Source organism: Amphiprion ocellaris, chromosome 2, assembly GCF_022539595.1.
Source record: "Amphiprion ocellaris isolate individual 3 ecotype Okinawa chromosome 2, ASM2253959v1, whole genome shotgun sequence".
Taxonomy (NCBI): Eukaryota; Metazoa; Chordata; class Actinopteri; family Pomacentridae; genus Amphiprion; species Amphiprion ocellaris.
In genome coordinates this window covers 11934857-12005644 of record NC_072767.1, presented here as the reverse complement: position 1 = coordinate 12005644, position 70788 = coordinate 11934857, and the positions used below count along the sequence as shown (strand labels likewise).

The 70788-nt window shown below is 40.1% G+C and overlaps 4 protein-coding genes across 11 annotated transcripts in view; 1 reads left to right on the top strand and 3 right to left on the bottom strand.

Annotated features, from left to right (window-relative positions):
- LOC111581053 (proproteinase E-like) overlaps positions 1–10818 on the bottom strand; it is an 11532-nt gene extending 714 nt beyond the window's left edge. Inside the window, exons 1-7 of the mRNA XM_023289046.3 lie at positions 10569–10818; positions 5789–5877; positions 3533–3630; positions 3330–3455; positions 2948–3084; positions 1306–1448; positions 363–515 (exon numbers count right to left, since the gene is read on the bottom strand). Of these exons, the coding sequence (XP_023144814.1) occupies positions 363–515; positions 1306–1448; positions 2948–3084; positions 3330–3455; positions 3533–3630; positions 5789–5877; positions 10569–10608 (786 nt within the window). The 5' untranslated portion in view covers positions 10609–10818. The remainder of the gene's footprint in view (positions 1–362; positions 516–1305; positions 1449–2947; positions 3085–3329; positions 3456–3532; positions 3631–5788; positions 5878–10568) is intronic.
- Positions 10819–10955: 137 nt separating this feature from the next.
- LOC111581054 (alanine aminotransferase 2-like) lies at positions 10956–24518 on the bottom strand. 6 transcript variants are annotated; one of them, XM_035956699.2, is made up of 13 exons: positions 23883–24130; positions 23316–23461; positions 20595–20758; positions 19289–19378; positions 19050–19158; positions 18807–18943; positions 16338–16581; positions 15639–15718; positions 15404–15540; positions 14388–14559; positions 12412–12567; positions 11973–12085; positions 10956–11693 (listed from the first exon to the last, which is right to left on the bottom strand). In XM_035956699.2, exons 2-13 carry the CDS (start codon positions 23353–23355, stop codon positions 11600–11602), a joined length of 1536 nt encoding a protein of 511 aa, XP_035812592.2. In that variant the 5' UTR covers positions 23356–23461; positions 23883–24130; the 3' UTR covers positions 10956–11599. The 6 variants fall into 6 exon arrangements, with proteins under 6 accessions (XP_035812592.2, XP_054860511.1, XP_054860515.1 ...); XM_055004536.1 differs by lacking the exons at positions 23316–23461; positions 23883–24130 and adding an exon at positions 24437–24518; XM_055004540.1 differs by lacking the exons at positions 23316–23461; positions 23883–24130 and adding an exon at positions 24437–24454 and having other exon boundaries at positions 20595–20746.
- Positions 24519–40369: 15851 nt separating this feature from the next.
- zbtb37 (zinc finger and BTB domain containing 37) lies at positions 40370–50994 on the top strand. 3 transcript variants are annotated; one of them, XM_055014280.1, is made up of 5 exons: positions 40370–40780; positions 40864–40974; positions 46527–47471; positions 47555–47654; positions 48710–50994. In XM_055014280.1, exons 3-5 carry the CDS (start codon positions 46546–46548, stop codon positions 49241–49243), a joined length of 1560 nt encoding a protein of 519 aa, XP_054870255.1. In that variant the 5' UTR covers positions 40370–40780; positions 40864–40974; positions 46527–46545; the 3' UTR covers positions 49244–50994. The 3 variants fall into 3 exon arrangements, with proteins under 3 accessions (XP_054870255.1, XP_035802592.1, XP_023122958.1); XM_035946699.2 differs by having other exon boundaries at positions 40864–40984; XM_023267190.3 differs by lacking the exon at positions 40864–40974 and having other exon boundaries at positions 40371–40780.
- A 6214-nt stretch (positions 50995–57208) lies between these two features.
- serpinc1 (serpin peptidase inhibitor, clade C (antithrombin), member 1) lies at positions 57209–68933 on the bottom strand. Its single transcript, XM_023267137.3, has 8 exons — positions 68778–68933; positions 66974–67340; positions 66057–66272; positions 64318–64455; positions 62314–62532; positions 61968–62142; positions 61065–61129; positions 57209–59718 (listed from the first exon to the last, which is right to left on the bottom strand). The coding sequence occupies exons 2-8, from the start codon at positions 67337–67339 to the stop codon at positions 59542–59544; spliced, it is 1356 nt and encodes a 451-aa protein (XP_023122905.2). The 5' UTR covers position 67340; positions 68778–68933; the 3' UTR covers positions 57209–59541.
- Between the last annotated feature and the right edge of the window lie 1855 nt (positions 68934–70788).

Here is a 70788-nt window from a genome sequence, read left to right as displayed (position 1 = left end):
TGGATGTTTTGAGCTGTCTTGCTCTTCACTAACTTGAGTCATGTCTGGAGGACTTCTGAAAACATTTTGACACATGACAAATTGCTTTAATTTTGAAGTTTGTAACAAGAAGTAAAAATGAAGGTTTCTTTAGTTTAATCTCCCTTCAGTGGCACTCCACAGAGCTCACCGCCACGATCAGCAAAATCCCATATGAGAGATTATGTTTCTGAACAATGGTGATCATCCCTTTAGAGAGAGATGTGAGGAATCTCTCACAGTCTGTTTCAGTCTAAACACCTTAAGATACTTTTCTTTACAGAAAACAGTCACCCATCTGCGGTTCATGTGTAGCTGTGACTTTTCTCTGAGTGGAAACTCACATCACTGATCCACTGGGTGAAGGAAGCCGTGCGCGTGAACACGGTGGGCTTCATGAGAGTGTTACATCCTGCGGACGACACGAAGCTGGTCACCCCATGATTGTACCATATGCCATCCGCACCCCTGCAGTTCAGAGGTCCACCTGAATCACCCTGAAGAGACAAAGGGGCAGAGGGCAAGTGAAGGCAACACACTGTAGATGTTACTGTCTGTGGTGGAGGAGTTATTGAGGTCAGGATATCGAATGCAGAACTCTGATGTGTTGAAAGTTCTGTCAATTCTATATAAGTTACTTTTATTTAAAGTTAGTGTTGCAGAGATTTAGTAAGACTTGACAGGAAACTTTTACAATGATTTTAAAAACATTTTTCTCTGATACATGCTGTCTTTTGTTTCCCCAAATCTCTACAACGGAGGTGACGAGTATAAAGTTAGCATGACCCATTGAAACACAACACATTAAGGGGATATATGCTTGGCTGACAAAAACTGGAATTCATCTTTAAATGAAAAGAACAAATATAAAGATTTTTTTTATCTACATAAAATATCAAAAGTAAAATGGCTTTTGTGACTGAGAAATGTAGTTTTCTTACTTTATTAATTCTAATGCATCGATATGAAAATGACATTTCATTGCAGTATCTGCTCAATGTGGAAATAGTTTGACTACTTTATATGAAGTTTACTGATTTAGTTCAGCGGTTGAGATGATTAATAGAAGAGGGAAAAAGAGAAAAGGTTCAGATTCACAAATGTGTCCTCAGTTTTCACACTATTTTCTGTTATCTTTTTGGCCTTCTCTGTCATGTGGAGAATAAAAGTATTAAGTAGCAGAAGAGTGCATCAAAACTGCACTTCAGTACTGTACCGGAGTAAATGTGAGTGCTGTTGCTTTTCTTCATGGATTATGATTACTGTTAATAAAGGAATGAGGCGTACATTACAGCCAGAGCGGATGTCACCACCAGCACAGATCATAGTGGTCCTCACGTAGCCGCCCCACCAGTCACTGGTGCTGCAGACACTGTGGGCGACCACAGGGAGCAGAGCCTGCTGGAGCTTAGAGGCGATGGGGCCTCCAGCTGCACAGGAACATGGAGGTCAAAGAGGGATATCAGAAGAATGCAATGAACTGTTCTTCTCTATTAATATTAGGACACTTTTTGATTATTTAAATGTACACTACCGTTCAAAAGTTTGGGGTCACTGAGAAATGTCCTTATATTTCAAAGAAAAGCTTTTTATTTCAATGAAGACAACATTAAATGAACCAGAAATACAGTCTAGACATTGTTAATGTGGTAAATGACTATTTTAGCAGGAAACAGCTGGTTTCTAATGGAATATCTACATTGGGGTACAGAGGAACATTTCCAGCAACCATCACTCCTGTGTTCTAATGCTACATTGTGTTAGCTAATGGTGTTGAAAGGCTAATTGATGATTAGAAAACTCTTGTGCGCCCCAAATTTTTGAGCGGTAGTGTAACTATATTACATACATTTTTAAAGTTAGATTGCTCTATTTAAATAATTATGTTTGTGTTTTAATTGCTATTTTTTTTATAATATAATATTAAGACCTTTGGTTAGAAGGTTGGATGTGGGCAAACGTTGGCTGCAGATCTTATCTGTGTGGTATTTTCTTTACAAATACCGAAGGTTTATACTGGTTATATCTCACTCTGTTCTGACAGTGAGTGGTTAGCTCCTTTGCTGTAGTGTAACAATCTCTCATCTTTTTGAGTTTTATATATTTGAGCAATAAGTTGGCAATTATGGCAGCTTTTAGTTTTTTTTTTTTTATATAATTCAATTAATTATGCAAGCCCTCGCAGTTAATCCCACACATTTCACAATCCTTTGGATGTATATTTAGAGGTGTGGGTGGAATATATTTACATTTGGACAGAAAACTGTTTACATGCTATTAGGCTGTCTTATGCTAAGCTATAGGCTAACCAACTGCTATTTGCTGCATGTTTACCTTGCAAACATGACATTCCAATCCACTCTCAACCCCAAAAAGAATAATTCACAAAATGCATACTACGCCTTAAACGTTTCACAGTGCATTATGATTAGTGACTTAATATTCAACACAAGATCTAAGAACTTAGAAAACATGCACTACTGTCCAAAAGTTTGGGGTCACCCAGGCAATTTCATGTTTTCCATGAAAACTCACACTTATATTCATGTGCTATCACAATTGCACAAGGGTTTTCTAATCACCAATTAGTGTAGATATGCCATTAAAAATCATCAGTTTCCAGCTAGAATAGTCATTTACCACATTAACAATGTCTAGACTGGATTTCTGATTCATTTAATGTTAACTTCACGGGAAAAAAATGCTTTTCTTTCAAAAATATGAACATTTCTAAGTGAGCCCAAACTTTTGAACGGTAGTGTATACAGTCTTGCACATCCAGCTATTTTACCATTATAGCATATGTTGAGGCTCATTCCTGCTGGGCTCCATTGTTTTAATCGTTCGTTGTACTTCAGTTCAGTTTTGATCAAAGTTATCATGTAGCTGATATTAAATCAGAGTCAGTGCGCTGTTACGTTGCACTTACTATAGAGTCTTCCCCAGCCAGTAACGTAGCAGGGGTAATTGTGAGAAAGGGTCTCCTCGCTTCGAGGCGTACAAGCGGGCTGCACTTTGTCATTCAGCGTGGCAGGTACGGTCAGTTTGAGCAAGGCGAGGTCATTACTGAGATTGGAGACAATCATTAGATACAAGACAGGGAAAGACTGCATGAAAACTTTTCCCAAAACACACAAATTATGTCTCAGAGAGAAAGGCAAACTAAAGTAACCTCAAAAAATTTAAAGAATGCATTTTAAGTTTGTTTGTTGCACATTGTGTCTACTTTTTGCTCTTTTGTAATGTACACATTTAAAAACAAGCTCCAAAAGTTTGTTTTAACGACTTATCATTCAAATTTTCAATCTTACCCACAAGACAAGCAGCTAGCATCCCAGCCAGGGTGAACAATGATCTTCTCCACAGCTCTGTACTGCTCATAGTTCTCTGCCACAGTAAGGTCATACTCTCCTAGCACCACACGGTAGGTACGAGATCTGACGCAGAAATACACTTCAGTTTACAAAGTCATTGTGCACAATGCCATCACACAAACAAGGAGACGGTGAGTCACCCAATGCAGTGTCCAGCAGTCAGGACCCAGTCAGGAGCGAGCAGAGTACCTCCACAAGTGTGTCGATATGTGGAACCACTGAGATACTGCAGCGAAATCTGTAAGAACACAGAATCGTATATCACATACTGTCGACAACTGCAACAACAACTGCTGATACCCAGAGTGCATGACAGTTCCTCCAGCTAGTACACAGTGATCTGACAATTAATCACATCTAGATACGTTTGAAAAAAAATGAGTGTTTTAAATTGAATTTTATTTACCAGCTTCTCAGATTTAAATAGTTGTTCATTTTACAGATTTATGTGATGGTAAACTTTCCATAGCAGTTCCTCAAACAAAACAAGACATTTTTTATGTGAACTTGGGTTGAAAATAATAATCTTGAAAAAAAAAAAATACAATTTTATGATAAATGAGCTTAATATAAACTACAAGGTTGGTTATGATGGTTTGCATATAAGGCAAGGCAAGTTTATTTGTATATAGCTCAGTCCATACACAAGGTAATTCGATCTGTTTTATAATGGCAAAGAAATACATTCCACACAACTTTACAATGAATTATAAAGATGATTTAAAGTTAGACATTAAAATCATAAATTAAAATCATAGAAATAAAACATACTTAAGCAATAAAAGTGCATTAAGAGTCACGAAAACAGACTGAGCATCTAAGAAAAAGCTGCAGTAAACAATAAGGCTTTCAGGCCTGATTTTAAATAGCCAACAGTTTGAGCAGACCTCAGGTGTTCAGGAAGTTTGTTCCACAGGTGAGGAGCATCATAGCTGAATGCTGCATCACTGGTTTTGGTTCTGGTTCTGGGAACACACAGTAAACCTGTCCTTGATGACCTGAGGGCTCTGGATGCTTCATATGGGGATAATAAGTCGAGGATGTATTTTGATCCAAGATCATTCAGTGCTTTGTAGACCAGGATTCAGATTTTAACTCTATCATTTGACTAACAGGAAGTCAGTGTAGGATTTGAGGACCGGTGTAATATGGTTAGGACTCTGGCAGTAGCGTTCTGGATCAGGTACAGCTGTTTGATAGATGTCTTGACCTATAAAGACGCCATTACAATAATCTAACCTACTGAAAATAAACGCGTGAACAAGTTTCTGTGTCTTCTCTAGACAGGAAAGCCTTGATTCTAGCAATGTTTTTCAGCAGTAATAGGCAGATTTAGTAACAGCTTTCAAGTGGTTGTTAAAATTCAGGTCTGAGTCAATAATGGCACCGAGGTTTCTGGCTTGATTTGTAACTGTTAGTGACATGGGGTCAAAGCACTGCTAGATGACCTTTTTTTTTTTTTTTTTTTTTTTTTAAAGTTATTTTTTTGGGCTTTTTGTCAGCTTTTTTTATTAGATAGGCGCAGTGAGAGAGAGACAGGAAACAGGGAAGAAGAGTCGGGGGAAGACATGCAGCAAAGGGCCGCGAGCGGGAAACGAACCCGGGCCAGCTGCACCGGGGACCAGCCCCTGCACATGGGCCGCCCGCCCAACCCGTTGAGCTATATGGGCGCCCTTGACCTTTCATTTTTGGGGCCAAATACAATCATGTCAATTTTGTCTGCATTGAGCTGGAGAAAACTTTGACACATCCGCTCATTGATTTGATGGATACACTTACTGAGAGCAAGCAAAGGACTGAAGTCATGTGATGACACTGAAATATAAAGTTGTCTGTCATCCGCATAAGTGTGGTAAGAGATGTTGTGATATTCTATTGTCTGAGCAAGGGGCAACATGTAGATTTTGAATAGAAGAGGCCCAAGAATGGACTCCTAAGGAACCCTGCATGTGATCTTTGTTTGCTCTGACTTACAAATACCGAGACAAAGTCGTCCCTATCTTGTAAGTAAGACCTGAACCAATTGAGTATAGTGCCAGTAAGTCCCACACACTTTTCCAGTCTGTCGAGCAGTATGATGTGATCAACTGTGTCAAATGCAGCACTGAGGTCCAACAATACCAGAATGGTGGTTTTAAGTGCATCAGGTAGTCATATATAAAGCTATAAAGGTTTCTGGAAATTTAGGTGAGAAAATGTTACAAAGATATGTTGTTTAATGTCAGACTCTTGCACTGACTGTCCCCTTTGTGATGTTATTTTATTGCACCTGTTAAGTGAGCAAAATGAAAAACAATATGTATATGATCTTATTTTACAGGTAATAAAGACATAAGATACATCATTACATGCAGCAGTTGGTAAATCCTTATGATGGTGTTGTATTGTCGTCTCACCTGCCAGGGCCAGCTGTAAGGTCGGGCATCTTCCCCGTTCACCACACGGCTCACCGAGGGTGCGTAGGTAGGTGTTCCACACCCATAAGCTGGAACACACAGAGAATTATAAAGGCTGGTACAGCTCCGTACAGGGTACAGTCTTACTCTTAACACTGGAGACATATCAATGAGGTAAACATGATCTCCAGTGTTGAGCTAAGCCCAGCAGTGGCACAGACACATTGTTTACAGTGGTGACCGTCATGAGACCATTTCTCACACTGGGGTGTCATATCTCTAAGGCCAAATAATATGTTTTTAGTCACTCACTCTTATTATTTGCTTATGCGGGCAACGCTGCTATGTAAAAAGTAGGAGAATTCATAAACAGTAAAATTAGCTTTTTTATGTGACACCAGTTGAGACATCACACTGTGTACATTGAGTCTTTAGACTTTCGTCCCTACAGTCTTAAAGAGTCAAACATATATACTTTCATTACTGTTGGTATATTTTTAGAGTGTGTGGGTGTGCATGTGTGTGTGTAAAATATATATATATATATATATATATATATATATATATATATATATATATATATATATATATATATATATATATATATATATATATATATATATATATATATATATATATATATATATATATATATATATATATGGGTCATTCTGGAGAGGGTTCCTCTGTTATGGAAGACTTCCTGCCTGGTTCCTGTCTCTAAGACCAGGAACCCCAGGGAGCCTAACCACTTCAGACCTGTGGCCCTCACTTCTCACCTGATGAAGACCATGGAGAGGATCGTCCTCAAGAACCTCCGTCCCCAGGTGAGCCAGTATCTGGATCCACTGCAGTTCGCCTATCAACCAAACATTGGAGTGGATGATGCAGTGGTCTACCTGCTGCACAGATCACTGACTCATCTGGAGAACCCCAGCAGCACTGTGAGGGTCATGTTCTTTGACTTCTCCAGTGCTTTCAACACCATCCAGCCTTCTCTGCTTAGGGTGAAGCTTGAAGGAGCGGGAGTAGACTGTCACCTGGCTGCTTGGACCATCGACTACCTCACCAACAGACCACAGTACGTGAGGCTTCAGGACTGTGTGTCTGATGTGGTAGTCAGCAGCATGGGGGCCCCACAGGGGACAGTGCTCTCCCCCTTTCTCTTCACCCTGTACACATCGGACTTCCACTACAACTCTGGGAGCTGTCACCTCCAGAAGTTCTCCGATGATACAGCCATTGTCGGGTGTGTATCTGAAGGGGACGAGCGGGAGTACAGGACGGTCATCTCTGACTTTGTGGACTGGTGTGAGCGAAACCATCTGCAGCTCAACGCCAGTAAGACGAAGGAGATGATCGTGGACTTCAGCAGGAGGAGGACACCCCAGACTGCACCGGTGAACATCCAGGGTTTGGACATTGACATGGTGGACACATACAAATACCTGGGTGTTCACCTCAACAATAAACTGGACTGGTCACACAATACAGAGGTTCTGTACAAGAAGGGCCAAAGTCGTCTCCACCTGCTGAGGAGACTGAGGTCCATTGGAGTGTGCAGGACTCTGCTTAGGACATTCTACGACTCTGTGGTAGCGTCTGCTATTTTCTATGCAGTGGTCTGCTGGGGAGCAGGGAGCACTGAAAGGGACAGAAAGAGACTAAACAGACTGGTCAGGAGGAGGTTCTGTCCTGGACTGTTCCCTGGACTCCATAGAGGAGGTGGGTGAGAGGAGGATGTTGGCAAAGCTCACATCCATCATGGACAATCCCTCTCACCCACTGCATGACACTGTGGGGTCTTTAAGCAGCTCCTTCAGCAGCAGACTGAGACATCCACCCTGCAAGAAAGAGCGCTATCGCAGGTCCTTCATCCCATCTGCTATAAGACTTTAAAACATCAGCATCACTGGCTGATGTTAACATAAACTGGACTATATCATTACCACCCCAAACCATAAAATTTGCACAGACATTCTTGCACTGCACATCTTTGCACTTTTAAACTTTATTTTTATTTTTATTTTTTCTGTTAAGCCACTTTATCCTCATCTCTCACCCTTGTATATATTGTAAATATTATTACTATTGTTCTATTATTATTTTATTCTTATCACTACGTCTACTGTTACATAAGCTGCCGTAACAATGTAAATTTCCCCTGGCGTGGGGAGAAATAAAGAACTTTATCTTATCTTATCTTATTCCAGAACTGGAGGACATTTGGGCTTCAACATCCTTGAAAAATAAACTTTCTGTTTTACAGTTTTCTGCTCCATATTGATCAATAATAGGTAATAAACTATCAAAGGCTTGAGTGACTCAGCTTACACATCAAAGGTAAGATTTTTATGACATGTTTTATTACCGGTAGTTGTTTGCTAACCCTACTTTAATCACAGTAACAGGGTTGCTCATCCATGCTAAAGCTTTTTATCTGGAGTAGAAGCTCGATATTTAGCTAGCTGTTACTGCTGACCAAGAGGATAAAGGTACTGATGGAAAATACTCAAAAGAATTTGTCTTATCTTGATAATATGAGGTGGAGTGAGACATTCAATCAAGGCTGACAATGTTATGAAAATTTGAAAAATAGAAGAGAGGACATAGCTTTGCTCTGCCCATTCTTTTGGAACAGTTTGATAATGTTAATTCCAGTGTTTCATGTGATTCACTGTTTTCTTCTTCTTCTACCAGCTAAAAAGTTTATGCTAACAGGGCTGTTGTGGGACACACGCTCCATGTATAATAATTATTATTTAAAATATTATGTTGATTAAAATTGTTTTCCCACAATTATAAGAGACATCAATGAAAAAAAAAATACCAAAAAAGGAGATTTAATTTTATTTCTACAGTTTTATTTGAGATTCAACTTGGTATTCAGTGGGGTGGCACAAGAGAATAATGGCATTTTAGGGGGAACTACAGACTTATTTGGTATTTTAAAAATATTTTCAAACATTCTTTTCTCCTAGTTTTTTTTTAGATTTGGTCTCAGAACAAGTACATTTACACAACTGCATGTTTTAGTATTTTGTACATGGATTATTTGATGGGTGGGACATAAAATATCCCCCAATTCAGGAATGACCCTTATATAATGAAAGACACACTCATAAAGGTGTTGCGAATATGACCAGGGAGAAAACAGTTCAGCTGATTCCTAATGCCATCCAGGTCCACACAGCTACAGAGAAGTTCTTCTGCACGTCCTTCTCAGCAAGGGTGAAAAGCTACGAAGGTGTTTTCTGAATGTCACAAAACACACTGATGGACAAGCCTCTGACCTGCCTCAAGGTGTGGCACCTGGTTAAACAACATGATGGATCTGATTTGGGTCTGAGCCATGAAGAGGTGGAGAAACTTTTTTACCCTACCTAGTTAATTGGTGGGACATTCATATATTTAGAGATAGATAGATAGATAGATAGATAGATAGATAGATAGATAGATAGATAGATAGATAGATAGATAGATAGATAGATAGATAGATAGATAGATAGATAGATAGATAGATAGATAGATAGATAGATAGATAGATAATGTGAAATCTTTAAATTGCTACAAAATCAGCGTAAGTCTGAACTACTTGGTTGCATGTGGTTAAATGGAAGGCGGCTGTGCAGTTTGAATGCGTTTGTTTGGGAACAACAGCCATAGAGGAATGTTTCTGTAAAAATCTTTTCCCCACCTCTTGTCTCTGTTCCTAGTGCCATTATACTGCTTACACATTATCCATTTAACATTCAGTACACAGAGTACCTTGGTGCCATTTTAAGTCTTTATTTTAGTGCACTATACTGTAGCATGTGCATAATTTAAAAAATAAAATGCTATTTGACTTCAGCACTGCCAGCGTTGGTATCAGATTTCTTTGGCAAGGACAAAATAATGCTCAGAAAAATGCTACCGAAGGGCTTTAATCTGCTATAACAGTACACTTGCAAGCATAATTTTCCTTGAACAGTCCAAACTAAGTGTCCCTAAGGAGAGCTGCTCTGACTGTGATGTTGAGGTGACTTTAGAGCAAAAGATTAGTCTAATTTCCTATGAGTTCCATGAAGTATCACAGTTGGTGATACTGATCATGTCTGCATCCCCTCCTGCTCTCCTCACGTGACCCGAAGCAAAAGTGAACTTCGTTATCTTTAAAACAAGTCTTGTGTGTATGAAAAGCTTGATACACATTTTGTGTTTTAAATTTAATTTTAAATAAAAATAATATTTGTCCCAATTAAACCATAATTACTTTTATTCTAGTAAATAACTAATTTCAGTTTTTGATTTTTAATAAATTGGTAAATATTTCTAATAATATAATACATATTGTTCCCACTTCTGTGAAACTGCGCTCCATTGCGATCCAAAAACTATGAACATGTTTGTGAGCTTCACTTTATTATCATGAAGAACCACACTGTAGGTTATTTTATATCCCCATACACCATCTGACTGCCACAAATTCACAAAACAGCTCTGAATGTAGAATAATCCAACACAACAAAACAGTTCCCAGAAGCTACTGTTACTGTTTTTCAGAAAACAATTTAGCTAACTACTTGTTTTTGAGCTACTTTTAAAGATAAAAGTTTTCAGCAGGAACCAGTGAGTGTCAGGTGAGGAGCCACAGAGAGAGAAGTCTGGAGGTACTGAGAGACTAACACATTGTCTGGTTTGGTATTTTCATTTAATTTGCTGACAATTTGAAAAATATAATGTAACTCAAATCCTGCTGTAGGCAAACATGGCTTTTCAAGTCGTGTGTATTACTCACCGTGAGCTGCAAACAGCAGGACCAGGGCCACTTTCATCATGATTTCCTCAGAATGGACTTTCTGAGTGAACTATCAGCCTTTTATACCCACAAACATACTCTCAATGATCAAGCGCATAAACACAGTCCAATCTGTGACCTGGGAATCTCTGTTCCTTGCTCCACCTGCTCCACCTGTCCTCACATAACCTTTCCAGAACCTGCACATAACCAGCACATTTGTCTAGACTAAGTATTAAATACTGTATTGCAGAAAATTTAGGGGGAATTTTTATATTATCACAAGCTACACATAGATAGGGCATGTAAAATAAGTATCCTGATCCACATCGCTATAATCAAAGGGCGTGTCTGGTACTAAACCTGAAGAACAGACAGAAAAAAAGATTACAAGTGAAGTGTATTTTTATTTATTCCTGTTTGTGATGTTTTCATGATGCAGTCCATCTTTTAAGTTCTTAAAATAATGTGATGCAATGTATCACATTTAAAAATCTGAATGAAGATTACAGTGAAATAGTTCCCAAAAATACAAAAAAGTCATTAAACACTCAAACCAACAAAAGATTAAATAAATGATTATTTCAAATATAGGAAACTTGAAAGATGTTAGTAAAAAGAAAAAAGAAAAAGTTGTGCCTTAATTCTCAGGAGTTGCACTCAAATCTATTTGAAACCTTTTCCACTGCATAATGTTGTCCTGGGTCTTCATTTTAACAGTCTGCTACACAACTTTTACTATAGCTTAAATAGATCAACCATAATCAAAATGCTGTTCCTGGGAATGAGTGCAAAATATAGTCAATATAGGAGAGTAAGAAATTAGAGCACCTACACTAAACTTTTGTTTTTTTAAAAGAGAAAGTGAGAAGTGTTTGTGATGTTCACAAGTTTTTATACAGGACTACAATTAGGTTTGTGTGACTACATTATGCTGTCAAAGGTTTAATAATGATAATTTCAAAGGACCAAGGTAAAGAGCAATGTTACTGACAGAGGAGACATTTTCCCCTAACTGTGTGTCCTTGATTCTACAAGGGAAATGTGTCCAGCAGGCGCAGGTGGAAAGAACGAAGGCGAGCCAAGACCTCCTCCAGAGTGACAGGAGCAGCCAAAACACACAACCTGAGAGGAAGAACAAACATACAAAATACAGTCTTAACAAACATGAAAACAATTAGTCCATCATATATGGAGATCAAAGAATGTCTGTTTTGTTGTGACTGTACAGCAGCAACCATACTGAGCATTTAGGTTTGTAGCATATTTGAAAAAAAATTCCATAAAACTTTCCTTTCCAAAAAAAACAGCCTTTTCTCTGAGTGTCTAAAACTCAAGAAGGTCTTTATAAAGATTAGACGGCACAAACACGCACAGTATAATCTAAAAGTGGCTTTTTCTTACCTGATGTGAAAGTTTGTACCTTCTTGTCCGTTCTCACAGCCCGCTCCCAAACAAACACCTTCCTCTTCCAGTAACTTCTGGCAGTAAAGCACATCTGCCTCCACTCCTAGCATCTGAATTCAGAATGACTTTTAAATAAAGCTATTCTAAAAAAAAAGAGGGAAAAGATCTCCTACTGGTGCAACTGACATTTGAAAAATAAATGCATTTATTTTGTCTGACTATTACCAAAGATGTAGAAATTTTAAACATTTAATCTTTGACAATGTGTTATTTTTTTACTCATATTTTCTGTTGTGAAACTTTAATCCTTAAAAGTATTGAAATCTGCCAAATAAGTGCACTAACGAGGAGGTACAAGCTCCCCAAAACTGTTTGAAAATCAGTCACAAAATCAAAACACACGTAATGTTTATTATATATTTGAATATATTCTGACCTTGGCTTCTTTGATGACTGGAGGAGGTAAATGCAGACGGGGGTAAAGGAAGACTCCTCCCATGGCTGGCTGGCAGCTCATCCCTGGTAAGCCATTCAGGAACTCACATGCCTGCTGAGCATTCTGGGAAAGTGTGTCCTTAATGTGAAGAATCTCCTTTAACAATAAAAGACGGATGCTAATAAATGCATGTGAGCTGAAGACTCTTAAAATTCCCTGACAGCAACTTAAAGCATTATTCTAGTTTAACCCCTTGATGCCTGAATTTATCCATCCATCCATTATCTATACACCGCTTAATCCTCACTAGGGTCGCGGGGGGGCTGGAGCCTATCCCAGCTGACTTGGGGCGAAGGCAGGGGACACCCTAGACAGGTCGCCAGTCTGTCGCAGGGCCACATACAGAGACAAACAATCACTCACACATTCACACCTACGGGCAATTTAGAATAATCAATTAACCTCAGCATATTTTTGGACTGTGGGAGGAAGCCGGAGTACCCGGAGAGAACCCACGCATGCACAGGGAGAACATGCAAACTCCATGCAGAAAGATCCCGGGGAAAGCCGGGACGCGAACCAGGGATCTTCTCGCTGCAAGGCGAAAGTGCTAACCACTACACCACTGTGCAGCCCCTGCCTGAATTTATTCACAATTAAATAAAAAACATTTTTTTGTGTGTTTTTGCTTTCCAAATAAGTGGAGATTGTTAATTTATCTATTACACATAGAACAGATACATAATAATAACAGATATATAATAATTAGGTCCTACTTCAACCGGTCCTACGAGAAACCAGCACTTGCAAAAGGTTCTGAGGCACGTATTGAATATGCACAAACTGGCATTGGTGGAATGGAAACGCCATCTCGGCTGCAGTCTGAATGAAAGTGGTGTGATGCGAATTTGCGACAGTAGGCGTCAAGGAGTTGATTAAAGTTTTTAACTCTCCATTAATGTGGCTGCTGTTGCTTTAGTGGTCATGCTGACTCCACCACTGCTGTAGATACTCAGGGAAACAGGAAGTCACACAACTCAAATACATCATGGCTCACTGCAGCTTTCAAAATAACCTCCTTTTTAGATGATTCGTTCTAAGCATTTTTATTTTCATATAATGTGAGCTGCATTTACAATCTGTTGCCCCAAATTAGCACAAAATGTATTTTGCAGCTACAATGCTTGACAGTTTTAATATATAGTTTGTCACACAAACTGTTCAGAGGATGAGTGAATATGTTAATATAGCTATGAAAGAATTAAAAACATTCTAATGGTTTTTGATCATATATCTACTCTGACTATGCTACTGTCTGAAATGATGAAATAATTAAATTAGAAATGTTCACTCAGTTTCTCATCTGTACTCAAGTCAAGTTTTACTTCACAGAAGTATTAACTGAAAGAAGCATCACGTTTGACCCACTAGAAGTGTGAGGCATTGGATTTATCTGCAAACATCCTGTCCTCTGACTGTACTGTCACTTTATTTTCCTGTGTTTCAGATGTTTCTGGGATGCAACCTTCAGGCAGTCAGCATAACTGTTAGTTACAGTGCAAAAACTGTAAAGCTGGGATTTTACAAAAAGTGAGCAACTTGGTGCAAAAATAGTGAGGTGGAACACCAAGCAGACAAAGCTTGTTCCGAAGTACTACAAAACAATTAAGAATATTTTTCAACTTATTTTTCAAAGGTGCCATAAAGTGTTAATTTTGTGAAAAAATGCAAATAAACAAAAGATTTTAAAAGTTCCAACATTCCTGAACTGAAAATGCAGTTAAGTTCAAATAATGTGAAATAAATCATTTCTATAATGAATGATCTTATTAACAGCAACAGAAAGACAGGATTAAGAACTTAATAATTACCTATAAATGTGATGATGTTTGCTTTTTAGGTCGTTGCGCTTTAGAGCAAAATCCATTTTCTGGGAATCGTTTTGATGAAGTGTTGCCATTGTCCTGCTGGCTTACCTCCATGTATGTGTTATAGGAAGAATCTCCAGAGGTGGGTGGATTGACCATGAGCTCCAGGGCCAGCTGTGGTAAAACAGGTGGGCTGGAAGAGCCTTGCATGTTACTTAAGTACTTCTTCACTGCTGGGTCCATGTTAACGACCTCCATGTATCCTCCTCTCAGACCACACCTAAACACAACATCAACACAGATTCATTTAATCACAGTTAATGAATCTTTACTAGAAGCAGTGACCATTAGAAAATCCAATTCAGACTTAAAACTGTTCTAAAATAGCACTTTCATTCAGCAAAGTAGTTTTCTTTTCAGTTTCTTTTGTAAATTATGCCTCCCAACATCTACCTATTTTTTATTACATTAATTTATATATTTATATTTATATTTATGTATATTTTCTCCCACCTGGGCCTCTGCACTTCCTATAACACAAAATGCATGATGTTTGGAAGCTTATTTTGTTGTCACAGATTTGTAGCATGTGAATATAATTTTAAGACCACATTTCTCTGTTCACATCCACTGCCCTTCTATCTTTTACTCATATATCTGCTGGACAAAAAGTTTCCTGAGGAGGCTTTTCAGTCCAGTTTTTCCACAGAATGTGTTGAATTTGACATTAACATAACGACAAGGCTGCAGGGTGCTGTAGTGGACGTACATACAGCATAAGTAGAAAACTGAAAGGAAGGATTGGATGGAAAGTTTTTATTCTTAGAAAATACTTTTTTATTTTGAAGAGTTTGAAGATGCAACTTGCATTTGATTTCTTGAGACTGCATTTGCCACATTCACAAGACGAGTCCCTCTTATTTTTCTTAATAATATTTTTTGCTATGTGGGTTTGTAGGCTCAGTACTGTCGAGTTTACAGTCAAGCGTATTATGTATTCAGCTTCATTAAAAACTGAATATGGGACTATGCAAGCTCCAGCTGAAGTCAGTTTTGTGGTCTATTTAGGTCATGCATTGGTCCAAGCAGAGGTCTGGTCTTAAAGGAACATCAGTGATACTCACTCTCCCAGGCAGGCTGTCGATATGGAGTGGAAGGAGACCAACTCCACTGTCTCTGAGTATGTTTTACCCATTTCAAACAGGACCTTCTTATAGGACATGAACTCTTTGTCCTGTCCATAAACGCTGTCCTGGTACACCTAGGGGATGCAAGAAGACATGCATATAAATGTGAGCTTGTTTGAAATTAAAAATTAAACTATGAGAACAAAAGTTACATTATGTCACATATAGTCACCTCTTCAACCAACAAGATGAGGTGCTCAGTGGCAGCAAATCGAATCACTTTCTCTATAGTCTCCCTGTCCTGCACATGACCTGAGAGGAGAAATGATACAATCAGCATCAAGGGATCACTGTACAGGCCTACTCAATGTCTGGGTCAAAGTGATTCTTAACATACTTGTTGTCAAGCACCCAATGACAAAGAAATACAGAATGACACAAAATGGTTGCAAAGGGACACAAAATGACTAATAGATGCAAATAAAAACACAAAGAGATGCAAAAGGACATCAAATAAACACAAAAGGACCACAGACATACATAAAATGAATAGAAAGAGATGCAGAAATGAAACAGAACTGACAAACAAAATATACAACAGGATGCAAAATAATAACAAAGAGGCATGAAGGGCTATTGCAAGATGTGACATGACCACAAGAGAGGGAAGAATCCCTCTAAAACAAGAACATGAAAACTAACAAATGAAAAATAACTACAAAGAGATTGAAAATGATCACAATAAGCAGATCACAAAGAGACCAGTGTGACTAAAAGAATGATAACAAATAGATGCAAAATGACTTGTGTATCATTCCGTCTTAATTTTGTCTGCTTTATTCTTTGGGTCTTGTTTCTATGGGGTGGGTGAGGCACTGTTTAATGTGTGCACAGGGGCCCACTGTCCTTAAAGTTACTTGATGTTGTTTACCTGTTGGGTTTCCTGGGTTGCTGATGTAAATTGCTCTGGGCTGGCAGCGCCCCCTAGCAGTAGTCACAGCTCGGTGCAGCTCGTCCAGGTCTACAGCCCAACCTCGCTCCTCCACCAGCCGGTAGGGCACCAGAGCTATCCCGGTCACATCCAGCAGAATGGGCAGTGTGTGTGGGCAGGGCATGGGGGTCAACACCCCTGTCTGAGCCTCCCCCTCCCCACTGGCCAGCAGGTGGAAAAAAAGCTAACATAATAAAGGACAACACAATTAACAACATGCAAAAACATGCTTTTTTTTCCACATTTGAAATATTTTTTGCATCATGGACAATAATGCTGAATGGCCCTTCTGTATTAATACTGCTTTCTGTTTTAAAATGACTTTTTATTGACAACCAGATGTCAGCCCACAGATTGTAGATGCAGCTCAAAAAACATAAACATTGTAAAAAAAAAAAAAAAAAAATTGAAAAAAAATTTTCCCTAAAATACTTTAAAAAGGAAAATTTTCTAATACTCTATCTTTATGTCACATGAATATGAATATCTTTAGGCTTTTTTTGTTTTAGTTCAGTATCCTGCATCTCAAAAGATTAGAATATTTCATTGCAAGTTTAGGTAATTTACTATTCAAACAGTACAAATAACATGTATCTCTCAGACTAGTATAACATACGCTACCTCAAACATGAGGACGAGTGCTGACGTAAATGTTGTATATTTGACTGGAGAGCAAAGCGAACTTGAGGGAGCTTCACAGGGACTGAGGACGGTGACAGTGCATCAAGGGCCATCAAGCACAGATGTCTTCAGGAATAGAACTACAACTTTCACGTCTCTAATATGAAGCCACTCTTGAACCAGAGACAATGTCAGAAGCATCGTACTTGAGCTAAGAAGAAAAAGAACTGGACTGCTGTTCAGTGGACTAAAGACCTCCTTATTAATGTTCTGGAGTCTGCTGAAAGAGTGAAGAGGTTCAGAGTCCAAGAAGTCCAAGGAGTTTAAAGCCCAGTAAAGTCCAGTGTGAAATTTCAGCAGTCTGTGATTATTTGGGAGGTCATGTCCTGCTGGAGCTGGTGCTTTGTCACCACAGTGTTTTATCAAGTCCAGATTCAATGTACTATCCACCAGGAGATTTTAGGGCACTTCACACTTCCATCTGCTAACAAATTTTATGAAGACAGCAGTTTCCTTTTCCAGCAGGACTTACTACCTGCCCACAGACCCAAAACTGCTACCAAATGGTTTGCTGACCATAATATCACTGTTACTGGCCAGCCGACTCACCGAGCCAAACCCAACAGAACCCTATACTGGATATTATCAGGAGGAAGATGAAAAACACCCGACCCCTGTATATATTGTAAATATTATTACTACTGTTCTATTATTATTCTATTCCTATTACTATGTCTATTGCTACATAAGCTGCTGTAACAATGTAAATTTCCCCTGGCGTGGGGAGAAATAAAGGACTTATCTATCTTATCTATCTATCTAAAAATACAGACCAGCTGAAAGCCACTATCAAAGCAAAGCTTCAAGAACACCTCAGCAGTGCCACAGAATGATCGGCTCCATGTTACACCACATTGATGCAGTGATTTGTGGTAAAGGAGCCCCAACCAAGTACTGAATGTATAAACATACTTTTCAGAAGTTGGACATTTCCATATTGTAAAGCACTGACAGTTGTATCACTGTTCATCATTTTCTTAGGTTCTCAAGTCAGAATCACCTGTTGCTCAAAACCAAGATGAGGAAAGCTAAACTCCAAAGTCATGGTTTCATAACATTAGTTCTCAAACCAATGGGTGATGTCATTGTGGCTGGGTCCATCTATTAAACACAACCTATGTGTCAGCCACTGTAACAACTTTACAGGCTCAACTTCAAACAAACAAAAGTTGATTCACTGAACAGCTTTGCACTTGACAGACTGCAAAAAAATAACAAAATAATTTTTAAAAATGTCCTATTATGTCTGCACTGTAGACACCACGGTCCTATTATCACATTTGAACTTGTTTTATGACACTTATCCAGGCTGTTGTCTCCTGACTAGATCCTTGCTTGTGTTGCATCTATCCTAAGATGCACATCACTTTGGATAAAAGCATCTGCTAAATGAAATTGTTGAAGTGTAAATAATAAGTTGTGTAAAGTGAAAATGACAAAGGTTCATATTGCAAATCATCTGATAATAAATACTTCAGAGATAAAAAGAAAATACTTGTGTTTATCATTCTAACTTCCTCTGAATGGCAGTGTTTAACATGCTGAGGGAATAGTTATCATGTTCACAATCTTAGCTTAACATGTACTTTACATGAGATTCATTAGGGAAGAATGTTGTCAGCATATAAATAACACTGAAATGCTGATGACAGATAAAAAGGGAGAGGATGAATACATGTTATTACAAGTGATCAGAAAATTTGGGTGCAAAAGAAACTATTATCATACCGTCAAAGTCATCTGTGAGCCACTGGAGAAGATGATGTCTTCAGAACGTGAACACACACCACCATCTCTCCTCGTGATAAACTCAGCAACGGCTTTCAGGACTTGTGGTATGCCACAGGCAGCTACAGAGTATGAGCCTGTCATTGATAAAATAGATGATCCATTACAGCAGACAAGTCCACATAAATATTCCAGCCTAAGTGCTCCCATATCTGCACATATGAAATAATATTATTTCCTCACCCACGCTTCCTCCATTACAGGTATCCAGAAGCCTCTGCGCTCTCTGCCTGACATCTAGATGAAGGCTTTCTTCTTTGAGGAGCTCAGGGTATAAGCACACTGCCAAGACCTGAAAAAGCAAATAGGAAACGACTGACAGAGACAGTCTCAGTTTGTAGCTGTCAGACTGATAACAGTGATGTAGACATGCAGGTTCATGAGGCAGACAAACAAACACAGATAAAATGTAAAACACCAACCTGGCGAACAAATGAGATGGGTCTCATCCCTGCTCTGTGAGGATCACCTGAGCTGACATCGATCACCCTCTTGAAAGGTTTATTTACACCCTGAAAAGAAAACTGTCAAAATTTGGTACTTTTCTACAAACAGTCTAAGTTTATCTTTTCTATTAATCTCTTTATTTCTTTAAATTCCAATTTCTGTTAAATTAAATTGAAAATGTTTAGAGGTAGAGCATGAATTCATCCCAAACTTTGCAACCATGATTTATATTTAAAGACATACAGCAACCAGGGGTTGGAGGGTTTCTGGTTTGGGAAACTCAGAGTCAGATCTCTGTTTTTTGAAGGTCATGTGGTTCTGTTGCCTTCATCAGACTTTGACACTCAGCACACACTGGAGTGGTCTGCAGCCGAGTGTGATGACTCACACTCTACACTATGAGACTCAACTCTACTAAGTGTGAGGACATGGGTCTCTGCCGGAAACTGGATTGCTCCCACTGGGTCAGGGGGAGGTATTCTAGCAAGAGAAGGAACTTTTCTTGGGGTCCTGTTCACGAGTGACATAACAATGGAGCGTCAGACAGACAGACGGGTTGGTGCAGCATGAACAGTAACCTGAAGGCTGTACGGGACCGTTGTGGAGAAGAGGGAACTGAGCCACAGGGAGTAGGATAGACCTGCGTAGATCTATAGATGTGTATTTTGTGGCATAAGTCTGATGCACCAGTATGACAGACAGCACTGTACAGGTGCTTCAACAGCTGCTTGAAGACAAATAGCTACAGTTCTGGTGTATCACTGTTTGCTGCTAATGCACAGCCTCCCAGGGCACTGGGATAGATACAACAAAAAGACAAACACTGCCAAACACAATCTAAAATGTAAAATTAAATTAAATTAAATTAAATTTTAAAAAGATAGTCACAGAGGCAATCATTGGTGCTCTGACGACAAAGAAAAACTCTCTTTTAACAGGAAGTAGCCTCCAGCAGAACCAGACCCAGGCGATGGTGACCATCTGCCTTAAGAAGTTGGGGTAAGAGTCAAGGGGAGAGAGAAGAAACAGCAGAGAGAAACAGTAAAACAAACAAGAGATCAATAAATTCTGAGGAGGATGGTGAGGCCAGTAAAAAGTAATGACTCCTCAGACAGTTGAGAGAACCTTTGACCTCCAAGATCACTGATCCAAATCAAATCTGTTGTCATCTCACTCCTTCTCACAGCAGTATAAGAACAGTATTAGTAGTATTTAGTACAGTCCTGATCTACAGTGGTCCATGTTGCTCAGAAAGCTTTAGGTGTTCCAGCCGTGACTCACCTGCGAGATCTGCTCTGTGATGAGTGCAGCCAGACTCTGCAGACTCGTTGGGGTTCTGATCCCGAGCACCACGGGGTTCACCTCCTGCAGGGAGCTCATCTTTGTCTGCTCCAACCAACTGATGAGGGTTCGCTGAGACACTTGGAAATATACTGAAGAGGCAGCTGTTAATCAAATAATCATAGCAATAAGAAATACAAACTATTTTAAAAGGTACTGTTGGGATGCTATAATAGTCATAGTCTTTAAATAGTCATCTGCAGCACCTAATAACAAATGCTCAGCTTTCAAATCCATTTCACCAGTCTATATTAGTATTTACAGTATTGATGTTTTTGGAATCTGTTTGTTTTCCCCTATTAAAAATGACAAGTGCTTCAACAAGTGGCCACATGGGAAAACCAAAATATGGCCTCAGGGTTGGACCATTAAAATTAAGGTGGGAAAAATCCTGAGCTGTAGGAAAGCAGTCTTTCATGTTTTAGTTTTTGCTGCGTAGAGTCGGGGTCTCAGGAGCTTTTTGAAGCCAGCCCCTGTCAGACATAGTGGTACTGCAAGTTTCTGACATTTCTGGGTAGGCTTCATAATTGAGGCTACCAACACACCTCCCCTCCCCGACAGGGCCCCACACTCACAACCAGCACATGCACCCCTGCCCCAACCTGTCCCTATCAACATGCCAGGTGAAGAAGGAAATGAGCAGGCTGAAGATTAGGAACGCCATAGGTCCAGATGGCATTAGCTCCAGGCTCCTCAAATCCTGCACTGATCAGCTGAGCAGGCTTGTGGAGCATATCTTAAACATGAGCCTGAAGCTGGTGACCACAGCTGTAGAAGACGTCCTGCGTGGTACCGGTGCCAAAGATCTCGCACCTGAAGGACTTCAACCACTACAGGCAAGTGGTACTGATGAAGAACCTGGAGAGGCTGGTCTTTGATCATCTGCAACCCCTGATGAGCTCATCAATGGACCTGCTGCAGTTTTCCTATCAGCCTGGTATCAGGATCGATGTTGCAGTGATCTAAATCCTGCACAGATGCCTCTCTCACCTGGAGAAGACCAAGAACACCGTGAGAATCATGTTTTATGATTTCTCCAGTGCTTTCAACACCATCAAGCCCGTGCTTCTGAGGGACAAGCTGGAGCAGACAGGAGTGGACTCCCACCTCACAATGTGGCCGCTGGATTGCCTCACCAACCAGTCATTGTGGTCCCCACATGGTGACTGTCCTTGCCCCCTTTCTTTTCACCCTCTACACTGCAGACTTCTCCCATCACACCACAAACTGCCATCTTCAGAAGTTCTTTGACGACTCCGCCATCGTCGGCCTCATCACTGATGGAGATGAGGAGGAGTACAGAGAACTTAACCAGGACTTTGTGGACTGGTGCCTGCTGAACTGCCTCCAGATCAATGCGGTGAAAACCAAGGAACTGGTGGTGGACTTTAGCAGAAACAGACACACTTCTCCTTCACCAGTGAACACCCAGGGAACGGACATTGAGATTGTGGACTCTTACAGGTACCTGGGTGTTCACTGAAACAATAAACTGGACTGGACTACTAACACCAACACACTCTAAAAGAAAGGTCAGAACAGACTCCACCTGTTCAGAAAACTGAGGTCCTTCGGGGTGCAGGGAGGACTTCTGAGGACCGTCTATGATTCTGTGGTAGCATCAGCCATCCTGTATGGAGTGGTCTGCTAGAGCTGCATCATGGATGCAGACAGGAAGAGACTAAACAAACTGGTTGAGAAAGCCTGTTCTGTCCTGGGCTGCTGCCTTGACCCTGTGGAGGTGGTGGGAGATAGGAGGATGATGGCAAAGCTTTTGTCTGTCATGGAGGACACCTCCCAGCTGCTGCAGGAAACAGTAACATCACTGGGCAGCTCCTTCAGTGACAGCCTGCTCTACCTGCGGTGTCTAAAGGAGAGACATCACAGGTCCTTCCTTCCTGCTGTAGTTAGGCTGTTCAATCAAGCCTCCTCTCAGTAGTTCAGTTCAACCACGAACTTTACAATAATAATGACAAACACTATGTGCGATATCACAGACAATACCTCCATAGAGTGCAACAACCTGAAATGTGCAATAACATGATCAGATTCTTATTTTTCTATACTTAATACTGTAAATGTTTATATTTCTTCTCTTGAAGGAGAAAGCATCTGTTTATATCTGTGCACTGTGTGAATTGTGTGCCGCGCTTTTTTGCAGTTTTTTTCAGTCTCTGCTGCTGTAACACAAATTTCCCCGCTGCAGGAACAATAAAGGTTTCATCCATCTATCTATCTATCTATCTATCTATCTATCTATCTATCTATCTATCTATCTATCTATCTATCTATCTATCTATCTATCTATCTATCTATCTATCTATCTGTCAGGCTGGCAGCTGCCAGATCTAGATAGTGCTCTCTCTCCCTCTCTCCTCCTCTTTTTCCTTTTTAGGTGTTCCTGGGAGTAATTGCTGCACCAGGTGTTCCACATCACCCTCTTCAGCCGGTTCAGGAGCAGGTGGAAACGCTGCCAATCAGACCTCACTCTCTCAGCATTTAAGCAGACGCTACTCACCTCTCAGTGCCGGATCGCGATACAGCCTGTACTGGTTTATTCGCACTCAAGAGTTTCAAGTTCTCTATTTCACGTACCTGTAGTGACATTGTTTGTCTTCCTTCGTCATAGTTTTGGATCTACCTGCTCCTGCCTGGTCTCACCTGGATTCTTCGCCGTCTTCCTCACTCGGGGTTGATTCATCACAGCCGTTCCGTGGCGTCCACTTCATACGTACCTGCCGTCTCAAGTTCTCCGTGGCTTCGGTTCACCTGAGGTCCTCCAGCGTGAGCCCGGTCCGAGCATCTACCTAGTTTCAGTCTGTGATAAGTTTATCGAACTTATTCTGAGTGGCATTTTTGTGCCTTTTGTTACTATTAGTTCGAGTCTCTAGACGAGTGCATTCGAGCCTATTGTTATGTTAGGATTTCGAGCTTTGTAGTTTTAGTGAAGTTTCATGAAAACCTTTCTTGCCTGGGTATTACCCACAGTGAGTTAGCGTCTTGAGTTTTTTGGTCCGCCTCACCACTAGTATTGCTAGAGTGCTCATCTCGAGTATAGTGTAGAGCAGTTTTGATTCTTGTTTTGGCTTGTAGTAAAATCCGTTTGTGAATAAACTCTGTTAAATCGCTTCAGCGTGTCTCCCTGTTTCCTGTGGCTGAACTCCTACTGAACCGTAACACTATCTATACTGAAAGGTGGAAATATTATTATTTAAATGGAGTACTTACTTTGTAGCAGTGCTTCTGCTATCTGAATTTTTCCAGACCTCTCCTAGACGGATAGAAAATTCAAGGAGATAAGAGCAGCTAGGTATCAGATTCTTCCTGATATATCCCTCTAACTGGTTAATGTTTCACCAGCCTGAACCTAAAGAACCCTCCACCTCCCACACGTCAAGAGACGGCATTATGAAGTCCCTGAGATTAGCAGCTGAAGTGGAACTGGATTCAGCCTGAAAACCCTGGAGGTGTCATAATTACTATCTCACGATACCCATGCTGACAGTTATTGTCGCCCCCCAGGTAATCTGAACATGTGGCTAATAGATTAGCGAATAACGTCCTACAGTTTCAGTCTCACATACCTTATCGTCCTCTCCAGATACTGCAGCTTTATAGACTGGTTAATGATTTTGAGCGAGATATCTTCTTTTAGAACCTTTGCACCTGGTACAGTTTTTCTCAGTCGCTTTGGTACGTTTCTCAAATCATCCTTGACATTTGCAAAACAGTAAGCGCATTTCTCAAAACAATTCGTACAAATAGAAAACACCATGGATTACCTGCAAAAGCCAGTCTCTTGTTCAAAATCCTTACTTCATCTCTCAAAAGTAAATATCTGTGTCAATGAACATGTCAGTGGCATCAGAATGACAAGTCTTTGTGTCATTGTGTGGATAAGACGGTCAAATTGCTGAGTCATGTTGTCATTATAACAGTGTACTCTGGAGGGATGTTCTGATGTAAACTATGGCTAAAGTTTTGATGACAGCTATTGTAAATGGTAAGTTACACCTTAGTGTATGTGGGAGATTGATTGCAAGATTCACATTTACGCTTTTACTGTTTGTACTGTAATTTGTTGACAGACCACGTCATTACAATACAGAAAGGACAAACAGCGCTGCATAGCACAAAGAAAAAAACTAAAATAGAAATGTGAACATAGGATAATCGTCTCAGGGAAAACTGTACATGCAGTGCTGTAGAAATTACAGTACAGTCTTCCTACACCTCCTGACGTTCCTGTCTGTTGGTCCACAAATTCTCATGAATATCTTCTCCTGCGTCTTTGAGCGATTTCAGAAAACCCAAATCCTTCACACATTTACCTTCGTTAGAGAAAATCAAGATTCACCTGGGAGAAATTTACCAATTCAGGACAGTTTTCAAAGAAAAAGTGTCATGGAAATGTATAGAAACATCTTTGACATATTATGACAACTTGTTCACCCATTTTCCATGTAAAGACTTATGCGATGAACTAATGTCTAAATGTTGTGGAGGGTGAGACTATTCAACAGAGACCCATTATAATACATTTTGATCAACATGACATAAGCAATTTATAATGTAGGAAACAGCAGAGAATTGTACATAATCATTTGCATGGATGCACCAAAGCATTTGCAACTTGTTCAAAGGAATGAGAAACTGCTTTTTTGATGTGCAAAAGTGACACAATGATTTGAAGATTGAACAAGTAGTTTTGAGAATTTCAATTCTGATCTGAGAAATGTACCAAAGCTACTGAGAAAAACTGTAATCTTTTCTGTGGAAATACAATATTGAATACAGAAAAGAGAGGTCATACATATAAATTTCCCACCCCAGCCCCCACCCAACTTACAGAACAACACCAGACCCTCATAAAGGGGGTCAATGGCATGAACAGTCTCTGTATCAGTTAAATAAAATTAATTAAACTCAAAGTGTAGCAACTACGCAATGTGCAATGTGATGGCAGATAAATAATGTGAAACATGTAACATAAATAAATAAAATGGAAGAAAAAGAAAAAATGAATGAATAAATTAATTAAGTCGTTAGCATTTCTAACAACATTAGCTGTCATACTGACGTTTAAAATGCTTGATTAGAGAAAATAGCTCATATGGACAAAATCGCCTGGTGGAGCCTAGAAGCTTCTCTGTGCACAGTTAACTTTTAATGTCTCCTGTAGTCTTCTGTAGTCTAATTCCATTCAAAGGAAAGAAAACAATTTTAGACAGCTTTGCTACAGTTGCAGGATATGAGAAAAGTTTCAAAATTCCCCCCAAAATCTTCACAAATCCCTGTTTCCAAGCAGTCATTCAAGCCATCTGGTGAAAACGCCTGTATTTTTTTCATACATACATATATATATATATATATATATATATATATATATATATATATATATATATATATATATATATATATATATATATATATATTAGTGGTGGGACACGATTAAAAAATTTAATCTAATTAATTACAGGCTTTGTAATTAATTAATCGCAATAATTGCACTTTTGTCAAATAGCAATATTTGACACAATAAGTGAAGTTTTTCAATTCAAATAAAATTGTGGTTGACAGTTGAATCAATGAATAGACATATACATGTTAATAATTTAAAATTTATTTTAAAAAAAGGAAAATGGAACATATAGAAAAAGTGATTTTGATTACTTAAAGCCTGAATTTAGTTGTTTTTTCCACTGTATGGCACATAAAATCAGCATAAGTAGTTCAAGGAGCTTCAGAAAGTTGAAAATCCAGAGATTCATTCTGTTTTCATCTTTTCTGGGTCTCATAAATGGTGTAATTTTGATGGTTCTTTTTTATAGGAATATCAATTTTTATTTATGTAATTTTCTTATAACAAAAATGTTATAATTATTAAAAGAGATATTTTTGTTGTTTAGGTTATTCCTCCTCCAAGGAGGCCAAGGAGGACACACACACACACACACACACACACACACACACACACACACACACTATTTTGCCAAAAGTATTCGCTCACCTGCCTTGACTCACATATGAACATAAGTGACATCCCATTCCTAATCCATAGGGTTCAATATGAAGTCGGTCCACCCTTTGCAGCTATAACAGCTTCAACTCTTCTGGGAAGGCTGTCCACAAGGTTTAGGAGTGTGTTTATGGGAATTTCTGACCATTCTTCCAGAAGCGCATTTGTGAGGTCACACACTGATGTTGGACCAGAAGGCCTGGCTCTCAGTCTCTGCTCTAATTCATCCCAAAGGTGTTCTATCAGGTTGAGGTCAGGACTCTGTGCAGGCCAGTCAAGTTCATCCACACCAGACTCTGTCATCCATGTCTTTATGGACCTTGCTTTGTGCACTGGTGCACAGTCATGTTGGAAGAGGAAGGGGCCAGCTCCAAACTGTTCCCACAAAGTTGGGAGCATGGAATTGTCCAAAATGTCTTGGTATGCTGAAGCATTCAGAGTTCCTTTCACTGGAACTAAGGGGCCAAGCCCAGCTCCTGAAAAACAACCCCACACCATAATCCCCCCTCCACCAAACTTTACACTTGGCACAATGCAGTCTGACAAGTATGGTTCTCCTGGCAACCGCCAAACCCAGACTCGTCCATCAGATTACCAGATGGAGAAGCGTAATTCGTCACTCCAGAGAAGGCGTCTCCACTGTTCTAGAGTCCAGTGGCAGCGTGCTTTACACCACTGCATCTGACGCTTTGCATTGCACTTGGTGATGTATGGCTTGGATGCAGCTGCTCTGCCATGGAAACCCATTCCATCAAGCTCTCTGCTGAAGCACTGTTCTTGAGCTAATCTGAAGGCCACATGATGTTTGAAGGTCTGTAGCGATTGACTCTGCAGAAAGTTGGCGACCTCTTTGCACTATGTGCCTCAGCATCTGCTGACCCCACTCCGTCAGTTTACGTGGCCTACCACTTTGTGGCTGAGTTGCTGTCTTTCCCACACACTTCCACTTTCTTATAATACAGCTGACAGTTGACTGTGGAATATTTAGGAGCGAGGAAATGTCATGACTGGATTTGTTGCACAGGTGGCATCCTATCACAGTTCCACGCTGGAATTCACTGAGCTCCTGAGAGCGACCCATTCTTTCACAAATGTTTGTAAAAGCAGTCTGCATGCCTAGGTGCTTGATTTTACACACCTGTGGCCATGGAAGTGATTGGAACACCTGATTCTGATTATTTGGATGGGTGAGCGAATACTTTTGATAGATAGATAGATAGACAGACAGACAGACAGACAGACAGACAGACAGACAGACAGATAGATAGATAGATAGAAAGAAAGACCTGCTGCTCTTTCGTCATTCTGCACTTGGATTTGGAGCTGAGCTGTTAGAGAAACTGGGAGCTGGAAAGCTGAACTGTGGATATTTGAAACGCTGGAAAGCATCTGAAGAATGGACCTTGTTGAAGAACAAACTCAGTGGATTACTGACAGAAGAAGAAGAAAACCGACCCGCTGGACAAACGGATCAGACAGAAGAGCAGCTGCTGTTTGGAGGCCTGACAGACCTGGAGAGTCAGTACACAGGTAAGAAAATAAAACTGGTGTTTCTGCTGAGCATGACTCCTAAACTGACCTTCAGAAACACTTTGGACGCGATTTCAGGAGAAAATTTAGAATAAATTGTTGAATTTAAAGTTTGTTAAGTAACAGAATGTTTGAGGACCTGTTTGAAAAACAGTTTTGGTGATACAGACGCTTTCTTGGTGTAAATTCCGTGTTTATGAATTTATTTTATATGAAAAGTTGAGGGAAATGTATGGAATGTGCTTTTAATGCTGTAGTCATTTGGGAAAACTGATATTTTGGTTTGAGGACATGGATTTTTCTAGAATTTGGTGTTGAAACTTTTGGAAACAAAATGGCGTCGAGGCCATTTTTCAAAAAATGCTCCAAGTGTTTATTTGTGGAATCCATGGAAGGTCAGCAGAAGTGTTCGGAGAGGCTTTACGACATCACGACGTCCAGGCTCAGAGATCGTAGCTGAGTTTAGCTGCTTGTTGAAAATGTTGTTGGACATCAGGTCTTTTTCAGTTCAGTGCTGATCCTGTCTGTGAACAGATGTTAAGATGTTGTTTAAAACACACAGTCAGGTTTGTGTTGTTCTGAACTCAGAGCTGAACTTAACCAGTGTCGGTCTGATGCTCCACCTGTTAATTCATCTCTCCGAGTCAAACCGAGCTGTTCTGCTGTTTTCTTCCATAACCGTGTGAGTAACTGCGTGTTTCCTGCCTCCTGTCCGATGTTTGATTTCCAGTTTCTAAGCTGGAGAATAAGAGACTGTCACAGTAGCTCACACTTTTGTGTGCTTATTTCGGATGAGGCCTGTTGCTGACTGCTCATAATGTCAACAAGGTTCAACGTTATTCTGAGTGGTTTTGTTCACTGCAGCTGATTGACTGTATCAGTGTTTCATAGCTGATGGCGAATGTGGCCTCATAAGCTGACCCTCTCTTCAAACTCTTGGATTCCAAGTTAATTTGTAAAACAATAATGTTCAGATTTCTTAGAATTTAATTGTGGATTTTTCAGAAACATCATTATATCTACAGATAACCTATTTACTGCCTAAAGCTGACTGTGGATGACATTCTTTCTTTTGACTATTAAATACCTGCAGCTTTATTCAGCATCAGAAACTGTAAGTGCTTCTTCAAACTGATCCAAAGTTGTTTAAATCAATCCAACTGGACTTTAAGAGTCCAGTTGGATTGATTTAAACAACTTTGGATAACCATGACCTGGATGAATGAGAAACTACACAGACATCTTCAAACTGATAGTGATGATTGTATTTACAACCTGATGGTAAATAATGTTCTTGTTCTGGATGAATCCTGAACTCCATCAGAGATCCCAGGACAGTTTTTATTCAGATAAACATCATTACACTCTAAACGACTTTTCAGTGTTTTAAATATCTGACTGCAGCTTTGCTCAGCGTCAGAAACGATAAGTGCTTCTTCAAACTGAAAATGCTTGCATTGAATGGTCTGAAAACCCATGTTTTTCCTGAGACCTTTTCTGGTGGGTTCTTTATTTAACTTTCTGTCCCTGTAGCTGCTCACAGCCATCCAGACTGAAGAATGTTGACAAAATACAAATATGAAATCACATGGCATCATTTTGGTGAATCAAAACACAGACCTTAAATTCATCAGCTTTGGCTTTGAGTCCTCCAAGCTGCTGAAGCAGAGCTATCATGTAAATATTAGATAAGGGTGGGTTTGAAACATTATGTTGGAACTTGATTTATGTTTTGGTGATCTTTTACTATTTAATGCTATGCAACCAACAATTATTAAAATGTGAAACTGTCCAGGAAGTTATTGTGTTTGACTTTTGTTTTCCACCCTCAGGTCTCCTGATGTGATTGTGGACCTTCCCACCTCTGAGACGACAGATAGGTGGCCTTTGAATGCTGTTCTGTACACGTTTTATAAAATGCACTACTTTTTCTCCTTACTCTTTGCCTGCTCTTCTCTTTCATTGTCCTTTTTTCATCATGTTCTCCTTCTACCTCTCCTACTACTCTTCTTCTTCTCTGTCTTCTAATCCTTCTCTTCCTTCTCCCTCTCCTCCTTTATCTGCTTCTTCTCTTCCTCTTACATCTCTTCCCTTTCCTTCCATTTATTTTGTCCTCCTTCCTCCCCTTCTACTTCTACTGCCTCCAATTTTTTCTCAATTTTTTGCCTTTCTACTTTTTTCTTGATGTTCTCTTCCTTTCTTTCTTCTACTTTTCTTCTTCACCTTCTCTCCCTCATTCCACTCCTTGTTCTTCTTTCAACTCCTTCTTTATCTCCATCTTCTTTTCTTCCTCCTTCTTCTCCTCTGTCATCTTCTTCATCATCTCTTCATCCCTGTACTCCTTGTTTTTCTTTCTTTCTCCCCTTTTCCACCTCCTTCACTTCTTTTTTCTTTCCTCTTCTGTCTTCTTGTCCTTCTTTCTCCTCATTCTGTCATTTTCCTCTTCTTTTTTCATCTCCTCTTCCCTCCACTCTTTGTCTACTTTGTCTACTTCTTGTTTCTTCCACATTCTTTTCTTCTTCTGCTACTCCTCTGTTCTTTTATTGCCCTTCTGTCTACTCCTCCACTTTTCTTCTTCTTCTCTGTTCTCCTTTTGTCTCCTCCCTCTCCTTTTTCTTCTACTCATTTTTTCTTATCTTTCCTCTCCTTCTCATTTTCTTCATCTGTTCCTCCCTTTACTCTTTGTTCCTCTTCCTCCTTCTCCTCTCCTCATTCTAGTTTTTTGTCTTCTTCTACTCATTCTTTTCTTCTTCTGTCTTCTTGTCATTCTTATCCCATCCTCCCATTATATTCTCCATCCTCCTTTTCTTCTCCTTTTCCCATTTTTTTCTTCATCCTCTCCTCCTCTTTCTGCTAGTTTTTGAATTCTTCCTCCCTTTACTCCTTGTTCTTCCTCCTTCTCCTTCACTTTCTGTCCTCTCCGTTCTTCTGCTCCTCCTTCTCTGACTTCTACTTCTTTCTACTTCTGTCTTCTTCTCCTTTGTCTGCCTTCTTCAACTAATTTTCCTGTCTCTGCTCCTTGTTCTTCTTTCTCCCTCTTTCTTTTCTTCTTCTCCTTCTCCTTCTTCTACTTTTCATTTTTTCTAATAGTTCTCCTCTCTTCTACTACTTTTTTCTCCTTCCCCCTCTCTGTTCGCTTTTCTTCTCCTCCCCCTTTATGTTCTCCTCCTTCTTCCTCTCCTACTACATTTCCATCTCTTCACCCTCTACTCCTGGTATTTCTTCCTCTTTCTCATTCTTTTAACCTCCTTCTTTTCCTTGTTTTTTGCCTCCTCCTCTTCCCTCCATCTTCCTCTTCTACTCCATCTCCTAATTTTTCTTTCCTGCTTCTGTCTTCTCCTACTTTCTCCTCCTCTTTTGTATTTATCTTCTTTGTCCTCCTCTTTCTGTCACCTTTTCCTCTTGTTTTTCATCTCTTGCTTCTCTTCCTCTTCCTTCTCTGTTCCTTTTGTCTTTTCCTCCTTCCTTCTTTTGTCTTTGGGTCCATCTCTTCTTCTTCCTTCTACTCATCCTTCTTCCTCTTCCTTTTCTATTACTATTCCTTCTGGCTTTATGTTTTCCCTCTTTTTCTCTTTCTTCTTCTATCTTTATTGTCTCCTTATGCTACACCCTCTTATCGCTTCCTCCCTTTTCTCCCATCTTCTTTTTGTCCTTTTTCATTCTTCCTTCTTGTCAGCCTTGTCTTCTCTTCCTCCATTTTCTCCCATTTTTTTCTTCATTTTTGTTCTCCTCCTTCCTCTTCTACAACTCATTTTTCTTCATCTGTTCCGTCCTTTACTCTTTGCTCCTCTTCTTCTGCTACTCTCCCTCATTCTCTTCTCATTCTTTTCACACTCTCTTTCTCTTCCCTTCCTCCCTTTAGTCCTTGTTCTTCTATATTCTTTTTTCATTATTTTCTTCTCCTCCTACTTCTTGTCATTCTTGTCTTCTCCTCTTGCTTAATGCTTTTCTTCTCTTCCTCCTTTTTCTTCTACTACTCAATTCTTCATGCTCTCCTCCCTCTTCCTCTACTACTACTAATTCTCCTCCATATCTTACTCCTTTTACTGTCCATTCCTGTTCTTTTCTCTTTTTCTACTCTTCCTCATTGTTTTCTTCTCCTTCTTTCTCCTCCTCCCTTTTTGTCTACTTCTTTCTCTTTCTTTGTCTTGTCCTTTCTCCATATTCTTCCTTCTACCCTTTCTGTCTTCTCCTTTCTCCTCCTCTTTCTCCGTTGTCTTCTACTTTCTCCACCTCCTTCTTCTCCTTCTTTCTCATCCTCCTTCTGTCTCTGACTCCTACTTTTCCTCCACCTTCTTTGTCTTCCTCTCCTTCTGTCTTCCTCCTCTTCTTCTCATTCTTCTTCATCTCCTCCTCCCTTTACTCCTTGTTCCTTTCCCTCCTCCTCTTTCTCTTCCTCATTCTTTTCTTCTACTTCTTTCTCCTTCTGTCTTCTATTCATTTTTCCTGATTCTTGTCCGTCTTTCTCACTTATTCTTTTCTTCTGTCTTCTTCCTTTTCCACTTCCCTCTTTCTCCTCCTTTTCTGTATTCTTCTTCTTCTGCTTCTACATCTTCTACATCTTCTTCTATCTCATTCTCTATCTTCTATTCTTTCATCTCATTCTTTTAACTCTTCAGTCTTCTGCTTGTTTCTCCTTCTGTCGCCCCCCTTTTTCATCCCTTTCTTCCTCTACTCCTTGTTTTTCTTCCTCCTTCTGTCTTCCTTTTCTACTCCTTTTCCTTCTTTTTTCTTGCTCTATCGTTCTTCTCCTTCTGTCTTCACCTACTCTGTGTCCTTTCTCCTCCTCCTTCTCTGTTGTCTTCTTCCTCTTCTTTTCATCCCTTCCTCTCCTTGTTTCTCTTTCTGCTCTTCCTCATCCTCCTCTTCTCCTTCTGTCTTGCCATTCTTCTCTCATCCCCATCTTCTTTTTCTTCTCCTCCCCTCCTATTTTCCTCTTTCCTCTCCTCTTTGTTCTTTTTTATCCTCTGCGCCTTGTTTCTTTTTTCTCTTCCTCTCCTACTATTTCTACTACTGTTCCATCTCTTCCTCCTTCACTCCATGTTCTTCTTCTTACTGTCTCCTCCTTCTCTTCCTCATTCTGTCCTTCTCCTCCACTTCTCCTTTTTTCTCTTCCTCATTCTTTCTTGTCCTTTTCTACCTCATTCTTTTCTCCTCCTTTTTATCTCCTCCTACTTTGTCCTCCTCTTTTTGTTGTCTCCTTCTCTTCCTCTTGTTTTTGTCTCCTCCTTCTGTTGTCTTCTTCATCTCTGCCTATCTCTGATCCTTGCTCTTCTTCCTCCTTTTTCTAATTCTCTTCCTTGTAAGGAAAAGAAAAGTTTCTTCAGTCTTCTCCTTCATTCCCCTTTGCCATTTTCGTCCTCTTTCTTCCTCTTCCTCCTGGTTGCTTCTCCTTTATTGTCCTTTTGTCTTTTCTTCCTTCTGTCTCCTCATTTGTTTTTCCTTCTCCTGCATCGTTTCCTTCTTTCTCTATCTCCAACTCCTTGTTTTTCCTCCTTCTACTCTGTCTCCTTTCTCCTCATCCTCCTATCTTCTCCTCCCTCCTCTTCACTTTTCAGCTGTTACTTAATCTGCTCCTTGTTCTTTTCCCTTCTTCTTCTCTCCATCATTCTTTTCTACTCCATCTCTGTCTTTGTATCATTTATCTTCTTTCCATCTTCTTTCTCCTCCTCCTTCTGTTCTCCTTACTCCTCCTATCTTCATTTCATTCTTTATCTCTTCCTTCTGTATTTGTCTCCACCTTTATTGTCGTTGACTCCTCTTTGCCATTCTTCTCTTCCTTTACTGCTCCCTTTTCTCATCTCTTCCTCCTTTACTCTTTATTCATCTGACGCTATCTTCTTCTTCTTTTTCTTAGTCTTTCTCCTTTTACTCTTCCTCCTCCTGTCTTATCTTTCTGCTTTCTTGTCCTCCTTTCTCTTGCTACTACTACTTTTGTCCTCATTCTCCTCCTTTCTCTTTTACAACTCATTCTTCTCCATCTCGTCTTCCCTCTACTCCTTGTTCCTCTTCCTCCTTTTTTCTCCTTCTACTCTTCCTCATTCTGTCTCTCATTCATTTCATCTCTTCCCCCTTCTTCCCGTTCTTATTTTCTCCTCCTGTTCCCTCTCTGTCTTCTTTCTTTCTCCTCTTCCTTCTTTCTTCTCTTCTTCATTCTCCTCCTGTCTCCTTCTTCTACTCCATTTTTTCTCATCCCTCTTCTCTCCTCATTGTTCCTCTTTCTTCTACTTCTGCTACTTTTCCTCCCTTTACTCTTTGTTTTTCTTCCTTCTTCTCTTCCTCCTTTCCTTCTTCTCCTCTTCTTTATTCTTCAGCCATTGTGTTATTATTTTCCCTCCTTATTCTTCTCTTTTCCTCCTTCTTTACCTTATTCTCATCTTCTCCTTCTTCTGTCTTCTTCTTCTGTCTTTATCGCCGTCTTTCTTCCTTTGCCTCCTTCTGATATCTCCTTTCTTCTCCTCTGTCTCTGTCTGCATCTCCTGCTTCCTCCTCCTCCTTCTCTGTCACTTTCTTTTCATCTCTTCCTTCCTCTTTTCCTTGTTTATCTTTGTCCTTATTCTTTTCTTCTCCTCATTTTCCTTCCCTTTTCTCATCTTTTTGAAGATGCTTCCTTCTTTTTCTACTCTTCCTTCTACATTTATTTGCCTTTTCCCCAGTCTTTGCTTCTCCTCTTGTCATCTCCATCTTTCTTCTTCTATCTTTTTCTCCTTTCTCCTCCTCTATTCTGTCATCTTCTACTTTGTCATTCTCTATATTCTTTTGCTTTTCTTCTTCTCATCTTTGTCCTTTTATTGGTCTTCTTCATTCCATTCTTTTCTACATTTTCTCCTGTCGTTTCATTCTTTCTCCTCTACCTCCTCTGTCCTCTTCTTCCTCCTATTTTTCTTTTCTTTCTCCTTCTGTTCCTTATTCTTCTCTTCTTTGTTCTTTTCCATTGCTTCCTTTTTCCTTCATATTCTCCTCTTCCTTCTACTACATTTCTTTCTCTTCCTCCCTTTCCTCCTTCTTGTCTTCGTTCGTTCCTCTTTCTGTCTTCTCCTCTCTTCTTCTCCTCTGTCTTTTTTCTCTACTTTATTATATTCTTCTCATCCTTGTCATTTTTCCTTCCCCTACTCTTTGGTCGTCCTCCTTCATTTTCTCCTGCTGTTGCCCTTTTTCATCTTCTTTTTAATCTCTTCTTCCCTCTGCTCTTTGTTTCTTCCTCCTATTCCTCATTCTTTTTACCCTTTCTGTCTCTTCCTCTTGCTGTCTTTTTCCTCGCTCCTTCCTTCTGTCTTTGTCTCCTTTGTCTTCCTCCTTCAGTCTTCTTCTCTCCTTTTTCTTCTCCTTTCTTGTCTCCTCCTTCTACTACTCCCATTTTTCGTCTCATCTTTCCTTACCACTTGTTCTTCGTCCTCCTCCTATGCTTCCTCAGTCTCTTCCTCTTTCTTTTCTTCTCCTTCTGTCTTGTCTTTCACCTTGTCTGACTTCTTTTTCTTCATTCTTCTTCTTTGTCTTTTTTCTTCTTCACACCTTCTGCTCCTCCTCACTCATTCCTTTCTTTCCTTCTTTGTATTCTCATTCTTTCTCCTCCTGCTTTTCATTTTTTCTTTTATCCTGCTTCTTCTTCTTTTCTGTTCTTGTTCTTTTCCATCTATTCCCTCATTCACTATTCTTTGTCCTCATTCTTCTCCTGTCTCTTGGTCATTCTTTACTTCTCCTCTTTTTTCTTCTCATCAAATAAATATCGAGTACGGTAAGTATGGACTTCCAGACTTGACAGTGACGTCTTTGAAGTACGAACTCCTGAGGATGGGAGGATGAATTGTGATCATTCTGCAATCTGAACATCAGTGTCCTTGATGATGTTGCATCTTGATGGTGGACTTGCCTGTATTTTCACCTTCATGTTTACTGTATTATACCGATATTTACAATAAAAGAGCATGCACAACAACAAAATATCTGTCTATTTTCATTTGAGTACTACAGTTGGATATTAAAATATTGCCATAAAACCACCTTGAAGCTGAGGAGGAAGCAGCACAACTATGGAGGCAGATCTGGGCAGGAAGAGTCAGGATGTGGAGGAGAAGAAGGGGAGGAGCCCTGTTAGCTTGTCTCTTTAAAAACATGTTCCTTATGTTCATCTCAACCAGGCATGTCCAAGGTCCAGCCTGTGGTCAGATTTTACACAGCCGCTGTCATATAATGTATAATTTGTGGCCCATCAGTGCTGTCAAAGAGAATATGCATATCTCTGAGAGACAAAATGCAGTTGTGTGTTGTTGAATGATGGCAGCAATGCTCTGTTGCCTCCCTCTGACTATGTAACTTTTCTGCGACCCTTTCCAGACGATTTCTTAAATGGAAACTGCAGTTTTTGGTTTTTTTTTTGTTTTTGTTTTTTTTAAAAGAAAGGAAAGACACTACCAGTCAAAACATTCTAGTGTATATGACAAGTTACCCAGGAGCAACTGCACTAAGAAGGTGAAGCAACTGGAAACGGTCTTTGCTTCACAGCAATGCTTTTTCTATCTTAGGGAGAAAAAAGGACAGTTCCTGGCAAACAAGGAACAATGCATGCCACAACTATCAGATCCTGTACGGCTGGCAGATTTGGCATTTTTAGTTGACTGAATAAAGCATCTGAATGCGCTGAACATGAGACTTGAAGCATAAGATGCAGCAGTGAGCCAGTTATATGCACACATCAAAACCTTTGGAACCAAGCTGCCACTCTTCCACAAACACTTGTCACAAACTGAGCCTGACACTGTACATTTCTCAGCTCTACAGGAGGTAATGAACAGTTTTCCACAGGACAATGTTAATACATAAACAATGAGTTTAAACAACTCTCAGCTATTGAAAATGAGATGCTGCTTTTTTTCTTCTCCTTTCTCTGTGGACCCTGATGATGCTCCTCATCAACTGGAGCTCATTGAGCTGTATGTGAACTGGTTATCTGTTTTGAATCTGATAGTTGACAGACAACATTTCAGTGTCCATACTAAGTCATGTTTAAAATGAACCTATTACGATATTTATAAGCTTCCTGGAGGTTTTTTCTTTATGTAACTGGGCCCTCCCGATATGAGAAGTATTGATTTTAGGACCTGTTTATGTCTGGGTAACTTACGTTTATTTGCATTCCCATGTGAATAAATGAAAATTGTAATACATAAAACTTATATAAAACAGTACATTTGCATTTAGGTTTAATGGTTCAAAGAATGTCAGACAGGATGGTTGGCCCTCGGGCATTATCACATTATCAAATGTGATCCAGATTCAGACTGAGATATACAAGAACGACCCAGTAGAGGGAGCATTTAAAGTCTATGAAGACTTTGTATTGTACAAGTCTGGCAAGAACACATGCAGCAGTAAGAGATGTAATGCAAACACGCATTACACTGAATATTGAGTACAGGGTGAACCCTAACTGCATATTGTGCTCAGTGATACAGTGTGTACAGTGTTGCTTGGGACCTCGTGGTTCCTACTTGTGTTTCTTGCGTCCTCTTCCTGTCTCCAGGTGTGTATCAGCACGTTTCAGGCTCTGCTGTGGGTAGACATGCCATCAAGATCCTGGCTGGGGAGAGGAGGATGGTGTTTCCTACTGGCTCTGTGTCAACTCCTGGAACACTGACTGGGGTGATAATGGTAAGCAGAGACATGTATTTTACTACTTTCAAGTTGCACAAAATAATCACTTTCATTATAAACAGGAGCTCTTCTACACTAAGACAGTGGGATATTAGAATCACTGCAGTATAACACACCACCTGCAGCCTTAAGTGACCACACTGCTGAACCAGCATTTTTCTCACGGTGTCTCAGAAACATAACCTTCATAAAGACTTAGATTGTCTTAGACTGTGACAGGGATTCTCAGATAAAACCTAAGGTAAGACAACAAACCAGCATCTGATAAGGATGTGAAGTATTTTCCATGAACAAGTCTGTGAATATTGTGTACCTTGAAAGCATAACTCTGCTATTGTGTTGCATCGTATTCGAGCACAAACCTTGCTGGTCTTAATTGACAGTGAATGAATAAATGCCTTTTTCCCACCCTGTAGATCCGATTTCAAGTTTTGAGGTGCAGCGTCGTTACATCATCACTAGAGGGGGACACACTCCTCTTGTCTGTCATTGAACTGTGACCGCAATTTACTGCTTTTAGTCCCTTTAGAGCCGACTGATCGCTTTGCTGTCAAAAGAAAGCCCCATGTTATGTGTGCAAATGTAAAAAGTCAAGCAGCCTTCACTTCACTCAGGTGGATTTGCAGATGTATTAGCAAAAATAGCAAGAATGTGCCTGCACACAAATCTCCATTGTTGAACGGATGATGTGTCTCTGTGAGAGGACATAAGAAAAGGTTAGACAAATCTTACACAGGAAGATCATTTTCAAAGACACACCTGTGCATTTAATCTCTGCTGCTTTGATGCCAGTTGTCACTGTCTTAGAAGTGATTGAATTGTTTTGAATGAAATATAAAAAGCAATGAATCTTTGGTCCGTCTGTGTTTTTATTATCCTTTATTAATCCCATGAGGGAAACGTCTGATTTTGGCATCTCTCCCCAATTAGGGGAGTCAGAGCCACAGTACAGTGCCCCTGGAGCAGGAAGGGTTAAGAACCTTGCTCCAGGGCCCAACAGTGGCCGCATCGGGGTTTGAACCTTTGACCTTCTGATCAGTAGTCCGGAGACTTAACCGTTGCACCACCACTTGCCCACTCAATCTCCAACATTTTTTGACTGATTTCAAATCTTACAAGCCTTCCTCTGGATTAAAACACACACACTCGCTCTCTCTCTCAATCAGTCTTGCACATCTGGACACTGCAATTTTACCGCATTCTTCTTTGCAAAACTATTTGAACTCGGTCAAGTTACAAATTGATTGTGAGTAAACAACGATGTTCAAGTATTTCAAACACTGAGTATTTCCATATTTTATTCATTTATACTTGTACTCCACAAGGTTTGTAATACACACGTGGACAAAATTGTTGGTACTCTTCAGTTCATGAAAGAAAAACCCACAATGGTCACAGAAATAATTTGAATCTGACCAAAGCAATAATAAATAAAAATTCTATGAAAATTATCCAATGAAAATCAGACATTGCTTTTGAACCGTGGTTCAACAGAATTATTTTTAAAAATAAACTTATTTATTTAGTTTACTTAGATTATTTTTAAAAATAATTCTGTTGAACCACAGTTCAAAAGCAATGTCTGATTTTCATTGGTTAATTTTCATAGAATTTTATTTTTTTATTATTACTTTTGTCAGATTCAAATTATTACTGTGACCATTGTGGGTTTTTCTTTCATTAACCAAGGGGTACCAACAATTTTGTCCATGTGTGTATCTATCATATCATATATCAGTACAGTGTATGAAAAAAAAACCCACTCAAAATAATTATTCAGGTAAAAGTATCATTTTCTAGCATACATACATGTTTGTGTAATTCATCTTCTTTTGAATATCAAAATAATACAAACAAGCAAATGTTTCAGAGGAAATGTTTTACTTTGTATGCACTACATTTATCAGGCCCCTGCAAGCAAAGGTCACTTTCATATTTTGCAAAAGACTTTTCATCCAAAAGTAATAGTTCTTGATATGCTTCATTGTAGATAATGCTTTTTTGTGTTTTATTTTCCCATACAAACAGAAACTAACAAAAATCAACACATTGTACAGTTCTACCTAATTACAAGTTTTTTTGTTGTTGCAGAGCTGACCTGCTTTATTCATGTTTTCAGCCATAGACTAAAATACTTTTATCCAGTGCAGATTTAAGGTTCTTGGAAGCATGATCAACATGTTACAGATTAAATAAGTTACGTAATTAATAACTAATAATCATCAGTAACATAACAGTGAAACCTGACACCTGATAAAACCATTTTTAAAAATTGTTTTTACTTTGGATATGTTGAATTCACCAACCCCATTAACAATGTGAGGCTTTTTAAAAGCAGTACTTATAATGGAGTATTTTTCTACTGAAGTAAAGTACTCCACTTTGCCAAACTCCAAATGCCATCATGACCCCTATCCGGAGTGATGCATGCCGGGAGGTGCAGTTTTTAACACCACCATTTGGTCAGCGTCCATGCAGGATCTGGACTACATTTCCCATCAGGCCGCACGCGTTTTCTTCCTTTCCTCCTTCCTTTCTGCAGCTTCGGCCCTTCTGCCGTGAAAAGGGAAGATGAGAAGCAGCAGCAGCCCGCCGACACCGAACGGACGCTGAACCGAGTCCCTTCCAGCGGAATGGCGGCAGAGCGGCAGCTGACGGACCGGAGGCCGAGCTCAGCTGCTTATCTCCTGCCTTAGACACACGGCGGCCACCACTGGAACCTCGGAGCTCAGGAGCCTGGAGGAGCGGCGGGTGGAGCTGCAGCCTGCCTGGCCGAGCCGTGCTGAGCGGAGCCGAGCCGAGCCGATCCCGCCGTCGTCATCTCCTGTCCTGCTAACGATGCTTAGTGAGCCGCGGGACTGAAGCATCGACGGCACCGCGCCCTGAAACCAGACCCGGACCCTCCCTGGCCCCCGCCTCCCTTCAGGTGAGAGTCCTGCACACCTGGAGCTTCACCTGGCGCCCTGACAGACTGGCATGTACCTGTCTGGTGATTTCTGTGTCCTGCAGGCAAACTGGCCCTGGTGTGGTCTGGGGCAGATGTTTCAGGTCAGGCTCTCAGGCCTGTTCACACCTGATATTGGCGTGCACCTGGAGCGATCCCATCTCAGGTGGAGAGCTGTAAGTACAGGTGTGTATGTGGATGAGTCCCGGGCCACAGGGGAGGACCGCCGACACAGCTGACGTCTTTTGCCTAAGCGGGAAGTGGGCGATCATTTGGTCACGGTCATATTCAACCGCAAAACAAGCAAAAACTGTCAAAGTAGTGATTTTTAATTCCCAACAGCCTTCACACCAGAAGAGCCCTACTGCCTCCTGCTGGTTTACAACAATACAGCTTGGTCATTCCAACGGAAGTGACGTTTGTTGGCATATAAAGCGGTTAAACAGGTCCAATCACAAGTGGTCACAGTGGTGATGGTGTCTAATAGCAGGTGTGAACTTGTGGAGAGCTGTTGACTTGTGATTGGATGTTCCTGTCAGGTCAGGGCCACAGCGATGCCTCCATGCTATGTTCTTAGGCAGGTGGTCAGTGAATGTCGACAGGGTTGCATTGCTTCAAATCGAACACGACGGGTTGTGCACTTATTGGAAATGCCAGTCGCAGTATGTGGCCTGCCATTATCACCCATCAAACTATCTGCTGGATTGGGTTTTGTTTTGTGGGACTGAATCATTACAGACTGCTGAGTGAACCCAAAAAACGTGGATGGTTTCTGTTCGACAACAATGCGGGGATGCTTATTGGACAATAAGCACTTTGTGTGGATGTCACTTTAGTTGTGTGGACGGCCTCTACCATTCCACTGTATAACCACTGAGAGCAGGAAATGTCCAGCTTTTCACATGTAGCTTATTGACCATTATGAGCACACTATGTGGGTACTCATGGTGCACTACATGCTGCCACAGGTGGTGGAGAGAACAAGGGCTGCACAATTTCTGGAATATTAATCACAATTTTTGCTTCTGACAATGAAGCGATCGTGATTGTGTAGATAAAATCACTATAAATCTGACATTAGAATACCTCATCTACCTTACAAATACCTCATCTAATACTTATTTCATAGTTTAAAGTAATTGTTGCAGTTGCTGCACTGCAGTAACAAAGTGGAGACTAGAGGCTTCTCTGTGCACAACTGCCTAGCTTTCTTCTAGCTTAGCATGCATGTGAGGCACTGTCCTCTAGGGGTGGGAATCTGTGGGCACCTCACGATTCGATAACGATTATGATTCAGGGTCTACAATTCAATTATAAATCAATTATTGATGCATCTTTAATTTGTGTATTATAGAGTGTCGGGATGGCCGTGTTGGTGAAATAGCGCCAGGATGGTGTATCTGGGCTCCAATGTATGCAGGAGTGCATACATTACATATAACATGGCTCTTGTCCAGTTTGCTTCCACCGTCAACGTTGTAGAAGCCGAAGCGTTTCCACATCTGCTTTTGAATTAGAAGGGGCTTTCACGGCGAGGTGGGTGGCAGTCAGCCTGGTTTGTTTTACTCTTTGTGCGCGTCAGCGTGTCTGCTCCAGGTGCGCATCCTAAAGTGTCCCAGAGATTATGTGTACCGCGCTTCTTAGTTCCGCATTATTTAGAACATTCTGTATTAGTTTAACAGATTTAAATAATTGAAATTTGGATGTTTGTAAATCGGTTCAGATTCGTCCACGTCCGAATCGCGATGCATTGAAGAAATGGAAATTTCCCCCACCCTTACTGTCCTCTAAAGACATTGGTGAACTTTAGTGTCTGTCCATTACAAGATGCATTACATTCAGGTAAAGTGAAAAATTGGATAGTGCTGAATGAAGCCAGATTGAGACTTGGGATAAAAGAGATCAGGTGTGATATGCAACAAAGGGCCACTGGCTGTAATAACACCCAGGCTGTTGCAGTAAGGACTATAGCCTTTGCACACGGGGCTCACGCTCTCCCAAGTGAGCTATCAAGGCACCACATACGAGTCTTATTTGAAGCTTTATTTGAATGCAAAGGTTTCTACATTAGCATGTATGTAGAGTAAAAGTTCAGTCTCTTGAAATTACAAAATTCCATAGAAATGTTGCTTTGCAGCATTTGTGTGAGTGCAATTTTGCACTCAAAAGAACACATACAAGCACAGGAGGATGTGTTTTGAGACACGGCACATCTTTGATAGCCTCCTCACTGTGTCATCTTAGTTGTCATGACAAGGTTACTGAATGGACTCAGGAGGAACCCCGGGGCTTGAGACCAGAGCTAAGTTTCAAGGGACTGTTAGCATTTAATGTTAAGTCACACTGAATATAAAGGGAATGTATGAGAATGTAAACACTACACTAATTACATGGTTTGCTTGTGCCTTGGTGTTGTGGTTATGGCTTGATTTGTTTTTGACGCCGAAGAGACAAAAGAATTGTGTATTTGGTTATAATTCGTACTGTAGCGTTTAAGGGTTTCAAACTGCTGCATGCTGTCTTTAAGAAGGAATCCCATGCAGGAGTGCTGATTAATATGTCTAGTGTGAGTTAACATGGGTACAAAATTAATGGTGATCAGTGTCCGCAAGTGTAAGGGTGTACCTTAGCATGCTGTAGCTCATAGACACCAGCTGGTGCACTGCTAATGTAATGGAACTTGCGCTCCAGAGTTTTGCTTCCACAAGGCAAAGACTCAGCAGATTTCTGGAAGGAACTGTTTGGCTAACAGGAAGTACCAAATTGAGCAGAGCAGTTTGAGTGAATGCACTAACCGAAGAGACAAAGAGAGACACAAAATGATACCAAAAGCAACTACAGAATCAAAAAGATGCAAAATTCCCCACCAGCAGATGAATAACAACTACTTTCAGCCTTGGTCTCCCTATGTAGAAAGGGAACCTTTAACATGCATTTGGGCCCAGTGTCTCTAATCCATATGTAGGAGACCCTGCAGCACCACTGAATCTGACAGGATGCAGAATGAAAAAAAGAAAATTTGTAACTACTATGGCAACTAAATAATCCTTTATCATATCCATCCAACCTTTCATTCAGTTGTATCTAGTTGGTTAAGTGACATTTAAAGATAATTGCCATCGGCTGATTAATTAAAAGCATTGGCCTGATTACTTTTCATTGCCGGTAAACAAAAAATGAATGCATAGTCTCCAATTGGAGGTAGCCTTGTTATTGTTATGCAACAGGTATGACTTTTGTCCTGCCTAAAATAGCCTGAACACAAAAATGATGATAAGCAGTCTAACTCTGAATGGTTCATAGGATTTTCATGTTTTCATCAATCATTTTCTGGCATTTATAATGTGTTAAGAAACAAATCTCAGAATCTCATTTACACAGACTCAAATCAGTTGATGTACAAAACACAAAATAACTGAAAATAATTGTTCTAATTGTGTGTTAATCACTGCGATTCACATGAATTATGTAGGTGCATGTTTTGTTGAGAAGCATAAAAGGTCTTAAGTGTTTGTCTGTGATTGGCCCACTATTGCCTTGATCCAAAAAGCTGACCTGATCCACTTCAGATCTGTGGAAAGACAACCAGAGGACAGACAGAAAATAGACCAGAGAATGATTAAAACCCGATTCTGATTCCGGTCCTGGTGCACACTCCCTCTGCCCCCAAAACACATTTTCCTCTTCGTGGTGATGATGATGCATCACATCATTTTACTAGACCTGATGAGACTGAATGTAATCCTAACCCAGGCTGACCTGGCTGCTTTCACATACTGACGCACCCACATGTCATATTTACAAGATTTGCTTTTACATATGGGTTAAGTATCTTTTAAACAAGAATATGTTATCAAAACACCCTGTCACATGCCATTGTATTAGAGCTAACCATTTGAATATAATTTAACTGTGACACAAAGTCACCGATCATGGTATATTCACTTTATTTTTGCCAGATTGATATAGCTTTAAATGTCTCATTAAACTCATAAGGATCAGTTCATGAAAAAAAAATGTCTATTTTTGCTCGACTAATGAATTGCCACCCTCCATAACTACAAATGTAAAGTAAATGTAGTATTTCACTTTATTGTCTGATACAACTAGGGCTATGATAGGGATAGATACCACGATATCATTTGTACAGCCAAATCATCTCTATAAGTTACCCTGCAAAAAAGAAAAATATTTTACCTTTGATAACTGATAGACAACATCTGCTATGGCATTAAGACATCTCTGCAACATCTCCTGGTGTGTGGACATGGGCAACTACAGTTTGCTTACATGTAAAACAAATTGCCTGTTAACCAAAACTAAGGTCAAAATCATATAAATCAATTTATTAACAACATATAAGGTACAAATTAGTTGTGGGATGCGATTAAAAAATGTAATCTAATTAATTAGAGGCTTTGTAATTAATGAATCGTATTTTTGTCAAGCAACGATATTTGACAAAATAAACAAGGTTTTTCAATTCAAATAAATTTCAATTCAATTTTATTTATATAGCGCCAATTACAGTCAAATTGTCTCTGTCTTGAAATTTCGTTTGATGACTGAATTGATGAATAGACATATACATGAACTTCAATCTTGTATTACCATTTGTATCGTATTTGATACATGAGTTTTTGAGACTACTATCTCATCAACATGGTAAATACTTAAATAAATGGGACAAAGCTAGTTTCTGTTCCTAAAATCAACTTTGTTGTGAGCAAAAAGTTGCCTAAACTGCCCAATGTATCAAATGTGATACAAAAAATACATAATGAAAACAATTATATGGCAATTTATTTTTTTATATATTTTTGATGGATTTTGTTGAAGAGGTCAATAAACATCTCAGTGCCAAAAAAATTGAATTTTCTGGCTGTTTTTTGATAGGTCAGGCTTTACAGGGTGAAACAACAAAAATGTTTGTTTCATTTATATTTGTCTGCATTTTTCATCTTCTACTACATTCACAGATTACTGCAAACTCAAAGTGAAATTATAGCAATTATGTTCAACATTTTAGCGCTTTTTGTAAACTCAAGCATTGTCAGTGTCTTGAAAAGTGGTCTATTATGGGATGGCTACACCATTTGCTGGTACCAGGAGTGTCGTAGCTAACGTTAGCTCTGATGCTAACAGCAACGTGTTTTCCATTGAGGTGATACCGTCAGCTTGAAGTGCTGCGGTGATAAGAAAAGTCTTTGTAGCACAATTTGCACACAACCACGCTTTTACCCAAGCTGCTATTGGGAAGATTTTTAAAAGACAACTTTCCGCCCAACAAGCTCAATATGGTCTCGTCTTCCTTTACTGTTCACCAAACTTTCTTGTGCGGTGACGCCACTACTGTGTATCTTCTTCACGGCTGGCAAACAGACTTTATGTTCATTACCATCTCCTGCTGGGCTGGAGTGTGCATCAGTGTTGCCATCATAGACAGTCTATGGTTACCAGTGTGCCAGAAATTAGGGAACTGAGAAAGGTGTGATTAAAGGTGTTATTTTCTTCTAACACGTTATTTTTTCTGTAATTAATTAATTGAAATTAATGCGTTAAAGTCCCAGCCCTAGTACAAATATGTGAATTGAGAAGGTTATAAGTGCCTTGTAAAGGGGCTAACAAGCTACACAATGTTGTTCATCAATTACAGACCGTAGTACAGACTTCTATGTCCTTATCTGGTCCTGGTTTGTCTTGACATGTTGTTTTGTTGTTGTTGCAGCATATTTACAGGCTGCAGCATGGAGCGCTCCGGAAGCATTCAGCTGGACATCCCTGACTTCAGTAACTCAGTTCTGTCTCACCTGAACCAGCTGCGAGTTCAGGGCCGTCTCTGCGACATTGTGGTCAACGTTCAGGGCCAGAGCTTCCGTGCACACAAGGTGGTCCTCGCTGCCAGTTCACCATACTTCCGGGACCACATGTCTCTGAGCCAGATGAGCACCGTGTCACTGACCGTGATTCGCAACCCGTCAGTCTTCGAGCAGCTGCTGTCCTTCTGCTACACGGGCCGACTGTGCCTGCAGCTCGCAGACATCATCAGCTACCTGACGGCTGCCAGCTTCCTGCAGATGCAGCACATCATCGACCGCTGCACTCAGATCCTGGAGGGCATCCATCTAAAGATCAGCCTGGCTGATCTGGACGAGGAGTCCAGGGAGGAGGAGGCTGTGCGGGGATCAAGGGGAAGTAGGACCTTGGAGGCGGTGGTACGAGGAGGGGGTCACCATGGAGGTCTGCGGCTGCTCGGCCCACGGGGAGGAGCAGAGGCATGTGAGGCGGTCAGCCCAGCAGAAGATCCACTGAGCCCACCGCCAACAGTGGAGCACAGTGGGCTGGAGGGGCCTGGGACCACCAGCAGCAGAGTGGGCAAAGAGCCAATCCTCCGCATCAACCGGGCTGGTCAGTGGTATGTGGAGACGAGCAGTGAACCAGAGCGGACCGGCAGTGCTGAGGAGGGCGGCAGCGTGGACGGAGTCAGGATCAAGACAGAGAGAATGGAGGAGTGGATTGGAGCAGGAGAGCACCAGGAGGAGGTGGGGGTGGTGGAGGAGGGGGCCACCGTGATGATCGACACGTCAGGACGCAGCACACTGGTGACGGGACCGGTGGGAACGCTGGGCACTCGCAGCGTCCAACCGTCTTCTAGCTTTAGTGAGGCAGACAGGTGAGTCGCTGTTATGACACCCTTCCATGTGTCACTACCTGCTCTTAGACAGACACCTGACAATGTGTGTTTATGTGCAACAGGTTCAGTCCCACTGGCAGTGTGGTCGTTCTTGCGGAGCGTCAAAGAGCAAAGAGCGAGTCTCCCAGCAGGGCAGATGAGCTGCGACAACCAAGCTCACAGGTAAAAAACCAGAAACTACTGTAAGTGAAGCTAACATATTAGCTGATGTAGGGTTCCAGCTAGGAGAGGCATGCTTCTGACAGGCCATTTCCACATACTTGTATCTGTTGGCTAAAGTCATGTTAGAAAATAAAGTCAAAAATTTGAATCTTGTTTAATAAAATGACACAAGAGACAGGATGATGAATACTTCAGGTAAAACCAACCGAAAAGCAAGTACAAAGGACTGTGGTCTATAGTGTTTAATCCTCAGCAGGACACCTAGAACCTGTCAAGGGACCCGTACAGCATTTTCAAGGATCTGTACATCCATCTACATGACCCCCAGAACCCCCTCCTTAACCACTAGGACTTCCTGAAGTGCATCAGAACATTTTCCACTCCCTCAGAGCCATTGCCACATCCCGAAGGACCCGTAGAATGGCCTCAATGACAATTAGAAAGTCCTCAAAGACATCTTGAACTTTTGTAGCGATTTAACATCGTATTGTACCCCTAAAACTTCTATTTTATCGGCTGTAGCCATTTAACCATCTCATTAATGGCCAAATCAGTCTCCTATCGAGGCCCTAGAAAATTGTGCTGTCTAGCACACTGCTCCAGAATTTCCTAGCAGTTTTCAGCCACCAAAAGAAACCCTAGAAACTATTTTATAACCACTAAAGTCTCTTATAGGACACCCAGCACTTTGAACCAGCTTAGAAACTAGTAGCACCTCTTTTTGCAGTTGTAAAACTTTGTGAACCCCTTTAATAACCACCAAAATCTCAAAAGGACAGAGATATTTGTCCCTTCTCAATAGCCTCCAGACTCACAAGTTCCGAACTTCCACAATGTACACTAAAATCTCCCAAAAACATTTACAATAGTGTCAGCCAAAGAGTATTCAGTTTTGATAATTGGGAATGACGCTTTAATCTGACCAACACCAGTGCCTAGAGTTGTGGTCCCAGACGCCACAATTGGTGTCGGCTACATGTTCATCTCAAGAAATATAATATTTATTTTGAAGTCTTCCCTGGTCAACTGTATGTTCACTTTGTTCTGCCTATCAGGGGGAGGAACACGCCGCATTTGATATGGGCAGCTACGAGGACTACCTGAGAGAGCAGGTAGGAGACCGCTGGTTCCGCTACAACCCTCGTCTAACCTGCATCTACTGCTGCAAGTCTTTCAACCAGAAAGGCAGCCTAGACCGCCACATGCGCCTGCACATGGGCATCACGCCTTTCGTCTGCCGCATCTGTGGGAAAAAATACACCCGTAAAGACCAGCTGGAGTATCACATCCGTAAGCACACCGGCAACAAACCTTTCCACTGCCATGTCTGCGGCAAGAGCTTCCCCTTCCAGGCCATCCTCAACCAGCACTTCCGCAAAAACCACCCAGGCTGCACCCCCCAGGAAGCCCACAGCGCGTCCCCTGAGACTACCACTGCCTCCGTCACATCCAGGGGCGGTCCGAGTGACGAGGCCTCCCCCAGTCAGGAGGAGCCAGAGGGCGGGGGAGGCGGCGGTGGAAGCAGCGTTGGTGGAGCTCAGTATGGAGAAGGTCCCCAAGCCTCGGTTTCCACTACGGGGCCAGACTGACCCTAACAGAGGGAGGAAGGTAGGGGGTCGCAAGCACGGAGGGCCGTTCTGATCCTGTTGTAACTGAAGCCAACAGGACGCTGAACCCACTGAAGTCAAAGGATACCTTGGAGTCGGAACTGAGATTTTTCCGCTTTAAACCGCATCTACCTTCACTAACCAAACGAACAGATTAAGCTAAACTGAAGAAATGCCACACACTCAAACAACCTCATGCACCACACAATTCAGTGGTTCTCGTTTGCCTCCGTCTAGTTTATGTTACAGATTTCTACTTTTATATTTACAGGTTCACAATGCAGCATCATAACAGTCTGTCTGTAGACTTTGCCAAACTACTCAGTGCCAGTTTAACAGTTCAAATCCTTCGTATTTGCCTTGAGACAATCTGGAGCAGTCGGGTTATTAATAATCTTATGCGCTCTTTAAGTGCCACAATGCCGTAAATGGATTTAGTTGCACCAAAAGGTTCAGTGAGAAAACGAGAACTGTTGAAGTTCAGTTCCAGTGTGATTGGAGTTCCTAGCCTTTTCCCGTTTTCTGGCTTTGTTACACTACGCTGTGTCGCACTAAATACCTCATTGTTCAGCGTCATCCACAAAACTGCATTCACACACAGTCTCCTTCATTTCACAAATATGATCATTGATCCTAATTCCAGATGTTTTTAACCTTCAGCAGAACCTTTTAAACATTTCCAGTGTTTCCTCTAGGGTTTTTTTCAGCAGTGGTGGCAGGCTCTCCGGGAGCCGTGGCAGCGTAGACAAATGACACTTGGCTGCAGATTTTACTTGTACAACCTATTTATTGAATGACCAGCTGAAAATAGCTTTTTAAAGGCTGAATGTAAAAATTAAAAAAAGTATTTGAAAAAGCTCATCTGAAAACGCAGTCAGCAGTTACATCATGGCATGTAGATATTAACTTAATGCTATCAATTAGCTTACTCACGTTAGAGACACTGAGTTGGCACCGGGCCCAGTTAACTTCAGCTACCGATATGTTACATAACGTTAGCTGGCCATCAATATTTTGCGAATGTCTGTTTAACTTGTAAAATCTATTATGAGTTATCTTAAGCTAATAACCTTTCTCTGTTAAGTTGCTGCCATATTTTCCCAGACAACACTCCTCTGACCTGGTGCCTGGGTGCTTGACGTGACATTACTTTGTAGGCCGCGCTCTTGCAAGTAATTAATGTCGTATTAACCCGATGTATCAAAGAGTAGATACTGAGCAAGATAGTTATCTCTAGTTTACCTTAGTACTCACAAGTACCCGACACAGTGCAGGACTCTGCTGTGAAGGTGGAGACATGCGGTGGTGGTGTATTTGGGACAATGAACAATAAAAAAAAAGAAATTTGAAGGAGCGGCGGCTAGGATTTAGGAATGGCGGCCGCCACTCCTAAATGAATGTAGAGGAAACACTGCATTTCAGTAGCGATGTGTTATGGAAGATGAATGGAAAATCGTTAGTTTAATTTCTGATTAGCAACAAATTCCCTCTGAGTTATAGTTTTTCTTCTTTAAAATTCCCTTAAATGATTGAATATTACAGCAGTTGCCAAGTAGTTTTCAGTGGCTCGGCTTGATAATTAATAGAGTAACTTAGTCTACTGCTGACAGTCTGCTTATATCTTAACTATACTTATACCTTAACTATGCTTTCACGTGCAGAAAAGGTCAAATCAATCATCAAACTATTAAATGTTTAAATCTCAAAATGGCTCCATATATATATATATATATATATATATATATATATATATATATATATATTGTGTCACATAATAATTGACAGCAAAAAGTCAAAAACGTATTTAAATATTCTAACATAAAAGGTTGAGTTCCTCCTGGTCAACAGGAGAGAAGAGCTTTAAACTTGTTTCAGTTTACAGTCTGAAGTTGCTGAAATGGTAGTATGAACATTATTTCAAATTTTATATATAAAATACTCCAGTGGCTTTAATAGGTGAATTGTTCAGGTATAATAATGACCCAAGCTGGATTTCCATCCAAATGCAGGGCAAATTTTTTACCATATTTGGAAAAAAATTTCCAATAATAAAGAGCAAATTAAGGGCTGTTTGTATCCACCACAGTCTTAATAGAAGAGTCCTCAGTTTAATTGTTTAGTCACCAAGTCTGTCTCCATTTGTCATTGTCAAATGTAGTTCTCATTATTTTCGTCCAGTTTTTGCTGTTTTTGGTCAGGGTTTTCTACGTGCAAAAAAAAGGTAGATGGAAATGCAAATATAGAAGAAATCTAAAAATCACAAGTAGAAAACGTACATCAGTAGGAAGAATTTAATAGAGGGCTAAAATGTTTAGTCAGTAGAAGAAAAATGAACAGCGCAATCTGAACTGCAATTTTTTAAACAAAATAGTTAAAAAGAAAGCCTCATATTTGTGTATATTTGCTGCTTTAGCTTCTTGTGTATCAGTGTGAACTAAATATTTGGATGTGAGTGGAGAGATCTAGTACTTTTGGTCAATATCATCTTCAGCTCAGATACTTAATGGTTTACATGTCTAAACTTAATTATGTTTAATTGAAAAATTATCTTTGAGTCACACAATAATGAAAATAATTTGTAGTGAGTCATATCTGCAGCAAACTCTCAGAATATGTTGTTTGTTTCTTAGTAAATATTCAAAATGATAGCTGTTACCACAGTTTTTGACTGCGTTCTGAGGACTTCTCAAGTGAATACAACGTTCCATCTGACTTGAGTGCAGGACTTTGGTTACATGAAATCAGATGACCTTCATAAGGTACTTTAAATCACGTCCATGTCCAGCTCCCACATCAATGTTGACAGCCTCACCAACCCGTCACTGCCCTGGAAGAAGGACATGGGATGCATGTCAAAGCTCTGGGAATCAGCAGATTTGATACTGAAGCTGGAGAGTGAATTTCCATGCTCACTGTATCCTACTTCATGCAGGACAAACAGAGAGAAAAGTGAGGAACTCCAATCACACTGGACGGGCTAATTCGGCTGTAGAATAACCATAAATTCGTCACATTTATGTTAACGAGTATTGTGGCATTTGAACTCAGTTTCTAAGGATTTCATAGATTCGACCAGACTGTCTGGCAGCCTGTAGGCCGAACAAACTCACAGCAGGAAAACTGGACGGTGTCCAGCCTCAGATAAGCTACACAGCTCAGTTACCTCTCATCACTACGCAATACAGCTGCAGCACAGCACAGCACCACCTGGGTGCTCTGATCCACCCACACAGATCTCTGTCAGTCTACTCAGATATTTTTATAAACTGGCATGTCTTTATTGTTTTCTTTGTTAGTTTTTCTCAGACACTTTCTTGCTCTGACAATGTGTGACAGAAGACAGAAGGTTATTGTTCAAGGAGGTCTACACAGTGTCATGACCCAGTCAGCCATCTGTCGCAGTTAATGATGCACTAAATCTGCTGCTTTAACTCAGTCTCACTTTTAGAGAGTCAAACTAGTTTCCTTTCATGAAAACAGAACAAGGTAGAAGTCTTCTTTCACTGGTTCAGTGCAACTACTTGTTCACTCCACAGACATAACATAGTTAGCCAGGGCTGATTCATTAATGTTGCCTATCTATCCTAAGTTGGTATTAAGGAAACACAGAAAATCATCATTAGGTTGTATTCTGATATATTTTTTCTGTGTATAAATTGTACTTTTACTGATCCGCTGGTTTCACTTGATGTCCTTTGCAAATGGAAGTGTTTGCAAAGTCTGTAGACTCAAATTTGAGCTGATGCTTTTTAAGCTTTTTTTGTTGTTTTTTTTTTTTAAATAGCTGGTAGTCTGAAATTTCCTGTAGCACATTCAAACCTTCACTGCTAAACAAGTTAGCAGTTGATCTTGACCTTTTACCATCAGTTCTAGCAATTTTTTTTCATCAGCAGACTTAATAGCTAGTAAAATGCAACAAATCCTGTAATGAAACTAGTGCAAGTCACAAGAAGACAAAAAGAACACTTCTGCACTTCAAGACTAGTTTGTGAAATGTTCGCTCGTGAACAGTTAATTAGCCCCTCCAACCAGAAGTTAGAACAGTTAGCATATGAGAAAGACTGTGTCTGAAATGAAACCTCTTGATCACACATTTTACTCCCTCTATAACTGACAGTGAACAGTGAGCAGTAAAGGAAGATTTTGGACAGTCAAAATCCTAAACCGTAGTTACCACTGTGGGCAGATTTACACACAGAATTTCCAATAAAATGGTGAGCAGTAGACAGTGTAGTGTGCCGTTAACAGAGTGATTTTGGACATGGCTGAGTATATACACCGAATATATGTTGAACCAACAGTGGCCTAATGCTGGTGGACTGAGTGCTGTAGAGGCAGTGCATCATTGACTACAGAAGGTTCTGATCTGAGTTGACATTGGTCAGATAGCGACAGGACAAGGAGCCAGACTCTGTCAGACCAGATGGATGTAGTGGCCAGGCCACGGAGCTGGATTAAAAACCATTTCCAGAGGTCAAAGTTCACCTACAGGAGGGTGGGAGCAGGTTGGATTACCTGGCAACCAAAGGAAAGGCGGCGGCTACGTTGGCCCTCCCAAATGCCAAAACAACTTCAGCACTTACCGGCAAGAGAGAGACGGGGTTGGAAACTTTTTTATAAAAACTGAACAATGACAGATCTACACATATTATCAGACGAACATATTTAAACTACTAAGATGTTTTTTCATATGACTAATGTAAACAAGCTAAGAGTTGAATTCAGATGTAGGGTAGGTAGGCAGGTAGCACACAGATCGGCTGTTACTGTTTTTCTATAGAGCTGTGAATCGGATTCTCAGTGGATGGTAAATTTTTTTATGCAAGTCAAGCCAGTGGCTCTGTCCTCACTCCGAGTGGCTTGAATTTTCCTCACAGATCCCACTGCAGCCGCTGCCACGCTCACACTTCAGGCTAAACCAGGATCTATCAGGTATACAGACTCTTTTCTTTTGTTCAGTGAATCAGACGTTTACCTTTCCCAACGTAGCAGAACGGTAACGGCTAAACCTCAGAGCGATCTGCATGCCGCAGAAATACTACTCACCTGTACACAAACACAAGCAGCAGGTAAGAAATCCTTGTGAGTCACTGCACAGGATGATAGAACACACAAACCAGGGCTGGGCAATATGGATCAAAACTCTAATCATGACAACCACAAGACCTCTTTCAGCTCTCTGCAGCCACAGAAAATATAGGTATCCATTGAACTCCTGTCACAGTTTTTGTCAATTTATGACTACTGTGGTGATCTTAACATGTAATCTGTATTTATTTTCAGAAATCAAAGCAACTTGTTGTGTGTCATTACACACATCTCACAGTGGTTTCATGTTTCACTTGAAGTTGACTGGTTAAAATTTAGTGTGTTGAATAGAAAAAGGACTTTCAGCTGACATTTGACCAGAAATTCCAACTGGCAAGGAATCAAAAAGTCTGATCACAGTGACTTTTGCAGGAAATTTTTTATGAGGTCTGAATGGTTATTAGGGTTCTAAATAATAAATTGTCTCTAGCTGTTGGTAGAATTCAGCCAAAAAAAGATACATAACTATAAATGAGTTTAACCATAATATGAAACAAAATATCTGCTCTAATAACTCAGGCTAGAATACAAACTGAGGAATGACTTTGCCCAAAACAATTGTAAATTTTAACTGTTTTCTACACAAGTTACTTTCAGCTCCTCATGCATTAGTTTTTGTTCGAGCGACAAGTGGGCAACTTTTAAAAAGGAGAGGAGGTGAGCCTGTTTATTCATACACTTTCTTAAAGTTCTTCTCTGGTTGTCAATTTATTCCCTAAAAACTCATATCTGTGTATCAGAATTAAGAGTGAAAAATAATCCCTTCCTGCGCTCAAATGGCATAGATGGAACTTGAGATTGTTGTTTCCTCTAGAATGTGCAGATCTATGACATCCCTACCTCTGTCCATGCACCCATCCCTACTTACTGCAACTCCAGCACACCACTCCAACATCCTTGTTTGACCTTGAAACCAACTCTGCAGTTCCGTCCTGCAAGTTAACAGGATTGGTTCCTTCAATTTCTTACGAATGAAGCCCTAGGAGTCTGAATCTGTGTTTTTGAGACTGTCATCACTGCAGTCTCAAGGTGAAAATGCTCACCCATGGCGCTGACTGCTTACTTAAAATGTTATTTTCACCGGAGGGAGTCTTTAAAGAAACCTGTTAATTGTGGCTCAATCTGTGTTTTTAAATGCATGAAGAAACATTTTACTCCATGGATCAATCATAGAAAAACCGTCCAAGAAATCTTTTTGACAATCTATAAAAAATAAAAGTTGGCCATGTTGCCCAGCTCCAACATGAACACAAACTGTTTGTTCTGCAAAACCTCCTGGAACAAACAGATTCAATTAACTCTCATCATTTTTAATTCTTGGTATTAAGTATGTTTTGAAGTAAAGATATGTTGCAGTTTCAAAGATGCCCTTGGCCTTTTCTGTGTTCCATATTGTACTGAGTTTTGTTGGCTTTCTGCTCTCTGCACTGAGGTGTTCTGAAGTACTAAGGACTTGGTCTCAGAATGCAATACATCATTTCAAGCCAGTTAAAGTCCAGAACAAGCTGCTTTCGGACAGCAGGTCCAGTCTGGTTCAGTCTAGTCCTGCTAGCGGAATCTAAAGAAGGAAAAGTCGCATCAGTTGTGTTCATGAACCACTGTGTTTTAAACCTGATCACAACTTGAATTTTTATTGAGAACTCACATTACACATTAGCAGGTTTTCTCAATGTCAACATTTAATCAGAATTTTCTCCTTAAATTAGAGCTTTTGTATATTCAGATATGTATGTTGTCATGTTGTTTCAGAGAATGAATCAGACCTCACCTGTTTATCTGCCCGAATGGCTGCTGTTTATTTCTGCAGAGTATTATTCTGTACCACAGTCGCATTTGTTAAGATAAGTGAAGACTTTCTGATTGGTGCAACATCATCCAAGTTATCCACGATAGGAGAACTAGTGAAACAGAGAAAAAAAAATCTGCATTCTGATGACCACTTTCCCATTTGAAATCAGTGTTCACAGCAACATCCAAGTTGTAATTATGACTTTCACTGAGTTCCATATCTGATTTAGAGTTTAAAAGTATGAAGCAAAACTTGTCAATTTGTATTAGCCAAAATCTTCTGTTGAAGGTAATTAAACACTAAAATATAATTGATACAGTGCAGGTATTTTTCAGCCTCACATGTTCAGCTCCAACTGGCACTCAGATTACATGAACTTATATTGGACATAATTAGTGTTTCTAGCAAACAGTTTGCCTGATGGGTAGTCTGAGGCTTTTTAAAGTGGAGTATCATTTGTATCTTTCAATTTGCCCGATGACCTGAACACTGACAAGTCAGAAACATGTACATCTGGTACATTCTAGTTAGTGTTGTAATTACTGTTGTCTAGATTCATCATCACACCTACAGCTACGTGATTTCAATATCGGGCTGTTTACCATCCAAACAGTAACAAGTTCATAAAGGCAGCGACTGTGAAAGTTTCAGTAACTCGCAGCTCAAAATACGATGTTTTCTCCTCAGTGATTCCTCATTTCAGTTCACTTCCACTTTCATCTTCAAACTGTGAAAACAAGCTGAACCTCATCATCATTGTCTTCATGCTCTGGTCTTTGAGTCAGTTAAGGCTCTACTTTATCTCAAAGTCAGTTTGCTTTACAACAAAATGCCAAGCTTTGGTTTCATGTTTCTTTGGCTTCAGTCTGAAACTTTTGGCTTTTTTTTGTTTGCTTTTTATTGTGTGAATCCAATGTTTTGCATAAGAATATCCAGTAACCTTGACCACAACATGCCTAATTATAAATCAAATCATTTAGATATATTCACTTAATGAGATTACTCTTTACTGTTGATTCCTCAAAGTATATCTTAATATATCGAAGCAGAAAATGAGTCAAAGAAAAAAATGGAGTTTAGTAAATTAACTTTATTATTGTACATTTTTTTTTAACGAGGAGGTACTTAACAAGTTCTGTAGTAGACAAACCTAAAAGGTTTTATGTTAAGATCTTTTATGTTGCATGTCTCTGTTGCTAAAACCTGTTGGTGGAGGGGGTGGGTGGGGTGAGGCCAAAGGTCCATTAGTTTAGAAAATGTGAAGAAGCTCCTTTCACTATGACCACTAGATCACTCACAGGTCGCATCTCCTTCCAAGGAAATAAAGCACTTTAAGTGTCAAACTGCAGTGACTCGTCTCTTTGTGTACCAGCATTTATTACACTGCTTTCATGGTGACACTACGCAGAAAAATAAGCTTTCAGTCATATGAAAAAATCCCAATATACAGCTCTATTCCTGACAGTGTATTGATGAACGTTATAACTTGTTAACAGGGCTATCTACACCCCAGGAAGTATTTCTGCAGTTACCAGGTGTGTTGACTGAATATAGAAGGTGGCCTTAGGCATTTCATTACCTCTTGTTTAATGGACGACCATTTTGAATCCTTGACTTTGGCCTTTGACCTTGACCCTAAACATACTCTATTAACTCTTTTCCTATAAACAGGACTGTAATATTCCACATTAATTCCACACTGTATTGAACAAGACTTAAAGTTAGCAATTGAAATGAGAAACTGATTTGGAGCATGAATGCTAAACTGACAGATCAAGTGTTGTTTTCAAACAGACTTCTGTATAATTGTAATTGTAGATGGGTCGCCCCATATGAGCCAGATTCTGCTCAAGGTTTCTTCCTGTTAAAAGGGAGTTTTTTCTTGCCACTGTTGTCTTAGGGCTGCTCTGGGGGTTCAGGCATATGGGTTCTATAAAGCATCTTGAGAGAACTTGAATTGTAATTGGCGCAATATAAATAAAATTGAATTGTAACGAAAGCTGTCTGTTTAGCACCCCACGTCTTGACAGTTCATGTGCTCTACAGAACAAATACATACATCAACCACAGTATTCTTGCACAGCAGGGTAAGTCTACAGAATTTTATTTCAAGCTAACATTTAGTTTCAATCAGATCTTTTATACAAAAGTTGGATGTGGTCAGGGCTGCACAGTGGCGTAGTGGTTAGCACTTTCGCCTTGCAGCAAGAAGGTCCCTGGTTCGCGTCCCGGCTTTCCCGGGATCTTTCTGCATGGAGTTTGCATGTTCTCCCTGTGCATGCGTGGGTTTTCTCCGGGTACTCCGGCTTCCTCCCACAGTCCAAAAATATGCTGAGGTTAATTGATTACTCTAAATTGCCCGTAGGTGTGAATGTGAGAGTGCTTGTTTGTCTTTGTATGTGGCCCTGCGACAGACTGGCGACCTGTCTAGGGTGTCCCCTGCCTTCGCCCGAGTCAGCTGGGATAGGCTCCAGCACCCCCCGCGACCCTAGTGAGGATTAAGCGGTGTATAGATAATGGATGGATGGATGGATGTGGTCACTGGGTCTGAAAAGTGAGGCCAGTGCATAAGTCCCTTATACCTGTATTCGTTTCTAACAGCCAGGGGGCAAATCCTCTGGTTTCAATGAGAAATCTGATTTACTAGAAGTCTATGATAAATTCACTCTACTTTTAATTTATTAGTTCAGTAAACATTTTTCTAATTACGTTATCATTTTGATCACTAATTTTAAGTTCTTCTTTCAATACAGTATGGTGGCTACATCCATCTTTTAACAACCATGTGCCAAGCTATGAGCTTCTGTTGATCTTTGATAGATTCTCCTGTGACTGACGTCTTCCACTTTATTTAATCCAAATGCATTTTCTGTCTTTGAAAGCTCGGCAAGCCTCCCTCACCAAGGTTTGGTTACCAATGTAGGATTAGACAGCGGCTGCTCTAAGGGCTCTTAGTAAAGGGTCAACTGAAAATGAAGTTAGAAGCTGAAAGTACCACATTGAAACAAACACTACAAATTTAACTGATTTGAAAATACATTGATCTGTTTTTTTCTGCTGAAGCCCTAAAGTAACTACAATGTGCATGCATTGGTTACCTTTCAGTATAGTTGACTGCATCGCATTCTTACAGTGGATTTGATTAATCACACATGTAACTAAATTAGCTACAAACTGCTATTTATCTGAGCTGTATGATGGCTCATGCTGCAGAATGTGCAGTCACTGAACACACATGTAAAAATACTACCACTAAGTCAGCTGGTGCCATTTTTACACCATTCTTTACCATGTTTGCTGGCTTGTTACACATGAAAATGTTGACATAGTTTGTATATTTTGATGACATTGAACTCATAATAAAGCAGCCGTGATGCTCACAGCAGCGTCTGTTGGGCTGTTTTTATTCATTGCAAGGGTCAGCCACGCGGCCGGTAAACAGCAGTGTGTTGATTGTTGACTCTCTAATGAGCAGCAGGAACGGCCGATCAACCAGAAACACCTCTCTGAACGGGTTAATGGAGCGTCCAATGGCCACCACAGCAGTAGCTGCAGCCGCCTCGCTGCCCTCCTCATTCACCTGCAAACCAGAAACAAGCTTTTTGTAGAATCCTGTTATCTAGTCTGCTCTGTCTCTGCACTATAAGCATTAAAGATACATGGTGGGTGTAAAAGAAATTGTGGATTTAAAATACAATTGATTTACATGTGAAAAAAAATCTGTAACAGAACTGCAGTTCTCCAAGTATTAGCAGCTGGTAGTCTCCTAATACGTAGAACAAGATAATTAATTATTCTATTATTGTTTTGTTATTTAACGTCATTTTAATGTACACACAATCACAACGTATGACATTAATATTTTGGAGACCACTCACAATCAAATCAGCAGTCTTAAGGGGTGTGATGGGTTGGCCAGAAGGGGCCACTAAAAACCTTAGAGTGCCACAGCAAAACCTAAAGCCATACCTGAACTTCATGAATGCTGCTGTAGTGTATAGGCTGGTTGAAAGCCATGTCAATATGAGAGTTAAGGAATGACATACTAATATATGTGGGTTTCCTATGCTACAGTTAGTTGCTAATTATCTAATGCACATATAACAATACAGGTATAGTTAACATTTCGGTTAGCTGGGTGACCACCATCGACAGTAGCTCAGAAGAAGATATGCAGCAGAGTTTTTGAGAGGAAAGGTTCACTCATAAAGAAAGGATCCACAGTTTATGATTTAGACACAGAAAATTCTTTCCATGCGTGAATAACCAATCAAACTACAGCAACTTATGTTTCAATAAAATGTGTTTTCATCGTTACCAGGCTACCTGTTGCCATATTTTGAAAGTCATTTTAATGATTAGAGATGTAACAGATCCTTATGCACAAAACCTCTCACTAATGTAAAAAAAAAAAAAAAACATGATAAAAACATTAATATTTTGGAAATATTTACACTTAAATAACAACTGTGTAACAAATGATTTAACAGTGACTGTGTGGTAGCTGACCTACCTAAAATGATAAAAGTATGCGGTGTCATTTACAGTCAATTCCTGGTCATTTATTAGTATTTCATGAAGTTACTGCTGTGCTGTGTTGTAACACTCTCTTTAGAGATGTTCGTAGGGATCCTGTTGCTGTCTGATGCTACAGCTAAGAAACAAACTCAGAGGAAAGACCCCTACAAACAGCTGGAAGCAAACTCAACTTCAGCTCCTGTTAACATTTTTTTTGAAAACTCAAAATATTTTCATTATTTATTTTAATCTGACATGACTGAAAAATTTCAGATTGTAATAGATGTCAATTTGCTGGGCAAAATAAATGAGGAAAGAAAATAGAGGCAAAAACTGTGTCTTTTGCACTCTTGGAAAAAAAAATCATCAATGAGCAGCTGTATGTTATGTCAGCAGTGTGTGACTGACCTCCAGGAAAGCTTTGTGGTAGGCGTCTGAGATGTAGAGAGCATCACTGCCGTCCGCCAGCATCCCTGAAACAGACAGAAGGTTTAGTATTTAGTTAGAAAATGTTCTTATCAGCTTTTGCCTCTATTTTTTTCTTTGGTTTATCTGATAATTCCAGTGGCCGTATGATGAATAGATCTATATAACTTGAAGAAAACAACTAACAATATGCCAAATTTTAGCTTTGATATACGTCTTGTTTTGATGAATCACCAGAATCAAAAGCAAGAAGATTTGAAGATGCGTCGCTTGGATAGAAAAAAAATGCAAATTAGCCTCAGGTTTGAATGAAGACTCTGGTGATGTTTAGCTGGTGGAAGGATTCCCAACATTGATCAAATTTCATTCCAAGGGCCAAACTTCAAAAACTCAGACCTAATAAAATATTTGGAGAACAGCTGCATGATTTTTGCAGATTCTTTTTTAAAAGAAAATCCCAGAGAAGTTTTGGAGTGTTGGCCTACAATGAGCCATGAACCATAAAGGGCAGCAAGTTGAAAGTTCTTCTAAATACACAGTTACTGTCAGCAGGATTTTTACCATATTTTTTGTTTTTAAAATGTGTACAACACTGAGGACTGTGGGAAAAAAAAAACACATTGTTAAAAATGCAGTGTGCTCATCGCTGTGCCTGGCTGCTGACCTGTAAGCTGCTGCTCTGCACCTGCTCTAATCTAAAACTAGCAGCACTCTTCCTGTGGACTCATTTGACTCACATTTAATTCAGTTCTGTAGAAAAAACGATATTACAATTGAAAATTTTGTAACATGGCATATGGGATTATTTTTAATATTAGAACACTTTTAGCTGAATGAAAAGTACACATTTAATTAAGTTTCAGGACGTAGTTCAGATTTTATCACCTGGCAAGCTGGCCTTCTCAGAGCTGAACAGGTCGGTCAGTCCCATGGCCTGCAGCTTCTCCTTCAGACTGAAGCTGTCCCCCACCCTGAAGCGAGGGATGTGGATGGAGACGGTGGTTTCCTCCATCTGATCCAACCAGCCACTCAGTTTCTTCAGGTCCAGACTCTCCTCCACCTCAACACAAACACACAGCAAGAAGGACAAGCTCAGCAGTCAGGTTTCTGCAGTGTTAGTGAAAGAAAGAAAGAAAGAAAGAAAGAAAGAAAGGAAAAAAGAGACGGACGGACGGACGGACGGACGGACGGACGGACGGACAGACAGACAGATAGATAGATAGATAGATACCCTACTGAGTGGAGTGTCTCTCTTGGGCAGGATGATCACCATAGTGATGTCGTCTCCTCGGTACGGCATCTCCAGCAGCTGCACCTCATCATCAGGGAAGTACTTGTACCTGAACTTGGCCTCCTGGTACATCATGTTGACTGGACAGCTGCGGCTCTTGCTTACGTGGAAGTCTGAGGCGAACACATTGTCTTTGTCAAACTTGTTCTTCCACTGACCCTGAGAGACAGAAAGATTTAGGTCAGTGTTCAGACAGAAGATGAAGCCAGAAAATATCAGTCTATTACTTTCTGCTCTGTTCTGGCATGAGGCAGCACTGCCATCTATTGCAATGAACCACAGATTATCTTCATATGCTGCTGATCTCCTGCTTTATGTTCCTGATCTTCTGGGCTCCCTTTTACATGTTTGAGGCTTGAGCAGAACTCTTTACTCTCAGACTGCAGGCTTACTTGTTGTTCCTAGAATCTCTAAAAGTAGAATGGGAGTCAGAGCCTTCAGTTATCAGGCACCTCTCCTGTGGAACCAGCTCCCAGTTTGAGTTCGGGAGGCGGACACCCTCTCTATTTTTAAGACCAGGCTTAAAACCTTGCTTTTTGACAAATCTTATAGTTAGGGCTGACTCGGGTGGCAGTTGGAGTCTTCATATGCACAACTGACTTCTTCTTCGACGTCCCTTACTTCTGCCCCTAGTTATAGGCCTAGGCTGCTGGGGGACCTCTCTTGATGCACTGAGCCCTTCTCTAATTATCTATGTATTTACTATATACAGGGTGGGCCATAAGCTTCCATACATAGGAAAATGTACAATGTACATTTTTTTTTTATGTTTCAGATACCCTAGAAGATGAGCTTGACGCTATCTTTGGGGGCACTTGAAGGCCATGGTGTATCAGGTGAAGATACGAGACATAAATCATCTCAAGGAATGTATCACCAACACCATTACAAGCATAACTTCAACTGTGCTAATGCAAGTTCATCAACAGTGGGAAACACGTATTAGTATGTGTTTTCGAAGCAATAGTCATCATATAGAGCCACTATATAAATAAAAATGGTTGTCCAACATAAAATGTTTATTTTTCCTATGGCCCACCCTGTATACCATCATTGCATTGCATTCACTCTGTTTCCCCGTTCTCCAAATGTCCCTGGTCCCAGAGATGGATGCTTCTGATCTGTGGTTTCTGTCCCACCAACTGGCTTAGTCTCCATCATGTCCACTGTGGGATGCTGCTGCTGACTTTCCTCCAGCCCACTGCTTCCAGCTGCCCATTTCCACCAATCTACTCTGCATCCCCTTTACTATACTTGATATGCTCATCTACACACTGTTTGCGTCTTAGAACCAGCCAGAGCCTCACACCATAACAGTAAACTTATCAGTTAGTTTCAATGGCTTGTACTTTGTATGTATCATCTATCTTATCATGTATGTATCCCAATGTGTTACATGTTCCCTTATTTTCTCTGCTCTTTATGTCATCTTTTCCAGCTATTAGGTCAGGCAGCCCATGATACTGTAGATCCAGGGGTGAACAGTTGGTAGCCTGCTATGTTGTTTAACATCTATAAATAGAAATGTGTCCATAAAAGATATCAGATATTTCCTTAAGCTCTGCCTCAGCAGAGATCTAAAAACTGCTAAAATAATCTGCAAAGGAAACCATAAACTTTGGTTCCATTGTGGCACATAAAGAATTCAGTTTAAAACTACAGGTGTGTGCAAGTTTCAGGTAACAGTGCTCTGCAACGGCAGCTTTATGTGTCCAGAAATAACCTTGGAGTAAAATGATAAGGAGCGCACTTATATAGATACATACACTGTTTTTTACTTTAACGGTTCCAAAACAGTGTTTGTCATTTACACACACACACACACACACACACACACACATGAACATGGCAGGGCCCAGGATCAGACTGTGAACCTTCACACTACAGACTTGACAGACCTGAACACTGGTTTCTTTTGGAGCTATGAGTGGCTGCTTTAGGTACCTTGAAGTAGATGGTGTTGACCAGGACCAGGACGGTGGTGGAGTCCAGCGCTCCCTGTGGCAGTGTGTCCTGGATCCGGTTCTCCGTCTTATTGGAGATCCAGTTGTTGATGGTGACTCGGGCCATCTCGGGGTTCTCCTGCAGCACAGAACCAGAGTTATCAGTGTAAGTGCTGTCAGATCTATCAGTGTCAAATTTGTTTACACTTATTCATATGTGATGATACTCACAGTTGTGGAAAATGAATAAACTGTAGAAAATTTGAAATTTGAAATTATAATTTAATTTTTAACATCACAACATAAAGTATTATTTTTAATATTAAAACACTGTTAGCTGAATGAAAGGTACTATACAAATCATGCATTATTATTATTTTATTTTGAAAGTCATTCTATGACTTCCTTCACCTTTTGAGCTTTATTTACTGATCGCTTTATACATGCACATTCCTAAAGTCCTTATGCAAATTACATTTCCTACATATTAATCTACAGATGGGGAAAAAGTTGTTTTGTTGGTAATCACTTAAATGGCTGATTCCAGTTTCTATCAACCTGCTGTAACTTTGCACATCTGTTGTAGTGATTCAGTGAAGAGTGTCACAAAACAGTGTACATCAGAGCAGGAAGCATGAGCTCACTGTAATTTTCCAAAAAAGCAGCTTTTTACATGAACCATTCTTGTGTGAACCTGTTTCTCTATAGTGAAGGTGCAAAGTTAGCATGATCTACAGAGACACAATAGCCACACTGACCAGAAACAAACCAGAAAAACTGGAATAGTTCTGAAGCCCTCTGAACCCTCAAAACTATCAGCATGTTTAAAAGGCATGGTCTCCTTTAAATCAAACAAGAAATTTTGAAAAAATACCAAAATTCTACCATTAATTAGCCAGAAACTTAAAGACATAGAGAGAATAATCCGATTTTCAACTTTCCAATAGTCCTGGAACTGTTCATCTGTGATAAAAAACCAAATGTAAGTGTACAATTGTTATATTTTAGCAAAATCACTTCATTCTGCTCTTTCAGAAATTCATGAAAAAATAAATAGTATGTACCAATTTATGCAAAAAAAAAAAATTTAATTTTGTGCTCCTTGGTACAACCAAGAAGTCATTTTTGACTTGCCTGTGACAAACATGCAGGTAGGACTTTTCAGCTGAGCTGCAGGCTGTGTTTCCACAGAACAGAGAGACACATGAATACAAATCTAAATGTAATTAGCAAAATGTCAATAACATGTGGAATTGAACTGCTTGGAGTTCAGAGGGTATATTCACATTGGCTCTATGTAATTAGTTATGGATGTCATGTTTGATCCATTTACTCCAATGTTTGGGTACAAAAGGTGGGCAATATCTGTAAATGGCTGACTCAGAAGGAAGCACAGCAGCAGCATCAGAGACAACTGAGTCAGGACTACATCAGTGTGATCCGTCTGAGAGGAGGTAGCAGGCAGTCACATCAAACATACTGAGAAACAGCTTTTTCCCAAGAAAAACATAAAAATAGATTTATTCTTTCTCTACAAAGAACTGCTGAACAAACATGAACACAAACGCACTCTCATGCATCAAGGACTTCTATTCTGACTTCATTGTCTGTGCTAACAGTGGACTATTCTTCTGTTGCTTTATGGCTTTATGCACAGAAGAGTTGTATAAGTATAATGAGGATAAAGCTCTAAAATTTTCTTTCGGAAACTGGTTTAAATAAAGATATTTACATAGTTACCTTGAAGTTGAGAGGCAGCAATTTGGCTCCGTAGACTGTCTCGCTAATGTCCTGGTATGTCTCATTGAAGACGAGTGATTTTTCTCCGAACAGTCGGTTGGCAGAGATCAGCTCGGTGGTCTCGTCCTTCTTCCTGTACAGACGGCAGTTCAGTTTGGCAAAGAAGAAGTGGACCTGATCAGACGTCTTCTCTTTGATGGTGTTGAACTCAAACACCTGCAGACACAAACAGATTTTAAAAGGATTACTTCGATCTGCAAATGATAAAAAAGAAAATTTGAATGCAGCGACACAACTAAAGTATCCCCTTCCCTCTCTTATAGAGTCTGTGTGGCTTTTGTGATTAGATACTATTAATATTTGTTTATATATTTATCTCAGATCTTTCTTTCATTTGAAACTTTGTATTTTAAGACAACCGATCTGTTTCAGTTTCAATCATATCTCTAAAAATAAACACTTCCGTTGTTTATGTCAGTAGTTTTGTAATTCTTTCATCTGTTTCTTGGTGTATAAAAACTTGATTTGTTTATTGTGATTTTTCTGTCCACACAGTAAGAAGTCATTTTAAAATGGTCTTACTGTAACTTAAAATATCTGCTTCAAATGTAAACAGGACAACACAAGAAACCGTTTCAGATCCACAGGAGACAGGACAGATGTGAGCTCTCTCATCACTGCTCACCCTTTTGACAGTTGGAGTGGTTTCGTTTTTACGGCCAAAATCAATCAAATGTTGTTTGACACTTGAATATTTGAATCTGTGTGCTGCCACTGGTTTATATTGCCATCATGTCAATTAGGTTCTTTAGAAAGTCTGAGCTCTGTGTTCTTATTAACCCATCAATGCACCTGATAAAGAAATACCTAAAGAGGCTAAATGATCTGCTGCAGCTCAACTTTACTTCCTATCTGACCTCCATGATCTGCTGCAGCGTCTGGTTGCAGGCTCCCAGTTTGGTCATGGCGAATGCCGTGGAGACGCTGATGGGGGACATGAAGATGTTGGACTCGGGAGTCTTGCTGAGGGCCATCTGTTTGTACAGTGACAAGGCAAAGCGGCTGTTGGCCTTTGACAGCTCCCACACTCGGGGGTTGGTGGACTCTGGCACCACCTCGGGCTCTTGGGTCGGGTCCTCAGGGACCTCAGATTCAGCACTGCGGTAGATGCAGCGTGGCTCCAGAGGAAGGTCCTTGGGTTTGGCATTGCAAATGTCTGGACGGATGGTGTCAAAGAGGAATGGCAGGAACGCCAAAGGTAACAGCCAGTCAGCAGCCCTCATCCTGGACAGAGAACCAATTAGAGGTTTATTTTTCTTATATGATGCTTGTGTCGATGGACATGCACTACCAGTCAAAAGTTTGGACACACCTTCTCATTCAATGGCTTTTATTTGACTATTTTATACATTGTATATTCATACTGAAGACATCAAAACTATAAAAGAATACATATGGAATGATGTTGCAGACAAAAAAGTGTTAATCTTCAGTATTAATCTAGGATGCAGAAAATAATACAAATGAAACGAAAGCATTGAATGAGAAGGTGTGTCCAAACTCGAAATTTTGCCTTCCCAAAAGTGATTTAATTGCAGGGCTCCAGACTAACGTCTTACTTTGGTTGCACTGCTGCACCGAACTATTCATCTATGGTCACCAGCACATACACTACCGTTCAAAAGTTTGGGGTCACCCAGGCATAGTTTAGATGAAAATTCACACTTTTATTCATGTGCTAACATAATCGCACAAGAGTTTTCTAATCATCAATTAGCCTTTCAACACCATTAGCTAACACAATGTAGCATTAGAACACAGGAGTGATGGTTGCTGGAAATGTTCCTCTGTACCCCTGTGGAGATATTCCATTAAAAATCAGCCGTTTCCAGCTAGAATAGTCATTTACCACATTAACAATATCTAGACTGGATTTCTGACTCATTTAATGTTATATTCATTGAAAAAAAACCCTTTTCTTTTAAAAATAAGGACATTTCTAAGTGACCCCAAACTTTTGAACGGTAGTGTAATTTAGGTGCACCCAAAGAAGTGGGGTGCTCTACAGGTCTACACATCTGTCACAAGACAATACAAGATTCTTAGAGACCTAGTCCTTTATTAATATGCCAATTCAGAATGTTGACGTTCCGACAGCAAAAAGCTTTGTTCCCAGACAAGCTTTGGTCGAAGAACTCAGAACTCTGAAAGATCACAGCAACTGATGAAAACCATCACAAGAGACACAAAACAACCTTGAATAAATACAAAACAACCACAGAGAAACCAACAATAAGCATTAAATTACTTACTGATTACAACACTTGACAAGAGCAGGAACTATTGAAGTTTTGGAATATTGTTTAAATGTCAAACTCCTCTCAAGTTAAAGAGCTGAAATCAAAGTCCTGAGTTAGTAGTGGTGTTTCTTATTATATTAAGTCGAGTCGAGAATCATCCAATTCAAAGCTCAAATACATAACAGCAACTAAGAGGAGGCAGTTTTCTGTATGTTCAGTACTTTTGCTTTCAGTGAAATAAGTACATTTGCCTGATTATACTTAATACTTAACATTTTCAGAAGAAAAGTATTGCATTGTATTATCCTTCCATATTATATCATATTGAAATGTTTAGATATTTTATCATTAAAACATATCAATTTATCAACTAAAACTAAAACAACAGTGACATAAAACTGGTAAAAGCATGGATTCTTACCTGAGCAGACAGTGGTGAGTTTTCAGTCAGAGAGATGTGTGCAGTTTGTGTGGTCTGTGGGTCAGTGTCCCGCAGAGCACTGAAACATCACATCAACCTTTGAAACATTGATTCTCTGTTAGTCAACAAGTAGTCATAGTTTAATACCAGGAAAACTAGCTGCTGCTGTCAACAGGAAAACAACCTCCCCTTGGTCTCACACTGACTCCCACTGATCAAAGATCAATAAATGGACAGGAAGTAAGAACCACCATCGCACAGCAGGAAACTCCTGCTGAGGGATAAAAAAATATATTCTTACCACTGGTGGGGTAAAAATTCAGAATGTACTCACAGGATCAGAATTCAGAAAGGCAAACTAACGTTTTTTGTTTTTTGGTTTTTTTTTAATGATTGATTTCATATTAAATTCTGAGAAGGGTTATTCAATTTTTAAGTTAATTAAAATATTAACTTTAAAAATGTAACTTCATTGAAAAAATTCAATTAAGTTTTTAAGAAATTTTATTTAGTTTTTAACTTGGAGAAATAAAATAAATACATTTCGGAAAGAAAGAGACCGACGGACTGACTGATTTGGTCGCCCTTATGTCATGTCATGCTCTGAACCATTGGGATAGTCATGAGGACCTCTCAGGTTGTCCTATGGAGTCTGGACCAGGACATTGACAGTGGATCCTTTGGATACTGTGGGTTGTGCAATGGAGCCTCTGGGAATCAAACTTGTTCCACTGCATCCTGTTGATGCTTGATCAGAATGGGGTCTCGGAGGTTTGGAGGTCAAAACCACATCTTGGACGACTGTCATGTTCCCAAAGATGTTCCTGATTGTAAGGCGTTTTTGCGATGTGGTCGGGTGTATTTTTCTGCGAGGGTAGACCACTGACATTTGGGATTGCCATTTGCATGAGGGAGTTTATTTGGGTGTCTAAGTCTCATCGACATGGATGCCAAAATCCAGGGTTTTCCAGCAGAACACCACATAGAACCAATATGATCAATGTTATTCACTTCACCTGTCAGTGATCTTAATGTTGTGGCTGATCCATGTATGTATACACACGGACAAAATTGTTGGTACCCCTCAGTTAATCAAAGAAAAACCCACAATGGTCACAGAGATAATTTGAATCTGACAAAAGTAATAATAAATAAAAATTCTATGAAAATTAACCAATGAAAATCAGACATTGCTTTTGAACCGTGGTTTAACAGAATTAATTTTAAAAATAAACTCATGAAACAGGCCTGGACAAAAATAATGGTACCCTTAGAAAAGATTGAAAATAATGTGACCATAGGGACATGTTCAATCAATGTGTGTCCTCTAATTAGCATCATAGGTGTCTACAAACTTGTAATCAGTCAGTCGGCCTATTTATAGGGTTACAGTAGTCACTGTGCTGTTTGGTGACATGGTGTGTACCACATTAAACATGGACCAGAGGAAGCCAAGGAGAGAGTTGTCTCAGGAGATTAGAAAGAAAATTATAGACAAGCATGTTAAAGGTAAAGGCTATAAGACCATCTCCAAGCAGCTTGATGTTCCTGTGACTACAGTTGCACAAATTATTCAGAAATTTAAGATCCATGGGACTGTGGCCAACCTCCCTGGACGTGGCTGCAGGAGGAAAATTGATGAAAAATCAAAGAGACGGCTAATACGAATGGTAACAAAAAAGCCCAGAACAACCTCTAAAGACATTAAAGGTGAACTCCAAGGTCAAGGTACATCAGTATCAGATCGCACCATCCATCGTTGTTTGAGCCAAAGTGGACTTGATGGGAGACGACCAAGGAGGACACCATTGTTGAAAACAAATCCTAAAAATGCCAGACTGGAATTTGCCAAACTGCATGTTGACAAGCCACAAAGTTTCTGGGAGAATGTTCTATGGACAGACGAGACAAAACTGGAACTTTTTGGCAAGGCACATCAGCTCTATGTTCACAGATGCAAAAATGAAGCATATCAAGAAAAGAACACTGTCCCTACTGTGAAACATGGAGG

Coding starts and splice junctions, on each gene's coding strand:
- LOC111581054 (XM_035956699.2), bottom strand. CDS start 23,355: ATGAATCAACCCCGAGTGAGGAAGACGGCGAAGAATCCAG. Junction 19,379..20,594: donor TCACAGAGCAGATCTCGCAG/GTGAGTCACGGC, acceptor TTTTCTTTTCAG/GGTGTAAATAAACCTTTCAA. Junction 12,086..12,411: donor CAGTCATCAAAGAAGCCAAG/GTCAGAATATAT, acceptor TTCTGAATTCAG/ATGCTAGGAGTGGAGGCAGA.
- zbtb37 (XM_055014280.1), top strand. CDS start 46,546: ATGGAGCGCTCCGGAAGCATTCAGCTGGACATCCCTGACTTCAGTAAC. Junction 47,472..47,554: donor AGCTTTAGTGAGGCAGACAG/GTGAGTCGCTGT, acceptor TATGTGCAACAG/GTTCAGTCCCACTGGCAGTG. Junction 47,655..48,709: donor TGCGACAACCAAGCTCACAG/GTAAAAAACCAG, acceptor TCTGCCTATCAG/GGGGAGGAACACGCCGCATT.
- serpinc1 (XM_023267137.3), bottom strand. CDS start 67,339: ATGAGGGCTGCTGACTGGCTGTTACCTTTGGCGTTCCTGCCATTCCTC. Junction 62,533..64,317: donor TCAACACCATCTACTTCAAG/GTACCTAAAGCA, acceptor TCTGTCTCTCAG/GGTCAGTGGAAGAACAAGTT. Junction 61,130..61,967: donor TGAGAAGGCCAGCTTGCCAG/GTGATAAAATCT, acceptor TGTCTGTTTCAG/GGATGCTGGCGGACGGCAGT.